Source organism: Prionailurus viverrinus, chromosome C1 (assembly GCF_022837055.1).
Source record: "Prionailurus viverrinus isolate Anna chromosome C1, UM_Priviv_1.0, whole genome shotgun sequence".
Classification (NCBI taxonomy): Eukaryota; Metazoa; Chordata; class Mammalia; order Carnivora; family Felidae; genus Prionailurus; species Prionailurus viverrinus.
The window spans coordinates 190,896,563-190,966,476 of NC_062568.1; the positions used below are offsets into that span (position 1 = coordinate 190,896,563).

Below are 69,914 nucleotides of genomic sequence, written 5' to 3' on the forward strand. Positions count from 1 at the left end.
GAGACCCAGAATCCGAAGCGGGATCCAGGCTCCGAGCGGTCAGCACAGAGCCCGATGCGGGGCTCGAACTCACGAGCCGTGAGATCGTGACCTGAGCTGAAGTCAGACACAACCAACTGTCTCTCTCTCTCCGTCCCTCCCTTCCCCCACTTGTGCTCTCTCTCTCTCTCTCTCTCTCTCTCTCTCTCTCTCTGTGTCAAAATAAATAAGCGTTTTTAAAAGAGAAAGAAAAGTTTGAAAAACGTAAGGAATGGAATAGGAATTTGTTGGTAAAGTGGTTCTGCCTGGGTTCAAATCTTGATTCTGCCATTTCTATGTTACATGATCCTGGGCAAGTGATCTAACCTCTCTGAGCCTCAGTTTCCTCATCTGGAAAAAGAAGGGGATGATGATCATAGCACCTACCTTAAAGGTTTGCTGGGAGGTTTAATGAGTCATTGCATAGAAATTGCCCAGAACAGTGCCTGGTATAGAAATGCTTAAGAGATGTTAGCTGTTGTGATATGATATAAAATACATCTGGTCTTTTTCCCCATGTTTGGCATAGAGCGGCTGTTCACTATGTATCCTTTCTAAGAAACCAGTAAAGGTAAGTGAAGCACCTTCCTGCGTTCTCTGAGCCGTTCACAAGCACATTATCGAACCTAAGGAGGAGATCACGGGCTCCCCCGACTTAGAGCTGGTCAGGCAGAAGTAGGGGTGACCACAGACTTGCTGCAGGCATCCGACACGCAGGCGGTCACGTGGGGACTGACCCTGAATTCAGCTGCGGGTCTGCGCTCATTCTGGGTAGTTAGTGTCAGACCTGAAGTGAATTGTTGAACGATCGGCTGGTGTTGGAGAATTGGTTGGTGTCAGAAAATACCCCAGAAACTATCGTTGGTGAGCACGTCCCGGCCTCTAACCTGGAAGAAGGAGAAATTAATTGGCTTCACATTTCAGCCATCTTAGGAGGGAACTTTCTCAGAAGCTTTCCGTGTCAACCCTCACAGGGGCCACGGTGGAAGATTCAGACCCTGTGACCACTTGGTTTAGGGCCAAGGAGGAACTCCTTAGCACCTCATAAATCCCAGGCCTTCCACAGCTCCCCCTGGGCCTCTCTCCAGGGCTGACCATGACTCTGCCTCCTCACTCAGGAAGCGTGGGTATGCTCTGAATCATCTCTGCCCTTTATTTCTAAATCCTGCTTTGTTTGCCCCACAGTCTTTCCCTACTTGAAGGGTTAGTCATCCTTCACGCCGCCAGCTATGACGAGCCCCTCCGGACGTCATCCCCAGCTCCTAACCCCCCCCCCCCCCCCGACGTCTTTCAAAGTTGTTTCTGGCTGTTCCTACAATTGGATTGCCTTCCCCCTTAGAACTTCCAGGTGGTAAAGAGGGCACAAAGTATGCTGAAGCCTGAGGCCAGGAAGATCATTCATTTACCACGTGTTTGCTGACTCCCGACGTAATCCCAGCCCCGTGGGATGCAGAGGTAATTTATGACACTGTTGCTGGCTCCCCATAGAGCGCACAGTCTATTGGGGGAGACCAGCGACATCAGAAAAGTACAGCAAATCCCAGTAAAAGTGCTAACGGAGGTATCGCACAGACCACTGCCAGCCCAAAGGTGAGGCACTGCTCCAGGTGACAGAGAGTTAAGGAAGGCCTCTGAGGGGAAGTGACTGTGGAGCTAAGATTCGAAATGGGAAGTCCTCCGGGCTGGGAATTTGGATGGGAGATGTACTCCAGACAGCACAAAATGGGCGAAGCCTGTGTGTGCGTGGATTCATCAGGGCAGGACTTGGGCTAAATGGAACGACTGGAGGCCAGAGGCTAATTCTGAGGTCAGACAAGCCATCTCTTGGCCCATGGGTCAGACTTAAAAGTGAGTCAGCCAGGCCTGGGAACATGATGCGATACAGCCGAGAGCCTGGCAAGGGCTGGTCACAGCCCCAGCAGAGGGACTGAATGGGATGATATATGCCAAGTGCCTGGCTCAGAGGAAGCGCTCAATAAGCTCTCGCTATTATTGTTATTATTACCGATTTGCATTGTTAGAGTCTCGGGGGGAGCTGACAGAGGCTCTATCTGGAGGAGGCCCCAGAGAGGGCCTGCTAGAGAACCATTACATCTGGGCCGAGGCTTCGTGGGGCTAGTTCTTATTCTTTTGTGGGAAACAGACTCTTTGAAGAATCTGATGAAAGCTGTCGGGGCCTCTCCCCAGAAAAAGGCACATCTGCTCGCACGAAGCTTTGCATATTATTTCAGGGACTTCACAGACTCCTGGAAGCCTGTCTAGTCATAGAACCTGGTTGGACACAGCTGTTACTCGCCAAGCATGACTGAAAAAAAGTTCCCACTGTTACCTTATTTTATTCTTCCAAGTGAAAACCTCAGCACATGTACTTTCAACTCTATGAATATCCTGTGTGTGTGTGTGTTCTGTTTATTTATTTTTGAGAGAGAGCGTGTGCACAAGTGGGGACGAGGCAGAGAGAGAGGGAGACACAGAATCCGAAGCAGGCTCCAGGCTCTGAGCCATCAGCACAGAGCCCGATGCAGGGCTTGAACTCACAAACTGTGAGATCATGACCTGAGCCAAAGTCGGACGCTTAACTCTGAACGGACTGAGCCACCCAGGGGCCGCCTGCAGCCTGTGTGTTTTAAAATACCAAGCAGCATGCCGAGGAATTGCTGGGGGAGGGGGACCAGAGAAGAGCCCATTTTAGTAGTCCAGGGAGGAGAGGGGGCTGGCCTCTGGCTATTCGGGTCCAGAACCATGGGTCTGAATCCGTATCACGCTGCCCCCCACCCCCGCCCCCGGGTCAGGAGGGCTGGCCAGAATGGAGACTATGGGAAGAATTGGCAACCTTCTGTTCCTTCTGTCAGAACACTGTTCACCACTCCTCTGCCTCTCCTTCCCTCCTATTGTCTTCTCAATATTAACGTCATTTCCCCAAGGAGGCCCTTCCTGGTCTCCACACATGGGTTGTGCCCCCTTCTTCTCTTTTCCTCTTTATTGTCCTTTAAAGCACTCATCAGAATCTATCATTATGTATTTATTTGTATGTTTCTTGTAATGACAACCCCTCATTGGACTTTTTTTTCACTGAGTACAGAGACTGGTGCATCCCCTTGTCCCCAGCGGAGATCCTGGCCCATAGTAGGTATTTCATAGACCTTAGCCAGAAGGTATGGTTCACAGAATGGTCAGATGGGATATAGAGGAGCCCAGAGGATGCCTCAGGGATTTCCACCTGAGTGATCCTAACCACCATGATGACTCAGAAGTTAGGAGTGAGGGGCGGGGGTGGGGGGGGGTGGATTACATGGATTTGGCATGTGTTTGGAAGTTGGAGTGCTTTTCAGAGTGTCTTGAAGAAGGCAGTCTTCTGCCGACTCCCTCCTCACTGCAGCCTCAGTTAGGGGTTAGGGGCAGGCCACAGCCCCCCTGCGCCAACCTCTGTCTCTGCCATCAGGCAGCTCACCCACATGCCTCTGGGAGCTTGTCTGTTCCCTGGGAAGCTCAGTGGGTTCTGGAACAGCGCCGCAGTGCTCATCTCTGGATCCCGGGCGCCCCCAGGGGTGTGTATGCAGTCCCGGCTTAGTAAATGCCAGTAGGAGGAAAGAGGGAAGAATGAAAATGTGACCAGACGCTCAGGAGGGAGGCCGGGGTGAGGAGCAGACCTGGGAACCAGAGTGGCAGGAGAGGTCCAAGGCTGGAACCCCAGCGTGGGGGGTCCTACAGACAGGGCGGAGAGAGGAGTGCTCCAGCACCCTCAGCGGGCCAGGCACAGGGCTAAGTGCTTTATTCACACAAGAGCTTTTCACCTTGGCAACTCCGAAGCACACGTTATTCCCACTTTGCTAAGAAACCTGAGGCCCAGAGGGGCGACGTGACTCGCCCAAGGTCACACAGCCCGTGAAGTCCAGCTTTGACCCAGGGCTGTCCACCCCCAAGCCAGCACTCTTCCACTCCCTCCCCGTCTCTCCCTCCACCCTCCACTTCCCTACCCCTTCTCCCCTCCCCTCTGCTCCCGAGGCCGCCCCGCCCCGCCCCTCCCTTACTCCCTCCCGGTGGCGGCGGCGGAGCCACGTGGTGGGGCCGGGAAGCCGCGGCCGCCGAGCGCCCGGGCGGCTGCCCCAGCTGGGCAGTGCTGCTGTGCGCCGCGCTCGGTGCCCGCGCTCCCCGCTCCGCGCTCCCCGCCAGCCGCCCCGGGGCAGGAGGCGCGCCTGGCGGCCGGCCGGCCAGACAAAGGAGGCGCGGCGCGGCGGAGCCGGCGCGGGCCAACGGACCATGGACTCGGGGCGCGAGCGGCCGGCCCCAGCCCTGAGGACCCGGCGCCCCCGGGCCCGGCCCTAGGCGCCCGGCTCCGCCGCCCGGGGCGCGCAGCGGGGAGGACGCGGAGCCCGTGCGGCGCGGAGGAGGAGGCGGCGGCCGCCGAGCTAGAGGGGCGCCGCGGCGGACGGCCCGCGCGGCCCCCGGAGCCATGGGCAAGTGCAGCGGGCGCTGCACGCTCGTCGCCTTCTGCTGCCTGCAGCTGGTGAGCGCCGGGCGGCCGGGGCCGGGTGGGGCGCGGCGGGGCGGGTCCCGGGCGTGCGGGTGGGCTGCACAGCCCGTGTGTGTCTCCGTGTGTGTCTGCCGCGAGTCCCGGGTGGGGGGGTGGGCTGGAGTCACGGGGCGGACGGGCGGAGCCTGCTCCTGCTGGCCCGGCTGGCTCTTTGTGTGCGCTTCTCGCCCGGCTCTCCCCGGTCCCCGAGTGCGTCCTGTGCGCCGGTCCCCCGCCCGCCCGGCACCGTGCGAGTGGCCTGCTGTGGGACTGTGGCTCGCTGGGGCCGGGGGTGTGTCCCGGGCTGCTGAGCTGGATCCCTTGAGGTCCCTGCTGGGTGTTTTCCTCTAGATTATTCGAGTGCGCGGCTCTCCTGTCCTCCGGGTCTGTGCCCGCGCGAGTGTTGCTCACAAAGTCTCTGCTCCTCCGTGTGTGTTTGTGTGTGTGTTTGTCTCCGGCTTTCTCCTTGCTGTGTCTCTAGATCTCTAACCTTTTCCTGGTCCACGTTCATCTGTGTGTATTGGGATCTTAGACTCCAAGAACCGTTCACTCCTCCTTTGTGCTGTAGCTGCCTGCCTCCCCCCTCCTGACTGAGCAAGCCTGGGTGGGAATGGAGACCCGCCTCTCTGGAGAGAGTCACCAGGAGCTGCCAGGTCCTGGGCCAGTCTGACAAACTGGGTGCTGGCTGCCCTCCTTGCTTTGGCTGTGGCCACTGCGGCTGGGGGTGGGGGGGCTCTCCATCAGTCATACCTGAGTGTCATGGGTGGGGATGCGCAGACAAGCCCTTCTGCCTTGGCCGGCACCAGTGAGGGGTGGGTGCCCTGGGTGGGGAGGGGAGCATCTGGGGAAACCATGCCCAACCCCGGCTTAGGCAACTCTGCTTCTCCTCTGAGGGAGGCCAGTGGAGTGAATTTGGGGGCTCACGAGGACCAGGTCTGCTCTTCCCTTCAGGCTCCGGCAGGTGAAGTTGGGAAGCGGGTTAAAGAGAGGTCAGGGTCTCCCGCCTAACCCTAGAGCTCAGGCCTGGCGACTGGGGGGTTTTGAAGCTGTGCTGAGCTTCTAGGCAGAGGTGCGTGGGGACCTCCACGGGCAGGAGTCCGGGCTGGGTGTGAGGTGGGGGAACCTGAGCCTCACTGGTGCCTAACTCCACGGTTGCTGCGCCTCCTCCAGCACAGGTGCACACAATAGCGCCGAGTGACGCGTTGAGTCTGGATGTGCAGACCTCCTCATTCATCTTGCTTCTCTCCTCTTGGGGACGCCAGCCCCAAACTTGCCAGCCACAGACTTGCTCTCTTGGGCAGTGGTAGAAACAGCCAGGCCCTGAAGGTAGTAGCCCTGCTCCCGGCTGTGGGATGCAGGGCAAGCAACTTCCCTTCGCCAGGCTGCTTTGGTCTGCCTGTCTGGAAATTGCCCATCCTTGAGGGTTGCGGGGGGCGGGGTGGGGGTGGGGGATTAATTAAAATCAGGTAGAGTGGAAACTCCAGAAGGGCAGAGATTATCTGTTTTGTTCCCTACTAAATCCCCAGCAGCTGGAACAGTGCCTGGCACTCCATTAATATTTGTAAAAGAAATTAATGAATCAGGTGTCTGGCAACGCCTGGCTCACAGTAGAAACACCCTTCTTTATCTACTTGGAGGAATATAAAATGCCAAGGAGTGATGAAACTCTTCGGAGGTTTGTTTGTTTGGTTGTTTTTCCTGTCTGTTAATTTTTAATTTTTAAACTAGGACTTTTTTCACGCTTAAAAAAAGTTACATACATATTGTAAAAATGAACCCGTCCGTAGTCAAACGGCAGAACTTAAACGTACATTTGCCTCCATGCCTGTTCCACACCCCAAAGGTAGGCACTGTTGTTAGTCTGCCCCGTGTTCGTTCTCTGCTGCTGCCGACAGCGGTTAGCTTTGGGGAGCATTTACTAGGATGTTGGGAGCTCTTGTAAGCCCTTTTCCACGTATTTACTAATTTAATCCTCATATCCCGTAAAGTAACCTGCCCAAAGTTCTACAGCTAAGCGCCAGGCTTTGAAGCCAGGCAGGTGACCAGCATTCTCTGTTGCCTTCTTAATTATAAAATAAGTAGTTCTGGCCCAGAGCGATCAGGGGTTCTTTGTCCTTACTACTCCCAGCCTCCAGAACTCTCCCCAGCTAAGCTAACCCCACCCTTCTGCTTAGAGAGTTTGCCAGCATAGGGACTCTGGAAGTAGGCGAGACCTGGGTCGGATTCTGACTCTAATACATCTTGGCTGGGTGGCTTCGGACAACTTATGGGAATTACGTGAGATAATTTGGGGGGAGGGCGTGCTCCAAGAAGGGACTTGGAAATCGATCTCTTGCCTCTGTTCTGTCTGGGCGGATTGCAGAGCGGGTCCCTTCAGCTGTCACTAACTCCCAGGAGCCTCTGCTGCCTAGCAGCTTCTGTCATGTACTCCTGGATGCTGGAATCCACCAGCCTGACATCATCCCAGAGAGAAGGGAGCCTGTTTTCTCACCCGGTGGAAAGGGGCCGAGAAGGAAAAGGCTGTTAAATGTTCCTCAGCTGAAAACTTTAGAAGACGAGCTGTCACTTTTCTCTTTTGGACGGGGTTTGATCGTTATGATGAAACAGGCTAGCTCTGAACACTCTTCTGTGGTTGGGATAGACTGGCTTTGGGTGAGGGAGTAGGGGTGAGTGTTTACTGGAGGGTAGGAGCGGCAAGTGGGAGCTGTACCCTTCAGAGGGACAAGTGTAGGGACAGGGCTCTGGAGTTTGATAGGACAGGCCTGGGTTCGAGTCCTGGCTTTGTCACTTCCTAGCCGTGTGGTCTTAGGCAAGTTGCTTACCCTCTCTGAGCCACAATGTTGTCACCTGTGAAAAAGAGATAATATAAACCGTTCTGAATTCTTAGAGTTGTTGGGAGGGGTAAATGCATATAACGAACTTAGCATTGTGCCAGGCACAGAGTGAGCATTCAATCAACTATAGCTTCTTCCTGTCATCATAATGATATATACCATGGGGCGCTTTCCTGGAATTGTGGCCCAAATGTATCCAGGTCCCCCTCGCCCTGCAGTCTTCCTTTGTGGGAAGCAGCAGGTAGCTGGGTGCTGAGCTGACAGAAGGCTTGGATTCAAGTACAGTTCTGCCACTGACATCCTGTAAACTCAGACAAGTCTTTTTCCCACTGCAAGCTTTGGTTTCTTCCATCTGTAAAATGGGAGGCACCCCTGGTCTGTGTCTCTGGGGTCCTGCCAGTTCTATCCATCGGGGACTGTGGGACCACGTCCAGCTGGCCCTGGAGGTTTCAGGGCGTCTCCGTCTGGTGCCATTCTGCAGAACGTCTTGGGTCCCTTCCTTTCCCGAGTTCTACTCAGTGTATCATCTTTTCTTTTTTTTTTTTTTAATGTTTATTTACTTATTTTGAGAGAGAGAAAGCATGCATGAGCGGGGGAAGGGCAGAGAGAGAGAGAGTGGGAGAGAGAGAGAATCTCAAGCAGGCTCCTAGCTATCAGCACAGAGCCCCGGTGAACCCATGAACCCTGAGATCATGCCCTGAGCGAAAATCAAGAGTCAGATGCTCAACCGACTGAGCCACCCACGTGCTCCTACTTAGTGTATCGTCTTGACCTTTTAAATGCCGTTCACTCCCTGAATGTTACGTGTGTCTCCTTTCCTTCCCCCTGTCCAACCCCTGCCCTTCTTTCCAGGTCCGCCTCCTTCCTGAGACCTTACAGGCCACTCTGTTCTTCCTGTAAGATGAACCAAGGAGATTTGCCCAAGGGAATCCTCATCAGTTTCTTCTTCATCATCATTATCGCTCCCATTTCTGGAGTCCTGTGCTAAGCACTTTATATGCATTACCTCATTTAACCAAATGAGCTTACATATGTAGAGTGTTTGGCAAAGTGCCTGGTGCATGTTAAATGATCGATAAACGTTAGCTTTTTTTTTTTTTTTTTTTTGCCTACTGTCTTTATCCTTATCGTTATTCCACACAGTGGGATAGATGTTCTCGCTATCCCCTATTTCAGATGAGGAAACTGAGGCTCAGGAAGGTGACGAAGTTCGCCCGAGGTCTCTAAGCTAGCCAGTGGCAGGACCAGGATAGGCGCACTCTCCTGCTCGAGCGGAGAGCCACCCTCTCCGCCTGCGCCCTTCGGCCGCTCATGTTTATGCAGTGTGTGTCCTCAGACCGGTCTCTTCACTGCCTCAAGCCTCCGTTTCCTCATCTGAACATGGTAATTTTGCAGTGGGATCGTGCACGTGCCTGGCACGGTGAGCCATTGAGTGCTCAGTGATACATCACTGCCACGGTTGTTCTCCGTCCCAGCCCTGGGTGACCTTGGACACCTGCATTCACTCCTCTGGGCTTTAGTCTCTTCCTCCCTCAAAGAGGAAGAGTCCCCCCCACCCCCACCTTGCAGGGTTGTAGAAAAGGGGTTAGCCAGGTGCCGTGCACATAGTAGGTATTTAGAGAAGCGCTGCCTGCTCGTCCCTTCTGGAAAGCTCTTCTTTCTGGAAGGTGGTGCGTGAGGGGGAAAATATGTAGCTTCCTGCTGAGCTGGGAGTAATGGTGTGAAACGTGGTCAACCTGATTGATGTCGTTATTAGCAATAGTGATGGTAAGGACTGGAGGGAGCGCGCTCTGAAGCAGCTTCGTCTGCAAGCTGGTGGCTTCCCGGGGAGGGTCTGCTCTGCTCTAGGTGCCTCGGGTTCTCCAGCCGGGCTCTGGAGTCAGGAGCACAGAGCACAGAATTGTCTGGGCCACTGACCGTTTTTGTTCCTCGCGTCCCTTTGCACCACTGCGGGGGTAGTCAGCTCCCTTCTGCAGATGGACAGGCTGAGAGCAAACAGCCCTGAAGACCCTTACGAGGCAGGTAGAGCAAGGTGGAAGAGAAAAGAGAGCCTGGGGGAGAGGTGGGGCACGGGAGGGCCCTAGTTTGGCTCCTCTGTAGGGGTAGGCGGGTGCAGGTTTTTGAGATAAGTGCCCCGTCACTGGCAGCTGCTCTGAGATCTGACACAGGGGTCAGGAGCCCTACCTCTGGGGTCAGTCAGATCGACATCGCTGCCTCGCTTTGTGACTCCCAGCGAGTCCCTTACCCTCTCTGAGCCTCCGCCTCTCTCCTGTGAAGCAGTCAGAACATCAGCTCGTACCCCGTGGCAGCTTGGGGGGACCCCATGAGACGGTATAGGCATCGTGCCAGTGGGGATTGCTCCCTATGGCTCCCTGCCATTTGCCTCGAGACTTGGACGGGCCACCGCAGCCCCCCCTGTCTGCCGGGGTCAGAGATTTTAGCGGTCAGAGTCATTTCCATAAACTCTTCAGGTCTCAGTTTCTTTATGTGGCAAATGGCAAATGGTTTGGAGGGAAATAATGACAGCAACTACTCTCCTATGAGCCAGGCCCTGGGCTCAGCACTTCACATACCTAGTCCCTCGTTGCCGTCTGGATTATCTACAGCCACATAGATAGCAGGGGCAGAATGAGCATTTAAACCCCAGACCTTCTGAGCTGCCTGTCCCCCGTTTCTGTGCACCCCAAGGCCTGTGCTGAGTGGAAGGTTGCTAAGGGGCAGGTTGAGGGAAAGTTATCCCGGGAAGAAATTAACCTGTATTGAAGACCCATGAGCCCTCAGGCTCAGGTGTGGTTTTTATACCCATTTCCTGATGGGCATACTGAGGCCGGACATGAAGTGACTTGTCACCGAGGAAACAGAAGATAGAGTCTGGGCCTCAGATGAGTGATCGAGGGAAGACGATTTGAGAATGCTTGTAAAATCTGGACCAAGCAGGGATGGTCAGCGTGATGACTGACATCTCTTCTGTCCTCTGGCTTCAGGGGCATAGGGGTGATGAGCAAGTTGAGACCCGAGATGTGGTTTTTGTTTGGGGTTTTTATTTTTATCCCTTTTGTAAAGCAGTCTCTATGCTCAATGTGGGGCTCGAACTCACAACCTCGAGATCAAGAGTCTCATGCTTCACCTGCTGAGCCATCCAGGTGCCCCAGAGATGTGCTTCTTATTTATTTTTTTTATTTTTATTTTTTTAATTAAACTAGAAATTTATTTGTAGAATGATAGGATTGAGGGGTTTTTTTCTTTTAAAACAACAGTCTGTATGATGTAATGGAAAATATCTTGGATATGATTTTTTTCATTTTCATTTTATTTTTTTTATTATTATTATTATTTTAATGTTTATTTATTTTTGAGACAGGGAGAGACAGCATGAACGGGGGAGGGTCAGAGAGAGAGGGAGACACAGAATCTGAAACAGGCTCCAGGCTCTCAGCTGTCAGCACAAAGCCTGACGCGGGGCTCGAACTCACCGACCGTGAGATCATGACCTGAGCCGAAGTCGGACGCTCAACCGACTGAGCCACCCAGGCGCCCCTCATTTTATTTTTATAATTTACATCCAAATTAGTTAGCATCTAGTGCAACAGTGATTTCAGGAGTAGATTCCTTAGTGCCCCTTACCCATTTAGCCCATCCCCCCTCCCACAACCCCTCCAGCAACCCTCAGTTTGTTCTCCATATTTATGAGTCTCTTCCGTTTGGTCCCCCTCCCTGTTTTTAGATTATTTTTGTTTCCCTTCCCTTATGTTCATGTGTTTTGTCTCTTAAAGTCCTCATATGAGTGAAGTCATACGATATTTGTCTTTCTCTAACTAATTTCACTTAGCATAATACCCTCCAGTTCCATTCGCGCAGTTGCAAATGGCAAGATTTCATTCTTTTTGATTGCCGAGTAATACTCCATTGTATATATATATACCACATCTTCTTTATCCATTCATTCATCCATCGATGGGCTTTCGGGCTTTTTCCATACTTTGGCTACTGTTGATAGTGCTGCTATAAACACGGGGGTGCATGTGTCCCTTCGAAACAGCACATCTGTATCCCTTGGATAAAAATGCCTAGGAGTACAATTGCTGAGTCCTAGGGTAGTTCTATTTTTAGTTTTTTGAGGAACCTCCATACTATTTTCCAGAGTGGCTGCACCAGCTTGCATTCCCATTTTATTTATTTTTAATGTTTATTTATTTTTGAGAGAGAGAGAGACAGAGCACAAGCAGGGGAGGGGCAGAGAGAATCCGAAGCAGACTCCAAGCTCTGAGCTGTCAGCACAGAGCCCAGTGCAGGGCTCGAACCCACAAACGGCGAGATCATGACCTGAGCCGAAGTCGGACGCTTAACCGACTGAGCCGCCCAGGCACCCCGAGATGTGCTTTTTACAAGCTAGTTCCAGGGGCGCCTAGGTGGCTCAGTCGGTTGAGCATCCGACTTTGGCTCAGGTCATGATCTCCTGGTTTGTGGGTTTGAGCCCCACATTGGGCTCTGTGCTGACAGTGCAGAGACTGCTTCACATCCTCTATCCCCCTCTCTGACCTTCCCCCACTCGCACGCTCTCTGAAAAATAACATCAAAAAAAATTTTTTTTAAAGCTAGTTCCCAGCCACAGGGGACGGAGCCAGTTTTGGTAAGAGGGAGCCCAGTAGCAGTGCCCTCAGCCCTCCAGGCCTTGACCTGGAGAGGGAGAGGGCAGGTGAATCAGAGACGCTTCTGCCAGTGAGTACCAAGGTTTTATTTTTATTTATTTTTTTTTAAATTTTTTTAACGTTTATTTATTTTTGAGACAGAGAGAGACAGAGCATGAACGGGGGAGGGTCAGAGAGAGAGGGAGACACAGAATCTGAAACAGGCTCCAGGCTCTGAGCTGTCAGCACAGAGCCCGATGCGGGGCTCGAACTCACGGACCGAGAGATCATGACCTGAGCCTAAGTTGGACGCTTAACAGACTGAGCCACCCAGGCGCCCCAGTACCAAGGTTTTAGAAGAGCTGTTAATGTGGCTGCAGGCTTGACTGTGTTACCTGGCCTCCTGGCCTCTGCCTCTCAAAGCAGCTGGTGAACGAGAGGCAGAGAGGTCAACAGGGAAGAGCTTGAGCTTTGGGGTCAGGCTGGGCTTTGAGTTACATCTCTGCCTCTTTGTAGCTGGGTGACCTTGGGCAAGACACTTAACCTCTCTGAGCTTGCACCTTCAGTTCTCTAAATCAGGATAATAATCTGCCTCTGAGAGTTGCCAGGAGGCTCCTTTGAGATAAACTGTGCTGAGTGGAGCTCACAAAGGGTTCACACTCTTAAATGCTCCAGAAATGGCATAGCACGTTCTATGAATCTGAATACTGTGGCATCTAGGAGAGGGGGCGTGCCCTCTTTTGAATGAGTAGAAGACACAGGTGAAGCAGAAGTTCTAAAGCTGTGTGGCTTTGGCCTTACTGCTCCTCAGTCTTCTCTTCCATAAAATGGGAATAATAATAGCACCCCCTCACAGGGTGGCCTGAGATAACGCAGAGAGAGAGAGAGCTCTGGGCACAGAGCCCAGCACTCAATCAGAGGGGAGCAGACAGGAAGGTGTGGCCCCTCTATAAAGGGAGAAGCTGGGCTCATCATCTAAGAGGACCTCCAGCTCTGAGTTAGCAATGAGTTCTATCCTTTCCCAGGTAGAGACCAGACTTGCTGCTACACCAGCCTGTCGTGCTGGAGGGCAGTGGCGAGGATGTGAGAATCGGGCTCTGAGCAGAGGGGGACACTCCTGCCTCGAGTGGCCTGCCCAAGGCTTTACACCCAGGTGTCAGGTGCCCAAGGCTTTACACCCAGGTGACCTCTCCTTTCCTCTGCCTTCTGGGTGAGCATCCATACTGTCCCCGTCCCAGATGCCCACACGGCATATTTGGTTGTAAACTCAAGTCTCAGACCACAGAGTTTCAAGAGCAGGAGGTTCTGACCTATCCCAAACCCCGGGCCGCTGCAGGTCAACTTCTTCAAATCCAGAAAAAAACTAAATCCTGTTGGGTCAGAGAGTAAGAATTGCCACCAGCTAACCCTACCCGGAGTTGTATTCAGCAAATATTTATGAAGCACCCACAAAGTGCCGGGCACAATTCTAGGTGCGAGGTCACCGTGGGGTACAAAGTATGCCCTCTGCTGCAAGTCAGAATCCCGGGGTTCTGGAACTCACTTCCTGTGCATCTTTGAGCTGGCCCTGCCCTTCCCGGGGCCTCATTTTCTCCAGTCTGTGAAACTGGGAACTGGAGAGGAGATTGTTGAACTCCATCAGTGGTCTTCAGGTTATCTATCAAGGCTCTGCAGTGGCGGACCGACAGTCAGGTGGTGAGTTCCCTGTCCCTGGCAGGGGTGAAGAATTTGTAAGTTGGATGACCCCTTGGATGTGTGATGGATCTGATGATGATCCAGGTCCCTTGGAAACCACCAGATGCTGGTTCTAGGTCCTGAGAGGGCAGTGGCAATAACATAAAATGGTATCTGTTACGAATAATGAAAATCTGGTGGGCATTTTTGTGCTCCTGGTCAGTTGCTCTGCCTTAATTCAGCATGCTCCCCCCACCCCATCCCAAATCACAGAGCCTGGCCGAGCTCTTTACCTCCACGTCCACTCTGGCTACCCCGTTGCTCTAGAAAGGGAGACAGCCCTGGGATTTTCAGGGTAGTGATGGCTCCTAAGCCTCTTTTTTTTTTTTTTTTTTTTTTGAAGGGGGGGGGTAGGTTCTGCAGCCCCAGCCTGAGTCAGAGATGTGGGTTTTCAATTACACAATTAAATGCACAATTAGGCATAATTACCAGTGCTCAGAGCCCGAGACTGCTCATAATAGGCGTGTAATCTACTGCAGCCTCTGTTTATACTACTCAGCGCACTCCCTAATGATGCCAGGATGCCTTCACACCGCACGGTTGCCATGGAAACGAGCCCGCCACCACCATGCAGGGCTGACAAATGGTGTTCCAGTCCTGGGCCCCTGGATTGTTTCTGAGGCCTCTGCAGCCAGCCCCGGGAGTGAAGGGGCTGACGGGGTGGGCCAGGAAGGTGGGTCACCCTCCCTGCTCTGTGACACACCCCGCTGGTTGGAGCCAGCCGGGAAGACAGGAGAAGGGAGCTTCAGCACCCCCCAGCCCCGAGCAAGCCTTAAGCAGGGTGGCCCAGGTGCGGGGAAGGGTCTCGTGGTGATCTATTCAAGCTGAGGTGTGGACAGGGGGCCCTGCATACAGCTAGCTCCCACAGGGGTCCGGCTCTGCCCTGAACTGGCTCTGTGACCTTGGACTAGTCCCTGCCCCTCTCTGGGGCTGCGTCCCCACATGTGAAATGGACTGCAGGGTCTCTGCATGTGGGTATTCTAGCAGGGAGATTTATCGAACATTTCTGCCACACTGCTTACCGTGGTAGCCGCGTTACCCCTGGGAGCGCACCCCGCACCCCCATGCTCCACCCTGGTGTGGTAGACGCATCATCCCGGTGTCACAGAAGCAGAATCTGACGGAAGCCGCGCTTCCATCAGGCCGCGGCAGAGCTGGGATTCAAAGCCAGGCAGTCGGATCCCCAAGCCTCCACTCTTGCCTCACATAGGTGCTCCTGTCCCCCTGGAAGCAGCCCCAGGCGTGGACCCTTGTCACTCCCGTTTCCTAGATGCAGGGCTCCAGGGCTCAGAGAACTGAAGTCGCTTGCCCGAAGTCACACAGCAAGGTGCTGGCTGATGCCAAAAGCCAGGATTCCTAGCTTAGAGAAAAGTCGTGAAGGAGTAGAAAGATCTCCTTCCACAAGCACATACAAAGGATCCCCCTTGTCCCCACCTGGCCCCAGCTGCTGAGGAGGCACGGCGTCCTGGGGTCCCTCAGACCCAGCACTTCGCTTTGACCTTGAAAGAAACCTTGTCCTAGCTCTCCCTCCATCAAGCTGCTCACCCTGGTCACTGGAAACAGAGCCTGATTTTTTTATGCTCATCTTTCTCCTGCATTTCTCTGTCATTCAGTACATTACTGTGGTCACCTACTGTGTGCCACCTCTTGGGGACGAGATGAATCAGACACAGCGGAGAACCAAGGCTGGAGCACAGAGGCTTCGGGGTCCGATGGGCCTGGGTTCAAATTCTGTCACTTAAGGCGTGATTTGGGGCAAGTTGCTTGACCTCTCTGTGCCTTAGTTTCTTCACCTGTAATGAAGGCACCAACCTGTACTGTGCAGGTTTGTAACATTATTAGCAGTCATAGCCACCGCTTACCAAATGCTTATTACTCTGTGCCAGGCGCTCGGCTAAGGCTGTTGCCTAGTCTACCATTGCCATCTAATAGATGAAACCACTGAGCCTCAAGAAGTGCGTGGCCGGGGCCACTGAGCTGGTGAGTGGCAGTGCAGACATCCGGTCTGGAGCCCTGCCCTTCCCCCACCAGGTGACCCGCCAGCATGGAGATATGTGTTCCTCCCACCATGTCCCTGGAACACCCGGCTGTTTGACTGGGTTCTTCTTAGGGAAGGAGGCATCTAGAGGAAAGCGGGGGGAGTCTGAGGGCAGCAGTGCCCATCTGGCCCAGCCCAGGATTCCGTCCAGCGGGATCTTTCCCCCATTGGCATCCTAACAGCTGGGTTTTCTGAGAGGAGGCTGTCAGACGTTACCTTTGCTCCTCCACCATACAGGCGGGAAGACCCCGGTTTGCCCGAGGCCATAAGTCAGTGGCAGCGCTGGGACTGGGACCCAAAGCCACTTGAGGAGATTTCTTGTTACCTTCCTTCTACCCCTGCTCGTCCTTTGGAGAGAGAGGTTTGGGGCTGCAGTGTGCACGTCTGTGTGTTTGTGTGTATGTGTTCAAAACTGCACACAGCTGCATGCCCAAGCGTTTGTGGGGCAGAGACACTGGCACGTAGAGATTTGTGGATCAATAAACATCCCTTCCCGCTTCCTCCCTCTTCATTTATTCATGAACTCTGAACTCCTTGGCTCCAGAGAAACTGCCTGGAAGAAAGCAATTAGAGCATAATTAGAACCACTCCTATTATCAACTCTCAGTGGGAGGGGAAGGGGGGCTGCTAGGCCATGGGGGTGGGGGTGGCCCCGGAGTTCCCTGCAGCCCCAAGTCCTGCAGCCGCCCATTTAGCCCCTGCTCACCCCATGGAGCTCAGCCTCCCTGGAGTGCTGTGCAGCAGGGACTAAGGAGCCCATCCCTGGAGGCGTTCAAACACTTGGTAAAGACTAGGAAGGAGAGCTTTCTGCTTTGCGTGCTAAGTTAGAGCAGATGATTGCCTCGTCCCTTCTGTGCTGGGCTCCTTGGGTGCTCCCTGCCAGGGCCTGGGCTGGGGGTTGCAGGAAAACAGAAGCCCAGCCTGGCTCCTGCTCTCTGGAAAACTCCTGTGTCAGATGGTAGTGACTGAAGACTACACTGACAATAGGAAATGTAAATTACCTGCAGGAAGCAATTTACCAGGCAGTACTCGTTCGCCCGTCAGATGACTAGCAGTAATAATACCAGTACCAGAAGTCCGTGTTTATGCAGTGTTTTCTGGTCACAGGGCCACTGTCTTCCCCACCAGGTGTCCCACCAGCAGAGAGAGGTCACCCAGGAGGCAGGGACAGGCTGTCTGGTGTAGGAACAAAGGTAATCTGACAGCCTCCTCTCAGAAAACCCAGACTTTAGGATGTCAGTGGGGGAATGATCCAGCTAGACGGTCCCTGGCTCCCAGAGGGACAAGAAGACAAAGGAGGTGCTGGGTGTTGTGCTGCTGCCTCTCCTCCTCCTCTTCTGCTTCTTCTTCTTTTTTAATGTTTATTTTTGAGATAGAGAGCACCAGCAGGGGAGGGGCAGATAGGGGGACAGAGGATCCAAAGCGGGCTCCGGGCTGACAGCAGAGAGCCTGACGCGGGGCTTGAACTCATGAACTGTGAGATCGCGACCTGAGCCGAAGTCGGATGCTCAACCGCCTGAGCCACCCAGGCGCCCCTGAGCACCGTGCCTCTTGATTCAGATGCTTCTCCTCACTTCATCTTGCAGGAACCCTAGAGGGTGGAGACGAATATCTCTGACGTACAGGTGTGGAAACTGAGGCTTGGGAAGTCACAGAGCCTGCCTAAGATAACACAGTGTTGGCCTGTGGGACTCTAGACTCCTCGTGCTTTATGCTCTATCAGGTTTGACGGGGTGATTTGCTCTCTCCCGAGCTTCAGGTTGGGCCTGAGTTGTTCTGAGCTTCCCTGTTGGGCCTTGGGAAGCCGTTGAATGTGTCTTTTGCATCCATCTCCTGGTTGAAGGTAGCACGTTGAATGCCCTTTGTCCCCTTTCCTCACCCCGTGTCCGCTAAAGAGAGTAAGGGCCCTGCTACTGATCTGGGCCACCAACCCCAGGACCAGTCTCGGCAAAGGAAGGTGAAGGCCTGGCAGATGAGGGTCTTGGGCCTCGTGAGAGAGGATCACCATGGATACGGCAGCTAGGGCTGTAACCAAGGAGAGAGCCCCCCCAGCCCTTAGGCTATGGCAAGGAAGCTGTGTCTTCAGGGTGTGGAGGGGGGAGACACTGCCACCTGGGGCCCAGATGGACAGAGGAGGGGATGATGAGCTAGATGCGGGCAGAGGAGGACTGTGGAGTCAGTGGTGCTCCCTCCTGGGAATGGGAGCGGGGTACGTGGGACAGCCAGGCCTCCTTCCATTACCCTGTCCCACCTGAGGGGAGGTTGCCATGATCACCCAGCTCTCCTTCGTTGACCCTCCGTGGGGTGCTGCCCCCTTTCCCCCAGTGACAGGTGGTCACCCTGGCAGCAGGCCCTGTGCCCAGCAAGGGTCTTGACTTCCCAGTGGCCCCTTCCCTCACATGTGCCGATAGATTGGGCATCGGACAGAGGCAGCGGCCCTGTCCCGGTGGAGGTGAGGGTCCACATGGGGCCAGCTTTCCGACGTGGGCCTTTTACCAGCCCCTCACCAGACTCCCCCAGCGACCGTAGTGAAGTGCCGCTCTGGACCGGCCTCCCTCTGTGTACAGCAGTCCATGGCTCCTTGTTGCCTTCAAGAAGAAGTCTGACGTGGGGCTTCTCAAACTTGAACGTGCAGCAGAATCACCTGGGGGGGGGGGGGCTTCTTAAAATACAGATTTCTGGACCTTGCCCTGAGTTTCTGATTTAGTAGGGCTAAGATAAAGCCTGCTGATACTGCCGGTCTGGGGACCACATTGGGAGAATTACTTGGTCTAGCCAGTGGGACACTAGGATGCCCAGGCAGGTCCGCCAACCCTAACGCTCACCACTTCCGGTCGCTGGGCTCAGGCCACATTGATGTAAGCACCCCAGCTGCACGTGCCTCAGCACAGTGCCTTTGCATTTGCTGCACTCTGTTGGACATACATTCGTTTTTCCGCCTCGACTTTCACGCCCTGGACTGGGAGCCTGGCGTCTGAGCTTTCTGGCCCTCCATGAACCTGTGGTGCTTGATTGACCCCTGTGAGCAGACGGAGAGCCTGGGTGAATAATCACAAGGCTGCTTCGCTCACTCCGTCAGTCAGGTGGTTATTGGTGCTTACCCCGTGCCAGGTACTGTGCTAGGTACTGCGGATTCAGGAGTGTGGGAGGCAGGAGGGCTTCTATTTTTTTTTTTTTAATAATTTTTTTCTGATATTTATTTTTGAGAGCGCAAGAGAGAGAGAGAGAGAGAGAGAGAGACAGAGTACGAGCGGGGGAGGGACGGAGAGAGAAGGAGACACAGAATCCGAGGAAGGCGCCGGGCTCTGAGCCTTCAGCACAGAGCCTCACGCGGGCTCGAGCTCGCGAACCGCAGGATTGTGACCTGAGCTGAAGTCGGACGCTTAACCGACTGAGCCACCCAGGCGCCCCTGGAGGCAGAGGACTTCTTCAGAGACGCTGGTCAGTGGGTCAGTGTGGCCTCGCAAGGAGTCTGTAAGCAAGGCACGAGCTGGGGTTTGCCTCGATTTCCCGATGCTAAATTCCAAGCCCTCCTCATCCTCCCGAGCTGCTCCCAGAGTGGCCTGAGGCTCTGCTTTGGGAATGCGTCTCCCATGAGGATTCTCCAGTGTGCTCACCGGCAGGTCCCAGTCCCCTGTCCCGTCAGCCCCAGGCTCACTTTCAGGACCTGCCAGGGTTTTTCCAGAGGACAGCGTGTGTGGCTGGTGTGTGTGCACCCCCAGGCCGGAGGACAAAGGCCGCCTGTGAAGGGCGGGGGACGGGTGTGGATGTTGCTGACATGTATCCGGGGGGGTGTCCAGACCTGTGTGTTAGGCCCCTGCCCAGAAGGGAGACAGAAGTAGGAATGCTGACCAGGGCTGGCTGGACACTACTATGTTCTAGCACAGTATTCTGAGGAGACAGAGGGATTTAAATTCACAGCCCGGCCTTCCGGACCATGATGTCTAATAGGGAAGATAGGACATATTTTATCTGGGAGTTTGTTAGCTTGGTTCGTAACTTAAATACTTAGACACACGGTGCTCTGTGGGTATTCTTGCTTTGGTCCTGAACACCCCCAAGGGTCTGGACTTGGGGGTGGGGTGCCTGCAGAGGCTCCCAGGTGCCTGATCTGCCTCGGGCGGTGCCAGCTGCTCCAGCCTGTCACTGCCTGTCTGCTGTCAGCAGCCCCATGAGCCCTCTGAGCAGACTGCTGTCCCCAAGCTGCCACTAGCTGTCATCCCCAAGATAGGCCACCGAGGAGACAGGATCGCCCCCTCAAAGTGAGAGACTGTCTGGGGCCTGGCCCTGGGCTCACACTGTGGCTGTTGTGGCTGGGACAGGCTGGGCTGGTTGGCTCCCCAGGGCTGATGGGATAGGATGGGGGGGGGGGGGCGGGCTCCGTTTATCAGGGCCTGCTATGGCCAAATGTTGGACATCGGCGATCAGCCGAACCAGGCAATGGATGCTGAGACGTCCTGCTTCCACTCTTCTCCAGGAACGTGAACACAGGCAGGTTACTCAGCCTGAGCTGTTTTCTTCCTCTGTAAATGGAGACGATCGTACCTGCCTCTTAGGGCTCCCGAGCAAACTCAGTGAGAGAATCCAGGGAGAGCACTCAGCACGGCGCCTGGCATTTAGTCAATACTTAGGACACGGCCGATAGAAATCACCAGAAGCCTTTTGGAGGGCGGCGTGTCTGTAAGGCGCAGAGTCATGACTGTTTGCTAAATGGGAAGCTCCCAGGCCAGAAGCCAGATGGCTTCCCAGAGAACAACCCTCCAACCCTTTGTACAGATGGGTACACAGAGGCCCAGGAAGGCAGTGGAGCCCCATTTGTGAACTATTCTAGGAAGTGGGCTGACGCCATTTCTGGAAAGGATCGTGGTTAGGTGTGTGAATCCAGACAAAAATACCCTGAACAAAAATAAGCTCCTCTGCTCAGTCTGGGCAGCCGTGGGCCAAGAGTCGCAGCTAGAACCTTCCCCGTGCTCTCGATGTTTCCAGGCAGGAGCTACTGGGGAGCGGTGGCAAAGGTGCCCATCAGGGGAAGATGTGCCACTAAAAAAGTCAGAAAGTCCCAGAACATGGGACTTGACCCCCACTCTGACACCTGGGCCTCACTCTCCTCCTCTGGAAAATGGGGATGCCGCTGCCCTGGCGGGATAGTGAATCTCTTACTCATGGACTCTAGGGCCAGGAGACCTGGGTCAGATCTGTATCAGCGGTGACCTCGTTACTTCCCTTCTTTATGCTTCAGTTTCCCTGTGCGCAAAGCAAGGGTGATCTCAGTCTCTACCTGCCATGTCTCTGTGAAGATTAAATGAATCCAAGCATATGCTAAGCACTCAAGAGACACTCGGCATATAAGTGTTAGCTATTATCTCTTAGTGTCACTTTGGGGATAAGATGAAATGCCACCTGTAAAGTGCTGGGCTCAGCACGCGCACATAGTAGGTACTCCCCTTCCTTCCTCCTGTGAACCCCGGGCCTAGAGACAGGCCCCGCCCCGTTCCCAGGGGGGCCCTCCCGCACCCCACTTCCCGCAGACAGCAAACACCTCTTCCTCCAACAGGTTCTGCCTGCAGCCTTCTGGCCCAGGGCCAGGAGATGATTGCAGGCGGCAGCTCAGCAGCCTCCCCTCTGCTCCTCTGCAAACCCCCCCCCCCCCCTTTAATCTTCCTAGCCTGCCTGGGTGTGGGGGAAGGGAGAAGGAGGAGACAGTCTCCCGGGGCTGCAGGTATCTGTTAAAAGCTCTGGGCTCTGGGGTCAGACCACCTGGGTTTGCTCCAGCCCTGAGATCTCGAGCTCCTCTCCCTCCCCCCCTCCCCCCCTCACTCCCCCACCATAGAACAGGGATGATGGCCCATCCCTCACTCCTCACCCTGCTTGTGAGAGCTAAGGGAGATGGTGCATGCAAAGTGCCTGGCACGAAGCCTGGCCCAGAGTAAGCGTGTACAAAATATTAGCATTAAGACTAGTGCTGAAGTTCAGGGCCAGGCATTTTGAAGGGAAACACTTCTGCCCAGGCACCTGGGGGCACCCTTCTCACTGTGCAGACTCCCCCAGGCCCCATATGACCCCTGTCCGGCCCACTTGGGCTAGACCAGAGCAGAGCACCCCCTACCCCGAAGAGCGGATAGATTACCTGGAGAGGAAGAGGGGGGCAGGATGGGGTGGGGGTGACATTCCTTCCACTCATTTATTCCTTTGTGCCACAGAGGAATCAGAGTGGGATACCTGCACGGGTCAACGGCCCTGTGCCTGATGGGAGTAAGCGCAGTACAGACGGAAGGATACCAGGCTGATAGACATCGCCCCTCGCTGCTCCGAGCCTCAGTGTCTTCATCTGTCCAGTGGGGCTAGTAACCCACGTGGGGGCATCAATCAGTCTGAGCTGTGAAGGGCTGTCCGGATGTTGGTGGCTGCGGTGATTCTCTGCTGGAAGAAGTGGGGAAGCTGGGATCTGAGCCCAAGACTGTTGCGGTAGTGGAAGGGGGACCCAAAAGCCCTGGGGGAGGGGTTCCTGACACACACACCCCCCACTCCCCCACCCGGCAGACTTCCTCACCAGGCCTGTAGTCAGGAGGGGAAGTCAGAAGTGGCCGCTGTTGCCATAGCAGTGAGGCTGGTTTTCATCATTATTTTCTTCCTGGGAGCATCCGTACAGGAGGTGCTGCTAAATAAGTCAGGGAATTGGATTTTTGCCTCCCTCCGTCAGGTCACGTGACGAGCGGCTCAGTCAGGAGAAATGACCTGTCAGCTCCTTCCAGCACTTGACCCTCCGCAGTAGGTGCCTGACACCTCCAATATGATGCTTGACCCACAGGAGCCCTCCAAAGGGCTTGGTGCCTCCTCTCTGGCTCCAGGCTGCTTTCCTGCTCGTCTCTGACACTGCCGTGTTGGCATCAGGCCACAGGATATGAGAGCCCTCCCAGCCCTTCCCTCTGGCATCCTGTTCCCGCTCATTCCCCGTGCTCTAGCCACAGGGGTCGTTTCTGGACCCTTCTACTTGCCAAGCTCCCTCCCACCACAGGACCTTTGCACACGCTTTCCCTGCTGCCTGTCCTTCCCTCTCTCCCTTCCCTTGCCAAGCCCTCTTCCTTCAGTTCACTCCATCCAGGAAGTCTTTCTTGGCCACTTCCATTATAGTTCTCATTCTTGTCACCCCTCTTTCAGACACTTAGCATAACAGTAATTGTGTGTGTGTGTGTGTGTGTGTGTGTGTGTGTGTGTGTGTGTGTGTTTGGCTCCCTCTCCCTACCCCACCCCACTGAATGTAAGCTCTGTGAGGCCCAGAGCTGTGTCTGGGCTTTTTTCTTCCTCGTCTTCTTCATCTTCTTCATCGTCGTCTTCTTTTTTTTTTAGGTATAATTCACATACATAAAATTCACCATCTTAGGGGGCGCCTGGGGGGCTCAGTCAGTTAAGCGTCCAACTTTGGCTCAGGTCATGATCTTGCGGTTTGTGAGTTCGAGCCCCGCATCGGGCTGTGCGCTGACAGCTCAGGGCCTGGAGCCTGCTCCAGATTCTGTGTCTCCCCCTCTGTCCCCTCCCCAACTTGCGCGCGTGCTCTCTCTCTCAAAGATAAATAGACATTGAAAAATAAATAAATAGGGGCGCCTGGGTGGCTCAGTTGGTTGAGCATCCAACATGATCTCGCTGTCTGTGAGTTCCAGCCCCGCATCAGCTCAGGGCCTGGAGCCTGCTTCAGATTCTGTGTCTCCCTCTCTCTCTGCCTCTCTCCTGCGCTCTGTCATTCTCTCTCTCAGAAACAAACATACATTAAAAAATGAATAAATATAAATAAGTAAATAAAAATCACTACCTTAAAGTATACAATTCAGGGCTCTTAGTGCGTCACACTCTTGTGTAGCCATCAACACACTCTAATTCCAGAACGCTGTCAGCACCCCAAAAAGAAACCTCAAGCCTATTAGCGGTCACTCCCCATTTTCCTCTCCCACCAACCCTTGGCTATCCCACTCATCTGCTTTCTGTCTCTCTGGACATTTCATGTAAGTGGAATCATACAGTATGCAGTCCTCTGTGACTGGCTTCTCTCAGCATAATTTTTTCCTTAAGTTTACTTATTTTGAGAGAGAGTGAGTGCCTGGGGGAGGGGCGGGGCAGAGAGAGAGAGAATCCCAAGCAGGCCATCCGGACCGGCAGTGCAGAGCCTGATGCGGGGCTCGAACCCATGGGTGATGGGATCGTGACCCGAGCCGAAGTCGGACTCTTCAACCGACTGAGCCACCCAGGCGCCCCCCTCAGCATGATATTTTTAAAGTTGATGCTTGTTGTAGCCTGTATCCGGGTATCATTCCTTTTTATGACTTTATATTCCATGTATGGATCTATCACATTTTGTTTAATCTGTTAATCAGTCCATCAACCTTTGGGTTGTTTCCATTGGGGCTGCTGTGCCCAACGGTGCTGCGAACATTTCTGTACAAGTTTTATATGAACTTTGTTTTCAATTTCAGGGTATCTACCTGGGAATAAATTGCTGAGCCATGTACTAACTGCTTAATTGAGGGACAGGGAACTAGCCCGTTTTCCATAGTGGCTGCACCATTTGACATTCCCACCAGTAATGCCACGAAGGTTCTAGTTCTTCACGCCGTCACCCAAACTTGTGATTGTCGTTTTTTTTTTTTTTTAAGTTTAGATATTTAAGTTATCTCTACACCCAATGTGGGGCTCAAACTCACAACCCTGAGATCAAGAGTCGCACAGTCTTCCCCCTGAGCCAGCCAGGCGTCCCTGTCTTTTTAATTTTAGATATCCTTATGGGTATTAAGTAGTATCTTATGGTCCTTTTTTTTTTTTTTAATTTTTTTTTTCAACGTTTATTTATTTTTGGGACAGAGAGAGACAGAGCACGAACAGGGGAGGGGCAGAGAGAGAGGGAGACACAGAATCGGAAACAGGCTCCAGGCTCTGAGCCATCAGCCCAGAGCCTGACGCGGGGCTGGAACTCCCGGACCGCGAGATCGTGACCTGGCTGAAGTTGGACGCTTAACCGACAGCGCCACCCAGGCGCCCCTCTTATGGTCCTTTTGATTTCCATCTCCCTGACGAGTAATGATGGCGAGCATCTTTCCATGTGCTTATTGGGCATTTTTGGATCTTCTTTGGAAAACTTTCCATTCAAATCTTTTGCTCATTTTTTTAATTGGGTTATGTATCATTTTGTTGGGTGGTAAGAATTCTTTTTTTTTTAAACTTTTTAATGTTTTATTTATTTTTGAGAGAGAAAGAGAGAACAAGTGGAGGAGGGGCAGAGAGAGGGAGACACAGAATCCGAAGCAGGTTCCAGGCTCTGAGCTGTCAGCACAGAGTCTGACGTGGGGCTCGAACCCACGAGCCGCGAGATCATGACCTGAGCCGAAGTCGGATGCTTAACCGGCTGGGCCACCCAGGTGCTCCCCTCTTTTTTCTTTTAAGAATTCTTTATATATTCTGGATTCTAGACCTTTATCACATCTCTGATCTGCAAATATTTTCTTCCATTCTGTGTGGGTTGGCTTTCACCTTCTTGATGGTGTCCTTTGAGGTTCAAATGGTTTTGATTTTGATGACATCCAGTGTATCTGGTTTTTCTTTGGTTACTTGTGCTTTTGGTGTCATATTATCACATGCCTATTCCAAGGTCACACGTATGGCTCCTCCTAAGAGTGTCATAGTTTTAGCCCTTAACTCTCAGGTCTGTGATCCATTTTGAGTTAGTTTTTGCATCTGGTGTGAGGTAGGGGTCCAACTTCATTCTTCTGCACGCAGATATCCAGGTGTCCCAGCACCCTTTGTTGAAGAGACTACGCTTTCTCCACTGAACGGTCTTGGCACCTTGTTGATTCTTTTCTTTTCTTTTTTTTTTTTAATGTTTATTTTTGAGACAGAGACAGAGCATGAACAGGGGAGGGTCAGAGAGAGAGAGGGAGACACAGAATCTGAAACAGGCTCCAGGCTCTGAGCTGTCAGCACAGAGCCCGACGCAGGGCTTGAACTCATGAACTGCGAGATCATGACCTGAGCCGAAGTCAGACGCTTAACCGACTGAGCCACCCAGGCGCCCCGGCACCTTGTTGAAAATCAGTTAAAGGCATGGGTTTGTTTTCGGACTCTCAATTCTATTCCATCTCAACCTGTCAGCCTAACCTTACGTGAATACCACACCATCTTGATTACTGTAATGTTACTGTAAGGTTTGAGATCAAGAAGTCTCACCCTCCAACGTTCTTCTTTTTTGAGATGATTTGACTATTCTAGGTCCCTTGAGCGTTCCTCTGAATTTTAGGACCAGCTTCTCTATTTCTGCAAAAACAAGTCGTTGGAATTTTGACAGTGATTGCGTTGACTCTGGCTCACTTTGGGAATATCATCGCCCTGACACAGCTGGGCGCGAATCTGGCCCCCACCACTCCCACACCCTCCCTGGGCCTCTGTTTTTACACATGGAAAAGGACAGCTCTCAAGCGTTGGGAGGAAGACGCGGAACGCGCGGACATGAGGCAGTGTGTGCAGGGTGGGCTCCGTGCACGTCCCCGGAGGGAAGTCCCTGCTCTCTTCTCTGGGTTGTGCCGAACTGACAGTTGACAGGGCGGGCCCAGTGCAAGGTCAGTGTTCGTGGATGCTTGGGGGGTGAATGAGAAGAGCCAGGTGGAGAAGGGGCCAGGCTGGGTCAGGCAGCCGCTGGGCTGGATGGGGTGGGTCGGGGAGAGGGCGCTACCTGGGGCGTGCACACCAGGACAACTGTGGTCTCTTCTGCAGCACTCGAGGCCTCTGAGCCTGTAGGGGACCCAGGTCCAAAGTCTTCAGTCTGGGTGACTCGTTGCAACTGACGTGGCTTTACCCGTGAGTACGGGCCAGGCAATGTTCTGAACGTTTTACACATGTTCCCTCACTGAGGCCTCACGACAATCCCATGAAATAGGCACTGTTATCATTATCCCCATTTTATAGACGGAGAAGTTAAAGCACAGAGAGGTTAGGTTAAGTGAGTCGCTGAAAGTCACACAGCTAATAATCAGGGTAAAGGTAGGATTCAAACCCAGGCAGTCTGGCTCCTAGGCCAGCCACACTTTTAACCACGACACCGTGCAGCTTCTCAGGAAACGAGCAACAGGGATCTGACCTTGGTATGAAACCAAAGAACTTCATTATCCTAACAATGACGATGGGGACACGGTACTTTACAATTTAAAAAGCACGTTATGGTATATAAACTGCTTTCCTGGTTGTGATCTCAGTTGGTCCGCCAATTTCTCTGTAAGACAGGACATCATTATCCCCTATTTGCCAAGGAGAAATTAAGATCCGGAGAGGGAAAGTGACTTGTGCAATCAAGGAGAATTTATTGAGCACTTACTATATGCAAACTTCTTTACTCCCATTCTCATCGAGTCGGCCACAACCCCAGGAGGTAGGTATCAGTGGTAGCTGTGTTCCCGTTTTACCGATGAGGAAACTGAGGCTCCAGGAAATGACTTTCCCGGGTCCTACAAGCCTGTAAGTGAGAGCTGGGACCCCATCCCAAGTCTGCCTGACTCTGGAGCTTGAGCTGATAACTACGGGGCTCTGGCCTCCTCTAATGCTGTGACTCCTGATTGTTTTGGTCAACCTTCTGGTCTCTTCCGCCTCACCTCCAGCCTTATAGCTCCTGCTATCCTCAGTGCCTCCTTAATTCTCCCTGCCTAAGTGCCTGCTCCCTTAAAGGTGCTTTCTGCCGCGAGTTTTTTGGCTTAATTATACGGTGTCGTTCGTTGTACTTAATGGAGGATCTGATTAATCACCTTTTTATTTATCCAGAAGTCCATTGATCTGCAGCCAGCATCTTCTGGGTGAGTGTGTTTTTTGCTGGACTTGCTCCGCCCGGGTTGTCGTCCCCTCTATCCTGTCTGAAGTGTTTTCTAAAGAGGACGCCCTCCTCCCAGGCTTTCACTGCCCACTCCAGAGCCTGCTGCGGGTCTCGGTAGTTGAGGCGTGGGGCAGGTGCGGAGCCTGCTTGGGATTCTGTGTCTCCCTCTCTCTGCCCCTCCCCCCACTCACCCTCTGTCTCTCTTTCAAAGTAAACATTTAAAAAAAAAAAAAATAGTTGGGGCGCCTGGGTGGCGCAGTCGGTTAAGCGTCCGACTTCAGCCAGGTCACGATCTCGCGGTCCGGGAGTTCGAGCCCCGCGTCGGGCTCTAGGCTGATGGCTCAGAGCCTGGAGCCTGTTTCCGATTCTGTGTCTCCCTCTCTCTCTGCCCCTCCCCCGTTCGTGCTCTGTCTCTCTCTGTCCCAAAAATAAATAAACGTTGAAAAAAAAAAATTAAAAAAAAAAAATAGTCAACATTTATGGAACGCTTACTGCGTCAGACACTTGACGTACGTTGTCTTACTGAATTTTCACGGTAGTTCCAGCAAGTGTGGGGGCTCTCCTCCCCATTTTACGGATGGGGAGACTGAGGCTCGTACGGAAGACAAACCCAAGCACGCCCTCTGCCCCACTGCGTCAAACTGCCTCTCATGGTTCTCCAAAGAGGGCACCGACGTGGATGGCGCTGGGGGCCGGAGCCAAGTCAGATGCCCCCTGCTCCCGGGCTGTGAACGGGCACGAGGGCAAAGCCCAGAGGAGGTGGTGTTGAGGAAAGGCCGAAGCTGGTAGCTGCCAGCTTCTAGTCCTTTTGCTGCCAGACCCCAGAAGTTAGGGCGGGATGGCCTGGTGGCAGGCAGGTGGCATAGGAGCCCCAGATCCAAGGGGCAGCTCTCCTGGGGTCCTGTGGGCTTTTCTGGAACTGTAGGAGGGGCCTGCCCCACTGGCACAAAGTAAGGAGCTCCGGGAGTGGAGATTAGCGCTTGAAGGGGGTGGGGTGGGGCCTGGAAGACCCTCACTGCTGCGAAGTAGGCATCCTGGTCCCCGGTCCACCGAAGGGGGGACGTGGTCAGAGTCACTGTCCTGAAGGCCCTTCTCTGCACGCCCAGTGGCCTCCCCCTGGGGTGCCTGTAGGCTGGACCAGATTGTGGATGAAGAGATAGGCCCCGTGACTTGGAGGGACCCTTTGATTTCAGACTGACCTTGGTATAACCCTGGGCTTCTGGGCTGGGTTTATGCAAATTAATGTAGATGTATGCTAATTAGACCACTACCAGGCCTGTTCTAATGGAGCTGCCAGCTCAGAGATGTAGCGGGGATGAATTTGCCCAGAAGGGGTCTGAGGAGTCCCCCAGCTGGGAAGGGTCCGCTGTCGCTGGGATGAGGGGGTGGGGTTGCCATGGAGACAGAGGCCAAGCCCCAGCGGCTGCCTCCTGCAGGGACCTGAGGCTGGCCTCAGCCAGCCCTCTGAGACAGTCCTGGGCCTCCCTTAAGCTCCAGGCTGGTCTCTGAGGGCTAATTACGCACAAGCCAGTGGCCAGCTGCTCCCCCGCTTCCACCAGGCCCAGCTGAGGTCCAGGGCTGGGCCACAGCAGGAGGGCATAAGGACAGACAGATGGCAGTCTTGGAGCCTGGGGGGCTGGGGGAGCTGGCCTTAGGAGGAGGGAGGAGGACTGAGGGCGGGAGATTACTCCAGCAAGGCTATAAGGGGTGAGATCCCCATCTGCCAGGGCATGCAAGCAGGCTTGGCAGCCCGGTCTCAGCCACGTGGTAGGGAAGAGTGAGGGTTGGGACCCCCACAGACTGGCTGCAGGCTCAGCTCTTCTGTGTGTCCTTGGGCAAGCCCCTTTACCTCTCTGGGCCACGGTTTCCTCATCCAGCAATGGGGGTAGGATTTAGAGACATGGGTATGAGGGGTAATATACACTAGGCGCTCAATAAATGATTGTACAATGCTGAAGCCCATTGAGAGTTGTTTTCTTCTATTTTCTAATGGGAAAGAACAGCCCCCCCCCCCCACCATCTTACCCCTCTTCTGCTTTCTGGGCTCTCTGGGCTCAGGCAGGTGTTCTGGTGTCAGTGCTGAGGAGGGAACAGGCAGGACAGTCATCCCATGGGGACAAGATCTGGGTCCCCTTACTTCTCAGCTCTTAGTCCACAAAAGGCCCTGGAGAGCTGTTTGTAGAATGAATGAATGAACAGGTGTGAAATACTCAGCATAGTGTCTGGCATTAATAGGAGATTAATAAATGTTAGCTGTTACGTCACTGCCCGCTTTTGATCCAAGCCAGGCTCTGCCCGCCCCGCCTCGGATCTGCCCCTTCCTTTGCCCCCGACCGTCTCTGGCGAGACATATGGTGGGTGGGAAGAACAGTGAGCGCACAGACAAGGACTCGAACCTGAACTCTACCACTTCCTGTCTGAGTGACTTTGGGAGACCCGGGACCACTCTGAGCCTCCACCTTTCGCATCCCGGCGGCTCCACAAGGGTTATGGGGAGCCCTAGTGCCTCTGCTGGCTGAACCCGAGCAGCGGTCTTACCGGGGGCTGCCAGAACCAGCTTCCGGGGAAGAGGGGCCATTAGGCCCTCAGCAGAGGTCACAGGACCCCAAGGCCAGGCCCCCTGCCCATAGGCAGGCTGCAGCGCCCAGACAGTGGTTTGGAGCGACCAAGGCCCCCACTCTACAGACGAGAACACTGAGGCCCAGAGGAGGACACTTGCCCGGGGCCCCCCAGCACCTTCACATCAGAGAAGGAGACCTCAGATCGTCTGAGCCACTTCACTGCTTTTGCACACGAATCGATGCTGAAAGACGTTTCTTCTTAACGTTGTTGAAAAGCATACGTTCGTTGTAAAAAATCCAAGATACAGAAGTATTTCTGAGTGAAAGTGTAAGGCTCCCCATCTCCCCAGTCCGACTCCCTAGAGGGAAGTTCTCATAACCATTTGTCGTGTGTGTCTCCCCAGCTCTTGATTCTGCATTTAGTCAAACACGTTTCGCGTCTTTTTATTTATTTTTATTTTTTGGCTTTGTCTCTCTCTCTCTCTCTTTTTTTTTTTTTGTAATGTAAATGGAATCCTATTACTCTGCGGTTGTTGTGTTTTTGTTTTTTGTTTTCACTTACCGGTGATAACCTTGGCCATTTTCCATCAGGAATCAGACCAGGGCAGAGAGGCAGAAGGGCCGCAGGAGCCCCAGAAGAGACAGCGACAGGGAGCGCGCGCGTGTTTATGTGTGTGTTTGTGTGTGTGTGTGTGTGTGTGTGTTGGGGGTAGGAAGGAGTCCCCACAGGTTGCTACACACAGCTGGCGGGGAACCTGGCAGAGAAGCTCCCATCATCAGCTCCTAGAGGACTATGGGATTTGTCTCCAGACTTGAGCTCCTGAGGAGGGTGCCACACCAGCTTGTTCATCACCGGATACCCTGCACCCAGCCTGGCGCATTATAGGTGCTCAAGAAATATTTTTTCGAGGAACTGAGTCCCTGCCAGGCCTGTTTTTCCCTGACCCTGCCAAAGACTACCTGATCTCTGGGACCACTGCAGCCAGCGAAGGAGGCAGAGCTCAGGGGGAGTGGGAAGTCCTTCCTCTCAGACAACTCACGGCAGCCAGTTGGCTCACCTCCCTAATGAGGGGGTTGGGCTGGTGGATCTCCAGGGGTCCTCCTGTCTGGCTTCAGTCCCACTCCCTCATTTCATGGATGAGGGCCTAAGTCGGGTTTAATTTTGTCAGCTGCCTCAGAAATCCATTGGGAAAAGGGGGGTTGGAGTTTGGGGCTGCAGCAAAGGCTGTTGCCGTATACAGAGCACCAACCGTGTGCCAGGCGCTGGGCCGAGAGCTTTCCATGCGCTTTGGGACATTTTCCCAGGCTCCGGCTCAGAGAGGGGGAGTAACTTGCCCAAGGTCGCACAGTGAAATCACTGACTGGGGACAGAATCAGGTTTGCTGGTCCCCAAATGGGGAGCTCTTCCCACCTCAGCCTTCTGTGAACTAAGGTCAATAACGGTACCCGGGTTGGACCAAACCATTCTTCAAAAACTTCAGGGACCCCTCCCTCAGATGGCCTGACTTCTGTGTCCCCCGGCGACATGGCTGGAATTTTGGCCAGCAAAGTAGTTGACTTGCAGAATTGGCGGGCAAGGGCTTGGGCACGAGAGGCTTGTGATGGGTTCTGGGGCTGGAGCCCAGCCCCCTCTCCGCCCTCTCTTCCCCCAGCCTGCTTCCTGGGGGCTGGGGTGGGCCTGTCCGCATCATTTATCCCTTGACCCCCCACCCCCACCCCCCACCTGGTGTTGGGCTCCTGGGGTTGGCGTCTAGACAGACAAGAGCATCCTACTGAGAACAGAGGCAGCCCTGACCCGGGGCTGATGGTTCCCATGGCAACCGCATCCCCCTCAGCTGGCAGCTACCCGATAAATAAATAATCGGGTGGGGGTGGGGAGCTAAGGGCAGGGGGAGGGGCAGCAGGGGAGCCCCGTGGTGGCTTCACTTGGGAAAGGAGAGGGGCCCGGTTAGGCTTGAGGCAGGCCGGGGGGGGGGGGGGGGGGGGGGCGGGCGGGGGGGGGGGGAGGGCAGCTGGTAGTCTTGTAGAGACCAGGAGGGAGACCAGGACCTGAAGTTGAGCTTTCTGGCTTTTGCAGCACATCATGGGACCCAAACACTGGAAATGGACCATTTTGGGGCGTAGTAGGTTCATTAAGTCCATGTTTGGGCATGTTAAGTTCATCTAACGAGTAGCCACTATTTATAAAGGGGCTGGAGGCCGAAACACGAGCAGGTAGCCCCTGGAGCTTGGGTGGGCGTGCGTTTGCTTGGACAAAGGGAGCCTAAAGAGAGCCTAGGGAATGGCCTTGGGGTGTCCTGACATTTAGGGCCCTGGCTACACGGGAGGATGAGCCACACCAGAATCGGGAGTGGCCAGGAAGGGTGGAGAACCAGCTTAACCTTGGCACTTGCCCCCATGCCAGGCACAGCTCTCCCTGCCGGAAGTGCAGCCGGGAGCACCTCAGGCAGAAATCCCTGCTCCCGTGGGGTTTACCTTCTAATGCAGGAATCAGGCAGTAAAAGGGAGTGGGTAGTATGTTAGTGTGTGATAAGTGCCGTGGGAAAAGGAAAGCAAGGGGGGAGGCAAGGGAATTCTGCAGCAGAATGTAATTTTAAATAATAGTAAAGAAAAGAAAAATGGGATGCCCGTCTGGTTCAGTTGCTAGAGCAGGCACCTCTTTTTTTTTTTTTTAATTTTTTTTTTTTAACGTTTATTTATTTTTGAGACAGAGAGAGACAGAGCATGAACGGGCGAGGGGCAGAGAGAGAGGGAGACACAGAATCGGAAACAGGCTCCAGGCCCTGAGCGGTCAGCCCAGAGCCCGACGCGGGGCTCGAACTCACAGACCGCGAGATCGTGACCTGAGCTGAAGTCGGCCGCTTGACCGACTGAGCCACCCAGGCGCCCCTAGAGCATGCACCTCTTGATCTCAGAGTTGTGAGTTTCAGGCCCCACGTTGGGCACCGTGTTCGCAAATTAAACAAACGACTCCGAATCTCTTCACAACCATATGAGGGAGGTGTTGTGAATTATACCCATTCCGCTGGAGAGGAAACCGAGGTGCAGCGAGGTTAAGTGACTTGGCCAGTGGTACCAGGATTCTAACCCAGCTCCTAACCACTGAACCACACTGCAGCGTGCAAGCAGGCAGGGGAACGAGTTGTAGGGAGGACGTTGAGACCCTTAGTCTGGGCGTGAGAGCATTGGGATAAGAGGAGGTGTAGCTGGAGGACCATGCGGGGCTTTTCTTTCGTTCGCTCGTTCATTCATTCATTTTTTTAATAGAAGTGGCTTGAATGTGTTTAGGACCCCATGGGAAGGATCCTGGGCAGAGGGAGAGGTTGAGGTTGAGTTTACAGGCAAGAAGAGGATGGTGTGAGCTCCCGAGAAGACAGGAGACGGGGTCCAGGGTGTAGGTGGAGGCACCGGGCGGAGGAGGGGGAGACAGAGGCCAGGTCCTCTGAGAGTGAGGCTGGGGTGGGGGTGGGGGCCCAGGAGGGTTGAGGACAGTGAGAAGATCTGAGATAGTGGAGAAAGTGAGTTCCCTAGAGAGGCCTAGGCGGGTTGTGGGGTGGTGGGCGGGGGTGGGGGGGCTCTCAAAGTTGATGATTACAGGGTCTGTCGATCTGTCACACACCTTGTCTGCCTGGGGAGTGACATGCTCTGTCAGCGCTTGGCTGCTTTGCAGGCAGTGAGAACACTGTTAATTGGGTTTTTGCAGGTGTGGGCCTTTCCTGACAGGTGCAATGGGAAGGCAGAGGGCATGGGAGTTTGGCTTACAGCCGAAGCTCACTCGGAAGTAAGGAAGCATCGTGCGGTCCCAGCAAGCCGAGCTGGGGTGTGAGTGAGGAAATGGAGAATGGAAGGGGTGGAGGGTGAGGGGCAGGGGACCTGATGCACTGGACCCAGGTCGTCACCGTCACCGTCCACAGGTGCTGGGAAGCGAGCTGGAGTGGTCCAGCGGGGGCTGCCGAATTGGTGACTTTGGAGGCAGGGCCGTTATGGTGATGCCACAGTCCACGTGGTGGCCGTATAGGAGGAGAAATGGAGGGAAAGGTCACAGGAGAGGTGTTTGAGAGATGAGAAGTCACGGTGCTGGAGGGGGTGGTCCCCGATGTCCAAGGCAACTGGGGTGATGCAGGGATGAAACTCATTTTCAGGAAAAGGCAGGCCCTGGAGGCCAGCAGAGGACGAGGTCAGCAGTGGGGGGAGTGGTATAGCCCTAGGGCTCGAGCCCCGGGGGCACAGGGTTGTCCAGTTCTGTAAGCAACTTAGGGACCCCAGAGGATCCTACCCCACCCTTGGGCCCAAGGAACATGGGATGTGAGAAGAGGAATGGTCACTGAGAAGAGCACAGAGAAACGGCATCCTTGGGTGCAAAACATAGGGGAGGGGGGGACCCCTCAGGGAAGGAGCTGAGGCTTTAGGGGCGCAGGCTGGTTTGGGAGGACTTCTGAAAGGGGTGGGGGAGGGCTGGGTCAGGGGGAGCAGCACAGGGCCTTGAGGGGATGAGGGTAGAGAGGATTGAGGGGCAGGCATGCGGGTCTTGACCGATGCAGACAGGATCTGGTGACCCGTTCTCATCTGTCACTCTGGGATGGTCAGGGCTCTCGTCCTGGTTTGGGGTCCTGTGTGGCTGGGGAGTTGGCAGGCCCAGAGACCGCAGGGATTACCCCAAGCTCTGTGGGCTGCCCTGATGACAGAGTGACTGGACCAGATTTGTATTTTAGAAAAAGCACTCGAGGGGCGCCTGGGTGGCTCGGTCGATGAAGCTTCCAACCTCGGCTCGGGACATGATCTCGCGGTTTCTGAGTCAGAGCTCCGCATCGGGCTCTGTGCTGACAGCTCAGAGCCTGGAGCCTGCTTCGGATTCTGTCTTCCTCTGTCTCTGCCCTTCCCCTGCTTGCACTCTGTCTCTCTCTCTCTCTCTCTCTGTCTCTCTCTCTCTCTCTCTTCCTCAAAAATAAATAAGCATTAAAAAAAGGAAAAAGGAAAAGCCCTCGACGGGGGAGGTGGCCAACCTCCCTTTGCTGAAGATCAGGGAGGAGGCTGCATCAGTTGCCGACAGGAGCTTCCGTCCTGGTTCTGGCCCACCTAGGAGAGACTCAAGACCTAGCTTATGGGCTGACCAAGTTAAAAAAAAAAAAGTCACGTTTTCCCTCAGCGCACGTGCACTTGAAACTTTTGCAAAACAAAACAAAACAAAAGGAAAAAAAAGAAACTTTTGCAAAGGAGGTGCTGTCGTCTCCACACTATCCCTCCCCTGAGAGTAAAAAGACACACCGAGGTCAGTTGCATTTACAGTCACTGCAGCCCTCAGCTTATTGTTCTAAGCTGCTGCACCCAAAGGGGGAAGATAATTCTATTTGTTTGCTCTTTATTTGTTAATTAGCCACATACCACAGCTGGACAAGCAGACGTTCTGGAATATTTGACTTGGTTTTCTAATAAAAAATAATAAGTTTAGAATTGAGATTATTGGGGCCCCTGGGTGGCTCGGTCACTTAAGCGTCCGACTTCGGCTCAGGTCATGATCTCACGGTCCGTGAGTTCGAGCCCCGCGTCGGGCTCTGTGCTGACAGCTCGGAGCCTGGAGCCTGCTTCAGATTCTGTGTCTCCCTCTCTCTCTGCACCTCCCCCATTCATGCGCATGCACGCTCTCTCTGTCTCTCTCTCTCTCTGTCAAAAGTAAATAAACATTAATTTAAAAAAATAAAAATAAATTAAAAAAAGAAAGGTTCAGGGATGCCTGTGTGGTGAAGTCAGTTGAGGGTCAGACTTTGGCTCAGGTCACGATCTCACAGTTTGTGAGTTCGAGCCCTACGTCGGGCTCGCTGCTGTCAGCACAGAGCCTGCTTCGGATCCTCGCTCCGCCTCTTTCTCTGCCCCTCCCCTGCTCACGCACCCTCTCTCAAAAATAAATACGCAGTAAAAATAAGGTTTCGAGGCGCCTGGATGGCTCAAGCGTCCAACTCGATATCAGCTCGTGACCTCATGGTTCGTAAGTTCAAGCCTCACGCTGGGCCCTGTGCAGACAACGTGGACCCTGCTTGGGATTCTCTCTCTCTCCTTCTCTCTGCCCCTCCCCCGTGCGTGCTCTCCCTCTCTCTCGAGATAAATACATTTTCTGACATTTAAAAATATTAAAAATATATATGTACACGGATTCATTTTTTCCCAATGTTTCTTCATTTTCGAGAAAGAACGCATGAACAGGGGCGGGGCAGAGAGAGGGGGGCACAGAGGATCCGAAGAGGGCTCTGCGCTGACAGCTCAGAGCCTGGAGCCTGCTTCAGCTGCTTTCAGCCAACTCCCTTTCTCTGCCTCTCTTTCTTTCTTACTCTCTCTCTCTCTCTCTCAAAATAAATGTTAAAAAATTAAAAGGAAGGAAGGAAGGAAGGAAGGAAGGAAGGAAGGAAGGAAGGAAAAGGGAAATGAAGGCGGGACTTAAACCATTGTTTCAGCCACTTGGGGGCAGGAGCTGGCTGGGGATAAAGGCTTGTGCCGGCTCCCAGGAAACCTTCGGTGCCCAACTAAGAAGCTTCCACTGTTGAGTCTTCTCCTAATTAGCCACCACTGATTAAGTCTAGTTGTCTGTTAGTTTATGTGATGTCTCCATATCCTCACAACTTCTCAAGGGAAGGATTGTCTTCCCCATTTATAGTTGAAGAAATAGGCTCCGAGAGGGAAAGTAACTTGCCCCATGTCGCACAGAGCTGCAGTTTCAACCCAAGTTTTAGAGACTCCAAAGCTTTTTGTGGTAACTGTCATACTTTGTCACTGCTGCTTACTTTGTCATTGAGGTCCCCAAGAACCAAGAGGGCTTTGAGCAAGTGCCAGGGTCAGGGCAGGGTGATGTCCTGTTTTGGGTAGGCATACCCAGGCAAGATGTCTCCCCAGCTACACGATGAGCCTGGGCAAGTCTGTCTCAGCCACCTCCTCTGTCCTCTGATGGCATCCTCCTTGCCAGGACCAGATGCCAGCAGAGTTGACAGCCTCAGGGGAACCCCAGACCACCAGGGCTCTCCCAGGCCCGGCAGAGTCAGGGTGGAAAGGAGAAGAACGGAAATGAGGGAGGATCTTTTGGGAGCAGGGGGAGCGATCTGGGGAGTTTCTCTCCCAAGGTCAGCAGACCGTTGGGGTCAAAACCAGAAGGGCCCTTAGAGGTCATGTAGTCCAGTGACCTCTTATGTATGGAGGAAGGAGCTTGAAACCCAGTGGGGAAGGTGGCCCGCCCAAAGTCACCCAGGAGTCTGTCATACTGTCAACCTCTTAACTCCCAGGCCAGTGGCAACAGGGCACAGTGAGGGGCTTTGATGGGACAGGTGGCAGAGGAAAGCAGAATGACTGCCTGGCTTTGCCACCTACCTGCTGAGTGACCTTGGGCAAGTCGCTTCCCTTCTCTGAGCCTCGTGGTCTCTTTCTTCAGAATGAGATAATGGTCTCAGCCGTGCCTTTCTGCCAAGGAGTATCCATGAGAGGTGCACTTGGAAAGCTCTTTCCAATCTGCAGGGCCCCGGGAGAGGAGTCACCAACAAGAGGCAGGCTGGCGCCAGGTGGGTGGGTGCCAGGGTTGGGCCCGCGGCTTCCTGGGTTTCTGCCCAAGCCCTGCCATCTGTGCGGTAGCGTCAGCCCCACCTCCTCCTGCCTCCCCGCCAGGAGAAAGGCTTCTAGGATCTTCTCAATCAGAACCCTCCCTGTCCCTTCCCAGCCAGATCCTCTCTGCTCCCCTTCTCTTTTAGGTCAGGACTTTCAGTTGCAAGGGACAGAAATCGCAAATGCAAGGAGGGAGAATTAGTTTTCAGCGATGGCTAGATCCTGAGACCGGAAATGACGTTACTAGGACACTCACCTCGCTTGTCCACTCTGCTTCCCTCCTGCCCCTTAGCTTTGGGCTGCTTCCTCAAGCAGGCTGTCCCTGTGAGATGGCAAAGACAGCCACCAACAGTTCTGGGTGAGACTATGCCCGTTCAGATACCCTGGCAGATAGAGGGTATCTCTGTCCCGTTACTCCAGCAACCATCCACAGTGACTGCCAGGGGCAGGCATGGGGACGAGTGTCCATCCCTGCATAGATCCCCATGTGCCGATTATTTGGTCAGGACTGGGTCCTGAGCCTTCCGCTGAAATTAGAGGTGGGCTCAGCACCACCCAAACCACATGAACTAAGGGTCTGGAAGGTGGTTCCCAAAACAAAGACCAGAAAAAGAGGTATTGGGCAATCAATAACAATGGATTTCCCTGGCACCTTTGTTCTTCTCTTTTGTTTGTTTGTTTGTTTGTTTGTTTATTTTGAGAGAGAGTAAGCAAGCATAACAGGGGGAGGAACAGAGAGAGAAGGAGAGAGATAATCCCAATCAGTGCAGAGCCTGATGCTGGGCTTGAACTCATGAACTGTGAGATCATGACCTGAGCTGAAATCAAGAGTCCGACACTTAACCTCTTGAGCCACCCAGGCACGCCGGCACCTTTGTTCTTAAGTATAGCAGCTGCAAGGTTGAACCGGGGCTACTGGGAAAGGGAGTGCTGATGGGGTCCTATATATCAGTTAGCTTCTGCTGGGTAACAAATCATTCCATGACAGCAATTTAAAACAACCATTTTATCGAGCTCATGATTCTGCGGAACACCTGGGAGATTTTTCTGGTCTAGGTACGTGTCTTAGGTCAGTTGCTGGGTTGGTTAGCGGAATGATCTAAATGGCCTCACACGTCTGAAGGTTGATTGGCTGTCAGCTAGGGCGCCTTGGTTCTCCTCTCAGGCTCCGGGTGGGCACCCGGGCTCTTTCACGTGGTGTTCTCTGTGTTACATGTGTAGCAGGTGGGCAAACTCCAATGCACAAGCATTTTGGGGGTCTTCACTTGCATTGGGCTTGCTAAAGTCCCATTGGGCAAAGCGAGTCACATAACCATGCAGAGTTAGTGTGGGACGGCATTGTCGAAGAGCATGGAAACATGGAGAGGAAAAACTTGAGGTCAATTTTGCAACCCATTACAGCTCCCTGGGGGAAGGAGAGTAAAAAAAAAAAAAAAAAAAATCCCTTTCTCTGCATCCCATGCATCCCACGGGCCAGGGCAACCTCCAGAACAGGAGTCCTTGGAAGAAGGGACTTCAGGACTTCTAGCCCTTCAGGGCGATGGCTCAGCCCTTGGCCAGAGCTGGGAGGGCGGGGAGCAGTCTGGATCCTAACTCCACCTGCTCAGAGCCCCACATAGGGCAGGGGCAGGTACTAGTGGGCAGAGCCTCTTGGCTCTGAAGGTGTTCTGTACTGTGGTTCCCTTCTCCCGTTAGCCCTCCCCGAAGTGATGATCAGGGCTCAGTCTCAGCCGGCCCCCACAGCCTTGCCCTCACTCCCCCGTATCCCTGTGGTCTTGCAGAGTTAGGCTGATGCTGAGACTCGCGTACAGTCAGGCCGTGGTGCCCCATCACCACGGTAGGTGGCATCACCCGCTCCACAAGGTCAAGGAGGAATCCCTTCCCTTCCCTTTAGTCCCTGGCCTTCCCTTGTCCCTGTGGCCTCAGCCTGCTCTTTCCCACAGGTGGCTGCACTGGAGAGGCAGATCTTTGACTTCTTGGGCTATCAGTGGGCTCCTATCTTAGCCAACTTCCTGCACATCATGGCCGTCATCCTGGGCATCTTCGGCACCGTGCAGTACCGCTCCCGGTACCTCATTCTGGTATGGCTCACTTGCCCCTCCCCTCCCCCTCTCCCTCCCCATCCCCGCTGGCTCCTCCAGCCAGAACTGCCCCCTACCCTGGACACCCAGACCCCTGCTCTGTCTTAGCTCCAGCCCGGCTGCTGGTGCGGATGCCCAAATACCAATGCTTCTTTGCTCAGCAGAGAGACAAGAGCGGTATTCTCCCTAAAGAATTTCCTAGGGAAAAATCCAGATATTAACAAGATATATCATTTTAGTGAGTGCCTACCATCCGCCAAGCACAGTGCTGAGAGTTTCGCACGTTTTGCTTATCTTTACAACAGCCCTGCAAGGTATGGCTTACCATCGCCGTTTCCCAGATGAGGAAATGAGGCTCAGAAAGGTTATGAGGCTTCCTAAGGCCACACAGCTAATCGGTGGCAGGATTAGAGAGCAATCAGGTCCGGAGTGAACGCTCTTGACACATCTTCACGCTGCCTCCGGAAGCCAGTGGAGGGACAGACTTCATCTGGTTTAGTTCCTCAGGTTGCTTTAGGAAGACCTGCCCTTTGCTGTTCATGAGGAATATGGTCTCGAGCGGCTAGTGTGGCTTGTCAGTGTCCCCTGTGCTCCAATCCCAGGCGTGGATTGTGTTGTGTCCCTGGCTCCCTCCTCCTGCTTCCTCTTTCCAAGCCCTGGTCCTTGACGGTCTCTGTTAAACCCCTGCTTTCAGCTAGGCTCACCCTTCTCCCCTGCTCTTCCTCAGTGGCCCATTCACACGCCTCTTTTGAGGGAAAAGGCTTTTCAGTAGGTTTATTACATAAAATGCTAGCCACTTGTGATAACAGTGCCATGCAACGCCATGCTCCCGCCAGAGCCCCCTCCGGCTCATTCTTGGGCTTCTCCCACCTCCCACGGGCTGAGCTCCCGGAAGCCAGGTGAAGAGGGCCCTCCCAAAGCTCTGTGTCACCTGGGATGGGAGGCTCCTTCTCTCTGGCTCTCAGGAAAGCCCCAGGTACCACTCTAAGCATCACTGTCTGCCGTGTGGCGGCACGGAAATTGCAGGCATGGGACTTGGGTGGAAATATCTAGATCCTCTCCAGCGCTCCAGAGCCAGGCCGTGGCTGCTGTTCTCTGCAGAATGCATCGGATTAGCTGCCCGAGGACTGGAGTTTGAGTGGCAGCCCTATCTCTTCCTCGCTGTGTGATCTTGGAAACCTTAAACCTCCTCTCTAGGGCTTACATGAGTTATCTTTAAAGAAAGGATGGCGCCTTCCATGCAGGGCTGTTGTTGTAAGAACCGGACGGATATAAAAATGATTTGTGAACTATAAAGTGCCGTCTAAGTGGGATGGCATCATTTCCCCCTGCAAAGGTCCCCTCAGTCCCTGAGCTCCGTCTGCGTTGACATGCCCTGTCCCCACTTTCCCAGGCCCCACCCTGATCCCACCTCTCCTCTCCCCAGTATGCAGCCTGGCTGGTGCTCTGGGTTGGCTGGAATGCATTTATCATCTGCTTCTACCTGGAGGTCGGACAGCTGTCCCAGGTAAGCCTCGGGCCTGGCAGTGCTAGAGGGCAGAGCCGGACCTTTCCTGTCCCCTACCCAAAGGCTCCAAGTTAGGTGTGGGTCTGGGACATCGTCTCTTGAAGAGACTTCCCTCTACACATCCGAATAATCTGCTCCGCAAACCCTACCCCCACATTTTCGTTTGGCCGCCCCTGCACCTGCCAGAAACGAATGATGGAGCAGACAACGCTGAAGGGCCATCTGCATGAAGATGGGCTGGGGTCCCAGGTGATTCCAAGCTCGGTAGAAACCAGCCTCACGTCGTGGCCCTGAAAACTGCTCTCAGGCCCCACAGGTGTTCGGTGCAAGGGAGATGAAAACGCCATGCACTTTGTACGGCTAAGGCCACAAAGATTTGGGCCCAGTTCTTTTTTTTTTCCCCCCACGATTTCATTTTTAAGTAATCTCCACACCCAACCTGAGGCTTGAACCCCCGACCCCAAGATCAAGTCAGATGTTCCACCGACGGAGCCAGCTAGGCGCCCCGATTTGAGTCCCGTTCTGATCAATATTTTCAGAAGAGAAAGAGCGTAGACTTCGGGGGCAATCGAGTGGCCCAGGGCCCGTGCGGAACCACTGAAGAAAGTGGAAGTTCTTGGCTTGTAGAGGAGCAAGCCCAGAGGGCACAACTTCTAATTTTAGACAAAAAGAAGGCAAAATACATGAATGGGAACATTGGCTTTGTAGTTCCGCTGGATTTAAATCCCAGCTCCAACATTTCCAAGTGATGTGACCCTGGGCAAGTGGTTTACCTTCGGAGCTTCAGTTTCCCTGTCTCATGAGTGCAGATAATTACTTCATGTGGTTGCGGAAGGGATGGAATGAGATGACACATCTCAGTGCTTGGCACCTGGTCAGCACTCGGTGAATATCTGTTAACAGGCTGCGCGAGTGACTGGATGGGTAAACACATAGACGCCGTGGGTGAGAACCTCGGATCTAAGCCAGGCCCTTCTCCATTTCAGATGGGCAGACCAAGAACTAAAGAGAGGAAACGTTTGCCCAGGGTCACACAGAGAGAGCAGTGGAGAGGCTGCATGGGCCGTGAAGGGGTCTGTGTTGAGAATTCCGCTCAGGGCTGGAAAATTGGACTCAGTCACTGTTGATGTCCCTTCCATCCCTGAAATTTTGGGGCTTTCTGTGGGTCAGCACCAGCCCTTTCGGTCTCTGAGGGAAGTGTGAGACCTGCATAGTCATCAAGCGCCACCTACTGGCCAAATAGAGACTTGTGGAAACAGACCCCCTTCCAGACCCTTGAAGTCAAGTCAGGAGAGGAGGCTGCTTCAACAGTCCAGGTGTGAAGTAGGCTTTATATAAAGTTCCCTGCTGCCTGAGGAAGATTCCTGCCACCTCGTGGCCCCAGCTCAGTATCCTAGGCCCCTCTGCCCCCAGGACCGGGACTTCATCATGACCTTCAACACGTCCCTGCACCGCTCCTGGTGGATGGAGAATGGGCCAGGCTGCCTAGTGACACCTGTCCTGAACTCCCGCCTGGCCCTGGAAGACCACCATGTCATCTCTGTCACCGGCTGCCTGCTTGACTATCCCTACATCGAAGCACTCAGCAGTGCTCTGCAGATCTTCCTGGCTGTGAGTCCTCCTGTCCCCCTGACCCACACACTCCCGGAGGTGGAGTCTACCCTAACCCCTTTGTTTAGCTCTAGTTCAGAAGGGAAGAATGTAGATCTCCCAGCCTTCTTGTGCTTCTGTCTGGCTCTGTCTCCTTATCTTGTATCTTCTCCCTTCACCCCTGCCCCAGCCTGGCGTGAGCAGGTTTAATGACTAGGATGAGTCATCAGACTGTAAGTCAACCTGATCCCCAGTGTATCTGCTGTGTGACCTTGGACAAGTCACTTGCCCTCTCTAAGCTTGTTTGCTTATTCACAGAATGGAATGACCACATCAAATGCATAAGAGTTGTGAGAGTGGATCCAAGACAGTTCTGGTTCCTAGTCTTGCCCTCCACACTCCACATGCCCAAAGTCATATACTCCTCTTTCTTCTAAACAAGTCAGTAAAGTATTGCCCAGGTCCAGCTGGGGAAACTGAGGCTCAAAGAGGTAAAATAATTACTTGTCCAAAGTCCACTCGCAGAATGGAGAATGGAACCAACTATGTTTGACAGTAAGGCCCAGTCATTTAACTGGAAGTTGTTATGGGTTGGCCTTCATCTTCGCATACCGTGCCCCTCCAGTCGGACAAGGCCCAGCCAGGCAGAGGGTGGAGGAAGAGCTTCTGTCTTCTTTCCTTCCATCCCCAGCTGTTCGGCTTTGTGTTCGCCTGCTACGTGAGCAAAGTGTTCCTGGAGGAGGAGGACAGCTGTGAGTGGGGAGCCCCTAGGGAATGGGGAAGCCTGGCCGCACACCATCCTGTTCCTTCAGCACCCTGGACAGCGCCGCCAAGCTCCCTCCAGGGAGGGAGCCCTGGGTTGGCCAACCGGACCCTCTTGGTGGGGGAGAAAAGGCGGCAGGGGTAGTGGGGGTCTACGTAGCACATTTTGAGCTGTGACCTAGACATCCAGGTGCCCAGCCCATGGTTCCAGCGCCGCTCTCCATCCACCTCTCTTAGGTTCTGCCCCCCGGAGGAGCTCCATGAGGCTCACCCCTACCAAACACTGCCCATGCCCAGTCTCTGCCCCCATTAACCCACCACCACCACCACCACGCACCCACCTCCGTGGTCTTGCCCCCTTACGTGGCTCAAGCCCTGCTCCCTTAAAGGACGGCCTCGCCCCTCCAGGCTCTCTGTCCACTTAGGGCTTTGGCCACTCTGGCTGAGCTTCTCCATGTCCTGTTCCCCATAGGTCCACCTATTGGGATCTGGCAGCAAAGCCTGGCCCTAAAACCCTGTATGGGATCTGGCTCTCAGATTCCTCCTTTTCAGGACCCACCCTCCCATAACTCGCACCCTAGGGGCCCATCCCTAACTATGAGCCACCTCCCCTTCCACAGTCGACTTCATCGGTGGCTTTGACTCCTACGGATACCAGGCGCCCCAGAAGACGTCGCATTTACAACTGCAGCCTCTGTACACGTGGGTCCTGGCGCCCAGTGGGGTGGGGTGGAGGGACCGGGGCGTTGCTGCTGGGGGACGAAGGGCAGGGAGGAGCGGGGAGGGCAGCCGGATCTGCCTGCCCCCATATTTTCGGGGTCCACTTCCCTAACCTGCCTTTGTTTTCTGCAGGTCGGGGTAGCCGCGCTCCCCACCCGGGCGCCGCGTGCTTGCTGGCTAGACTGAAGCTGAGGCCACCAGGTCGGGCCCAAATGGCAGGAGCGCCCCCTGGCGGCTAGCGGACCGACTGCAGCCTGCACTGGCTGGGTCCGCCGGACATGGACCTGGCCCTTCGCAGCCCGACTCCAAGGGTGGGGCGGGCCGGGCGGGGGAGGGGATCGCGGGGGTTTGTATTTTTTTTTTTTTTTTATCTCAGCCTTGGTGTGCGCTGGGGCCTCCCTCCCTGCTCCAGCCTCTTCTTTTTGAAACCCTTCACCCAACTTCCGGTCCCCTGTCCAGAGAGAAATGGACCTCATTTTACCACACTGGTTCACCAGCCTTGGGGAGAGTTACTGTGACCTAGAAGCAGGAGTCCTGGGTTCCAGTTGCAGCTCCGTCACTGACTCTCTGTGTGACATCTGGCAAGGCCCTTGCCCTCTCTGGGCCTCAGTTTCCCTCAAATAATTAAAATAATCTCTTAGCAGATGGAGCTCTTTCTAGCCTTTTCATTTGACTCTTAAGTCCCCAGGGCGAGGCTGGGATTATAATTCCCATTTTTCAGATATGGAAACTGAGGCCCAGATATGAAGCGTTTGCTTGAGGCCACACAGCTAGGCTTTGGGTGGAGGCAGGCCTTGAACACAGTGTACTTTCTGCAGTTTCAGGCTCCAGAACCCCTGGGGTCTGGTCTCTGAATTCCGTTTCTGAGCCCCCATCCATCTGGGACACTCTAGAACCCACATGATCTCCACCACCTCTCTTGTAGCAATATACCTGTTCTCCTGTTGGGAACCAGATGAACAGAGCCCAGAGCCCTGAATTCAGCCTGACCCACAGGGAAGCCCTCCTAGGCTCAGCCCCTGCCCACCCTTGGCAAACATTTCAAGCTCATTCCAGTAAGAGGGGAGGCCACACCTCAGTCACGCCACCCCCTTCCAGGTCCCTGAGGCCGGGTCTGCTGCAGCCATGATCCCTACCTCGTCAGCAACCCCACCGACCCCTGATGGTTCCATCCACCTTCCAGATGGAAGACCTGTGGTTCCGGAATAGAAGAGGGCTGGTCGGTGCCACCCAGTCACCACTTTTCAAAGATCACCAGCGTTTGTGACCACTCCAGTGTCCAGGAGAAACCTCTAAGAAGCCCAGAAGGAGTTCTGAAGAGGCAGACTGGGGGAGTGGGTCATGGTGTGGGGCCGGGAGGGCCAGCACCCTTGAGAGCAAACAGAGATGAGAGCTCATTCTCCCCACCTCCTTCCACAGACACCCCTGATGACCTTGGTTCCTGTGTATGGGCTGGGAGTCCAAGGGCAGGAGGATCAGGCCTCAGCTCCCAGTCTGTGATACAGGAGTGGCCCTGGGTTAGGAAGGAGGGCAGGAGGCGTGGGGGACTTGGAGGGAAACACAGATGGCTCATACACCTGAGCCCGTCCGTGGTGAACACTCCCTCCTTGCTCTCCACCCTCTGATCTAGCATTTCCTACCATCTGCAGCCAGAATATCCTGGGCTAAGACCCCACCCCACCATCCCATCTGTAGTGCTGTGTCAAGGAGCCGGCCCCAGGAGTTCCTCTAGTTCCCCCAGGCACTGAGTCCCGGGTGGTCTGCCTAGGTAACTGTGCGTACAGCTCAAGAAGGGAGCAGCTCCCTTCAGACCTGACTGCTTCCCTGCCTCCAGCCCTCTCCTCCTACCCCCACACGCCCCGCCTCCTTTCTACTCCCCGGGTTTAGCCACTGGTGCTTTGAAGCCTTTTGTTTTTGTGAGATGGATTTTGCAAGGGGACCCAAGTTCTTTTCTCACTGGGACCTTGCAAGGCAGGGAGTGCTCCCCTGGTTTCTGGATTAAAGATGGTGATTTCTTCTCTATCTTTCTGTCCTCCTGCCCTGTGAGTGAGCAGGGTCCCTGCTTGAAGGTGAGCAGGGGTTGGGAGTCAATGTCATTGTCATTATCACTCCTGGGGCACCGGCCTGTGCTTCCGATTGGCTGCGTAGTTTTGAGAAGTCACTCTCCCTCTCTTTCCTCATCCATAAAATGCAGAGGTGGGACTCAGTCGGTGGGTTCCCAACCCTGGCTTCGCGACCCCTGGGAGAGCTTTCTAGTTTGTTTGTTGTTTTTTTTTTTTCATGAAGTACATTTTAAGTTTATGCTTCCAAATATCCTTTACATCTCGACCCTGCCCTCTTCCTGACAATTCAGTTTCTGATTTAGAATGAGCTGACAGACAGTGCTTTAGGCACAGGTTCCTGGATCCTTCCTGGCAATATTTTTGAACTTTTACAATTTTATTTACTTTTGTGAATAGATCGTATGCATAGATGCTACAGAATTCAGAAAGTTCCAGGCGCTGATGTCCTTTTGCTTATTTTTCATATCTTTCCAAAGGTAGACCATTCGTTGTTGGCTTATGTAAATACATTTTCCCCTTTTCACACAAATGGCAACATGCTCTCCTCAATCTTCAGCTTCCTCCAGCTGCTTCTACTTAACTTTGAATCTTGGAGACCTTCCGCCCAATGATACACATGGGGCTGCCTCCCATTCTTCCGTGGCAGTCTGATAGGATTAGGACTTGTTAAGATTCCCAGGTCATCTTGATGCGGCTAGAAGCTGAGAACCAGACGTACTACCCAAGATGCCCCAGGTTCACTACACAGACCTCTGTGGGCCACTCCTGGTCGTGGAGCTCAGGGGAAAACAAACCACAGACCCCACCTTCAAGGACTTTGTGGTTTAGTGGGGCAGGACAGAATGGGCGGGGCAGAAGGGTGAATGCCGCTGGCAGGGGGTCAGGGCTGAGGACCGGGTGGGGTGAAAGGCAGTTGTTACTAAGAGGCTCAGGCGAGAGGTGACCTGAGTGTCCCGAACGGGGTCAGCAGCATGAGCCAGATGTGGAGGGGGCAGAGCACATGGTGTCACGGGGAAGAAGAGCGAAGGACCACGTGCTTGGAGGGAGCTTCAGTTGTGCTCTCCGAGATGATCGTGACGTTAGTGTCGTAAAACAATACAATTTGTTCTCTTATGGTTCTGTAGAGGTTGGACATGGGTCTCACGGGTCAACTCAAGATGGCTGGAGGGTTGCATTTCTTTCTGGAGGCTCTGGGGGAGAATCCAAGTCCTTGCCATTTCTAGCTACTAGAGGCTACCTGCATTTCTTGGCTTGTGGCCCCTTCCTCCACCTTCACAGCCAGCAAGGTCCTGTCTCTCTCACCCTCCTTCCATCCTCACATCTCCCTCAGCCAGGAAAGGCTTTCCACTTTGAAGCGCTCATCTCATTAGGTTGGGCCCAAGCAGATTATCTCCCCCACCTCAAAGTCCCTTTTGCCAGTAACACATTCACAGGTTCCAGGGATGAGAATGTAAGCACCCTTGGGGGCCATCATTCTGCCTTCCGGGGTAGGAGTTGAATCCAGGCTATAGCCACACTGATGTCAAATCAGGGCATGTTAGCTGATGGGAAGTCCTGAAGGATTTTGAGCAGAAGCCACTCTTTTAGAGCTGTCCTTCTAGGAGAAGATATTTGCAAATGACATATCTGATAAAGGGTATATATATATATATATATATATACCAAAATATATAAAGAACTTTTAAACCTCAACACCCCAAAAAACAAATAATCCAGTTTAAAAATGGGCAGGAGACATGAATAGACATTTTTCCAAAAGAAGACATCCAGATGGCCCACAGACACATGAAAAGATGCTCGACGTCACTCATCAGGGAACTACAAATCGAAACCACAATGAGATACCGCCTCCCACCGGTCAGAATGGCTAAAATTACCAACACAGGAAAGCAGGGTGGCGGTGAGGATGCGGAGAAAGGGGAACCCTCGTTCAGTATTGGTGGGAATGCAAACTGGTGCAGCCACGGTGCAAAACAGGACAGAAGTCCCTCAAAAATAGGATCACCCTACGATCCAGCAATGGCACTACTAGATATTTATCCAAAGGACACAAAAGTACTAATTCAAAGTTTTCAGTAGCGGTAACAACGATAGTCAAATTACGGAAAGAGCCCAAATGTCCGTTGGCTGATGAATGGATAAAGAAGATGGGGTGTGTTTATATATGAATGGAATACTCCTCAGCCATAAAAAAAAAAAGAATGAAATCTTGCCACTTGCAATGACGTGGGTGGAGCTAGACTGTATTCTGCCTAGCGACACGAGTCAAAGAAAGACAAGCACCATATGATTTCACTCACGTGGAATTTAAGAAACATTAGAGCTGCCCTTTAGCGAGAACTGGCAGGGCTGGAAGGCTGGAGTGGAGCAGGGAAGCGGGAAGCAGGGTTTTTTTTTTGTCAGGAACCGACCTCGGGTTTCTCACAGCCCTGTGTGGATGTGTGTTCTTGGGGATACGTATGTGGCCATGAGCTCTATGTGTAAACTTGGGAGGGCTAGTACAGTGGGGCAATGATCACCATGAACTGCAGGAGTCAGGCTGTGCCTGGGTTCAAGTTGGTCACTCTGGAACCAGTCAAGCCGGTCTTCCTACCAAACCCGGTGAAGATCCCAGCTTCTGCCATTCCCCGCCCAGCAACCTCCGCACAGCACATTAGAATAATCCAGGTAGGAGGGGCCATCTTCCAGTAACTGCTGAATCCCAAAGGTACCCAAGGCATTCTTTAAGAGGACACGAATTCCCCAAGGTACATTTGACAAGTGCAATAGTCTACTGGGATTTATAGACACACTAGTGTTTTCTTTAATGCATTGGAATTGGATCTTGGAGTGTTTTTGTTTTTGTTTTTTAAGTTTATGTATTTATTTTGAGAGAGAGAGAGCATGAGCATGGGAGGGGCAGAGAGAGAGGAAGAGACAGAATCCCAAGCAGGTTCCACACTGTCAGCACAGAGCCCGATATGGGGCTCAAACTCACAAACTGTGAGATCACGACCTAAGTTGAAATCAAGAGTTGGAAGCTTAACCGGCTGAGCCACCCAGGTGTCCCAAGCAAGACCTTGCAGTTTCTAAACATATTAGGAATGAGAGAGGGCCGGACACCAAGGCCTCACTGCCTTACAGGACTCCCTAGTCCACAGGCTGCGGGCCCAGGACAGGGTTTCTCAAGTTTCCAGAGCATAAGAACCCCTTAACATCCAAATTCCTGATCCTGATCCAAAAGCACAGACCCAACAGCTCCTAGGCAGTGACAGGAATCTGCATTTTTTTTCAAGTGCCCCCTGTGCTCAAGGTTTGGGAAATCCTAGACCTGGGTGAAGAGACATCCAGACATTTTTGAAACTCCCCCTCACGCCAATGTCCTGGACGTCCCATCAAATTATGCCTGCCAGCTTCCTCATGTCAGAGCTGGACTTTAAGACTCCCCTGAGCTCAATTTCACTTGTTACTGACAATCAGCGTGCATATGCGTGTGCGTGTGTTAATGGCTTAGTCATTTTAAAGGCTGCGCTCCACTCCTGAATGTAAACGTTGACATAACTTCGCCACTAGGTGAGTGGGAGCAAAGGTAGGTCCATGCCCTGCCTTATCCCTCCCTCAGCCTCCGTCACGGTCACCTGGAGGAGGTGAGGGCAGTTTCAAGTTGCCCCACTGCCACCTGAGCTGGGGGCCACACCCTGCCCCGAGCCTCTGTTCCAGTGACTCAGAGGTTCCCCTCGAGCCTTCCCTGGAATCAGACCGGGCAGGCTCAGGCAGGCTGGAGCTGCAGAGAGAGCCCTGTGCCGGGCGTCCCGTACCTAAGTTCTAGTTCCTTCCCCTCCCCCGCATGCACCTGGGCCACAGGGCAGCTCCTCCGCCTTTGGCCTCGGTGACTTCGTGGGGGAAATCAAAGGGCTGGACTTTGCACGACATTCCTGGGCTTCTTCAAACTGCTGACGTTCTGGAACAGGGCTTATCCAACCTAACCCTACTCGGGATGCTTTTTTAAAATACACGATTCCGGGGCGCCTGGGTGGCACAGTCGGTTAAGCGTCCAAAACTTCAGCCAGGTCACGATCTCCCGGTCCATGAGTTCGAGCCCCACGTTGGGCTCTGGGCTGATGGCTCAGAGCCTGGAGCCTGTTTCCGATTCTGTGTCTCCCTCTCTCTCTGCCCCTCCCTCGTTCATGCTCTATCTCTCTCTGTCCCAAAAATAAATAAGAAAAAAGAATTTTTAAATACACGATTCCTGGACGCCACTTGCACACCAGGTTCAAGGGGACCTTGCATACTAATTCAAGGGGACCCAAGCATCTGGATTCATTCTTCAAATATTTATTAAGTACCTACAGTGTGCCGGGAATTGGGGGTACAACAGTGAACAAAGCGAAAAGCAATCCCTGCTCTGGGGAGGGTATCTATTGGGAAGAGGCATACATAAATAAACCAGTAAAATATATGGGATATCAGAGAAGTGTCACAGAGCAAAGTGGCAGGGAAGAGAAGTAAAAGACATGAAGAAGGTTAATTGGGGCGCCTGGGTGGCGCAGTCGGTTAAGCGTCCGACTTCAGCCAGGTCACGATCTCGCGGTCCGTGAGTTCGAGCCCCGCGTCAGGCTCTGGGCTGATGGCTCAGAGCCTGGAGCCTGTTTCCGATTCTGTGTCTCCCTCTCTCTCTGCCCCACCCCCGTTCATGCTCTGTCTCTCTCTGTCCCAAAAATAAATAAACGTTGAAAAAAAATTAAAAAAAAAAAAAGAAGAAGAAGAAGGTTAAGTAGGAAGCAAAGGGAGCAACACGTGCAAAGGTCCTGAGGTGGGAGCGTGCCTGAATGTTGGAGGGAAGCAAGGAAGCCAGTGCGGTTCAAAGCAAGGGAAAGGGAGAGTGGTAGGAGATGAAGTCACAGAGAGAGGAGGGGTGGGAGGTGGCACGTCAGACGCTCTTGACCTCGAAGGACATCGTAAGGGTCCCAGCATTTAATCTGAGTGAGATGGGGAGCCACTGGGGTCATAGAGCACAGAGCTGGGAGATGTGCAATGAATGGATACTGTGGGTACTGTGTGATGAATAGACGGCAGGAAGTCAGGGGCCGGACCAGGGAGACCAGGCACACGCCATCAAGGTAATCCAGGTGACAGACGCTGGTGGTTTAGTTAGGGTGGCGGCAGTGAAGTGACCGCATTTCAATACATCTCGAGGGCAGGGCCAGCGGGCATTTATTTGTAGACTGCATGGGGAATGTGCGTGAAAGAGAAGGTCAAACAGGACCTCAGGGATTGTGGCCTGAGCGCGTAGGGGATGGGATGGCCCTTGAGATGGGATGACCACACAGCGAAGGTGTGGGGGTGGCCTTCAGCATTCTGGTTCTGCACAGGAAAGTCATGCCTGTGAGACGTGCACAAGGAGATATCAAGGGGGTAGTTGGGTACAGGAGGAGAGCTCCGGGCTGATACAGAAAGCTTGGCATCGTTAGCGTTAAGATGACGTTCCAAGTCATGCAAATGGGTAAAGCCACCAAGGAATGAGTGCAGACAGGGAGGAGGGTGGCAGCCTGAGTCCTGGGGCATTTCCCCGTTTGGAGTTGGAGAACATTTGATGGAACCACCAGGGAAGGCTGAAGTCAGGAAACCAGCAAACTAGCATCAGTGAGTCGTCTCAGTTGACTGATTTCATTCTCTGTCAAATGTTTACTGAGCACCTACTATGTTCCAGCCACCATTCTAGACACTGAGGCTACGGCAATGAACAAGACAAGCAAAGGGGCACCTGGGTGGTTCAGTGAGGCTCAGTTAAGCATCCGACTCTTGATTTCGGCTTAGGCCATGATCTCATGGTTTGTGCATTTGCAGCCCGCATCAGGCTCGGGGCTGACAGCCCGGAGCCTGCTTGGGATTCTCTTTCTCTCTCTCTCTCTGTCTCTCTGCACCTCCCCATCAAAATAAATAATAAAAAGCTAAACTTCAAAACAAAACAGAAGACAGGCAAGGCCCTAGCTCTCTTACCCTCTAGGCAGAATTGACATGCATTTTCTTGTTCAGCCTTCGTAACAATCCCGAGAAGGTAAGTTCTATTACTATCATTTATGGATGGAGCTACTCAAGCTGGGAGAGGTTAAGACACATACCCAAAGTTATACACCTACCAAGTGGTGAGATAGGTGTTCCAATCCAGCCACTCTGATCCCAGGCTCTTTCTCTAGCCATGGACACACATTGCCTTGTGGAGAATCTCGGTGCCCAGCTAGGTTTGGGAACCACTGCTCTAGGACCTGGGGGGGACCCCGTTAGATTTCTATTGCTGCCTAGCAAGCTACTCCAAATGCAGCAGCTTAAATCCATAGACATTATCTCACACAGTTTCGATGGGTCAGAAATTCCGAGCACCTGCCAGGGACACGGACTTCCAAACTCTCCCACCCTCTAGGTGAACACCCTGTATGCACTTCTGTCGCCCCCCTCGGCATCCTACCCTTGGAGTGACTCGAGGCTTCGTGAGCAAAGTGGGAAATAGCCCCCGGGACCCAGCAGGGAGGGCTGCTACTGACGAGGAGGGACGGGATCAACGTTAAACACTCACTGCGTCCCTACAATGTGTCCGACTTCCATAATTCTCTTAATCCCCATAGCAACCCTGTGAAGCAGCTGCTGTATTCCCATTTGATAGATGAGGGAACTGAGGCATAGAGAAATGCAGTAAGATTTCCCAGGTGGTAAAGTGGAAAGTGCCTCGTGGGCACTTGTCGGAAGTGATACCGTGCATCTCTTAGCCTTGGCCTTGAATAGCCCACTCTACCCCTCCCATCAGAACACGGGGCGGGGGGGCGGGCTGTCTGGGAGCACGTCTGTCCCAGCAACACCTGCTGGCTGGCAATGCACCCCTCCCTGCCCGTCAGCCGGCCCTCCTCACCCAGGCACCCCTGAGTCCTAAGTCCCCACCGCTCCCCCGAATACCTGGACATCCTGCTGCCCGGTCAGCGCCCTCCCTCTCCCTCTCCTTTCTTGGCCCAGGAAGGATCGTGGAGTCTGAAGTTTGCGGTCTAGCTCTGCCATTTGCTACCTGGGCACACTCAGCCAAGTCTTATCATCTCTCACTTGAAAAATGCCTCCCTGGGCAGGGTTCTGTGAGGATCCCAGGTGGTGGTGAATGTTAAGATAGGAGGGGTGAGTTCCCTTCCGTTAGCCTGCAGGCATTCGTGTTTGAGGGGCTACACGGGGGGCTGGGGGAGGCGGGCGGAGTCTGGGGCCCTGGAATGTGTCCTCTCTGCCTGCCTAGAGCCTGGGTGTGACAGAGGGGCATCCCACTCCGTGAACCTCCGAATCTTGCCCTTCCCTGACACCTCACCCTTCCTGAAAGATGGCAGCCCCTGGGATCCCCATGGGTGGGGGTGGGGAGGTTTGGGGGCCCCAAGAAGAGGGTAGATGGGGAGCTGGGGTCGGGAGTAAGTCGGTGGGGAGCTGGAAGGAGTGGGCGTGACCGGACGGTGATTCTTCTTCTTCTTTTTAATGTTTATTTATTTATTTTGAACGAGAGCGCACGCACACAGGCGCTCGAGTGGAGGAGGGGCAGGGAGAGAGAGGGAAAGAGAGAATCCCAAGCAGGCTCCAAGCGGTCGGTGCAGAGCCCGACGCGGGGCTCCATCCCACGAACCGTGAGATCAAGACCTGAGCCGAAACCAAGAGTTGGATGCTTAACTGACTGAGCCACCCAGGTGCCCCAAGTTCCTGTCTGTTTAATGGGTCGCATTAGGCAAGTTAGCCTGCTGCTCGGAGCCTCAGTATTTCTATCTGTAAAACGGCCCTAATAATGTGTGTCTTCAGGCCATAGAGAGTAAGAGAAAGGGCTCTGGAAACTGTAAGAGCTGTCCACAGGGGAAGAGCTCATTATATTTGGGGTGGCCTGAGGCCTCCTTGTGGGATTGCACCCACAGCAGTGTGGAGGGACCAGAGTCTCAGCTGCGCCTCCTGTGGGGCTTACAGAGGCCTCCCTGGCCTGGGGGCAGCTCTCAGGGCTGCTCAGCCTTTCCTGCCAGCCCCAGCCTTCCTCCACCTGCCTCTGCAACCCCAGCTGCCCCCTGGGAGGACGATGGGCAAAGGGCCCGTCTCACTGTCCCAGAACTTGGCCCTGAGAACCAGTCAACTTCTTTCCAGCCCATGATCTGCTCACCTCCCTGCAGCCTTGCCCAGAAGCCCTGTGAAGTCTCTCCAAGCCTCCACTGTGATAAGCACTCCCATTACCTAGAGGTGAAAGCAGGGCCCCTGGAAGGGAAAAAAACGGTTCCAGGCCCCAGGGATGATCACCTCCATCCCGTTGCCTATAAGGACTGGCACACTACTGCCGGGGTCACATCTTAGTGTGGTCCTGGGCCTGGGCCTGTCAGAAGTCAGTAGGTGTTCATTGAGTAAGTAAGGGAAGGAAAGAAGGAAGGAAAGAAGGAAGGAAGGAAGGAAGGAAGGAAGGATAAGAGGGAGGGAGGAAGGAAGAAAAAGAAAGAAGGAAAGAAAGAAAGAAAGAAAAAAGGAAAGAAAGAAAGAAAGGGAGGGAGAGAGAGAAGGAGGGAGGGAGGGAAGGAAGGAATAGCAGGGTAGGTGCTATGGTTATTCCCTTTTTACAAATGAAGAAACTGAGGCACGGTGAGGCAAAGTGCCCTCTCCTTCGACAGGCTGGTCTCCACTGCCTGCCTCGTGCAGCATTTTGTGTTCTCCATGGGTGTGGTGGGAACACTTGGCCCAATGCCTTGGGTTTTAAGGGACCTGGGCTCCCCACATTGCCCATCCTCCTCTATCCTGGCAGGGGGCGCCACAGCCCCTCCTCCAGGGTTAGTGCACATGTGCTGGGGGCCACCACTCCGTCCCCCTGGGAGCTGTCCCCCACTGCCGTGACATCTTCAAGGCCTTCTAACCCCTCTGACATGGCCAGGCCACAGTTCTAGGGCTGGAGCCCAGGCTCCAGACCCAGCTCTGTCCCCCACAACAAGCCTCAGTTTTCCATGTTTGAAATGCAGATCCATTGCGTGTGTGTGCGTCTCCCTCTCTTTCTTTCTCTCCCTCTCTGTCTCTCGCTCTCTTTCTGGATTGTGCTGAGCTGGTAAAACACCACGCATCGCTGTGCCTGGCACACAGGAGGAGCTCAATATATATGAGCCCTTTCTGTTCCATGGCATCAGCGTGAGGTAAGTCAACACCTCCAATGTGAGGTCAATGCCATGGACCACTAAGAGCTCTCTCAGCTTGGGCCAGTCAGGGAGAGATGGGGTGGCCAGTGACTGCCCGCCTGTCCAGCTGCAGCCCTGCCCGGGTGCAAATGAAGCTCTCATTGCTTTCCTCTTCCCACCAGAAGATCACTCACCTGCCCTCCTGAGTCCTGGCGGCTGCCCAGCCAGCATCCTTGGTCTGGCTGCCCAACGGTCTTGTTCCCTCGGTTCCAATTATCTATTGCTGCATCACACATCAGCTCCAAACTTTGTGGCTTCAAACATTTCAACAGATCTCACAGGTTTGTGGGTCAGGAATGTAGGCAGGGCTCAGCTGGGTTATTCTGCTCCACATAGCATCAACTGGGGTCATCTGGCAATGTTTAGCGGGTAGCTAGTTTGATCTGAGGTTCCAAGACACCCATGAAGCTTCACTCACATGCCTGGTGCCTTGGGGACATCAGCAGCGACAGTGAACCCAGCCGGACCCTCCCTGTGAGTTTGAGAGTTCCCACACCGTGTCTCCAGCAGGATCGCTGGAGTTTTCCATGGTGACTGAGAGCTCCATGAGACCAAGGAGGGTACCGCCTAGGTTTCGGGGGTACCTGGCTGGATCAGTTGGTGGAGTATGTGACCCTGGATCTCCGGGTCATGAGTTCGAGCCCCATGTTGGGCTTAGAGGCTACTTAAAAAAAAAAAAGAAGAAAAAGAAAAGGGGCACCTGGGTGGCTCAGTCAGTTGAGATTCCAACTCCCGATTTCCACTCAGGTCATGATCTCATGGTTTGTGAGTTCGAGCCCCACATTGGGCTCTGCACTGACAGCATGGAGCCTGCTTAGGATTCTCTGTCTCCCTCTCTCTGCCCCTCCCCCACTTGAGTTGTGTCTGTCTCTCTAAAAAAATTTTTTTTCCAATGTTTATTTATTTTTGGGACAGAGAGAGAGCATGAACGGGGGAGGGGCAGAGAGAGAGGGAGACACAGAATCGGAAACAGGCTCCAGGCTCCGAGCCATCAGCCCAGAGCCTGTCGCGAGGCTCAAACTCACGGACCGCGAGATCGTGACCTGGCTGAAGTCGGATGCTTAACCGACTGCGCCACCCAGGCGCCCCGTGTCTGTCTCTCTAAATAAACTGAAAAAAGAAAAAAAAAAAGCTGTGTGGCTGGCACAGTATCACTTCTACCACAATCCACTGGTCAAAGCAGCCACAGGCCAGCTCAGAGTCAAGAGGAGGAACCACTCACTGGCCTTACCTTTAGACAGGAAGCCTGGCACAGAGTTTGTGACCACGGTCACCGGCCCCACCACCTGAAGTCTCCCCTCTCGAGGTACTGTTCTCCATTCCCTTGAAATTTAATATAGCACATACAGCCTCAACTCCTAATGTGCCGAGCCCTGCATGGGGCAATAGTGCTAACATTGTAAAGGCACAGGAAAGGGGACATCTAAACCCACAGCTGTGTCCTAGGCAGTGGAGAGTCCCTCCTTTCACAGGCCTCTGGTTTCTTCTGAATTCCTTGAGGGGGTTAGATGCACAGACGGGTTTGGAACCAGGGGCTGGAGAGAACGGCAAATGTTCTGCATGACTGGCTGAGAATTTTGGAGGCCTTCCAGGACAAACTGGTGTTAAAAAAAAAAAAAGGGAGGGGGGCGCTCAGTTGGTTAAGCATCGGACTTCGGCTCAGGTCATGATCTCACGGTTCGCGAGTTCGAACCCCATGTCGGGCTCTGTGCTGACGGCTCGGATCCTCGAGCCTGCTTCGGATTCTGTGTCTCCCTCTCTCTCTCTCTCTGCCCCTCCCCGTCTCTCTCTCTCTGTCTCTCTCTCTCTCAAAATTAAACATTAAAAATTTGAGAAAAAAAAAAAAGTTGAGAAAGGGGACAAGCAGAAGGCCTGAGAGAAACTTTGAGGGGGTTTCCCAGTGGAGGATGAACATTCAAGACGGATGTCTGATTCCATATTGATTCATTCATTCATTCAACAGCTGCCTCCCTAGCACCCAGTGAGCTCTGCCAGCATGATGCTAAGATCAGTTCCTACTCACTACCGGAGGAAACAAACCAAGAAAAAGTTAAAAGACATGTAAAGTAATTGCAAATCGTGATAAGTCCCATGAAGCAAACTCACGAGTTGCTGAGAAAGAGAATAAAATAGGGATCAACTTTATATATTAAACCACCCCCCCCGCCCCCAACCTACCCCAAATCTTCAGGAAAGTCTGCTACCCGCGTGACGGGGATTGGTGGTTATCAGAGAAAGAGGATGAATTCTCAATCTGGTTTAACAAGACGTCTTCCGGAGCCAGGAGAATAGGATGGAAATGTTTCCGTGACCCGAACTAACTCAGGATGAACAGGACCTCAAACTGCCGGCTGACGGCAAGAATCCGAATTCCACCCCCCACGGTATGTTCCAGGGCTTTGCAGACAACGTGCAAGCACCATGGGCCTCCACAGAGTATGAATGGAGGAGTCAAATGATCCATTACAACCTGACTTCACCTCCCTTGAGGGGTCACGCTCCAACGAGGGAGGTGCCCTGTACCTCACAAGAGCGCACTGGAGTCCAATGTCGCCTGTAGCTGAGGCCTAGAGGAGGGGCTTGGGAGTACAACCTTGAAAGGCATGTTCAAAAGCAAAATTCAGGGGCGCCTGGGTGGCTCAGTCGGTTGAGCGTCTGACTCTTGATTTCGGCTCAGGTCATGATCTCACGGTTCTCGAGAGATCGGAGCTCCACATTGGGCTCTGTGCAGACAGTGTGGAGCCTGCTTGGGATCCTCTCTCCCCCTCTCTTTCTGGCCCTCCCCCCACCCTCTCTTTCTCAAAATAAATAAGCTAAAACACACACACACGCACGCACGCAAACAAGAAACAAAATTCAGGGGTGCCTGGCTGGTTCAGTTGGAAGAGCATGTGACTCTAGATCTTGGGGCCATGAGTTCGAGCCCCACACTGGGTGTAGAGATTACTTAAGTAAGTAAGTAAACTTTAAAGAGTCAAGCAAATGTGAAGATCTAATCGGCTTTATTAAATGATTTGTGAATCGGGCAGCATCTCATCTCGCAAGGAGAGAGCAGCTCCGAGGTGTACAAAATGGAGGATTTTTATAGGAAGGAGGGAGGGCCAAGAAAGTTATGATCAAAAGAAAAGAAAGGATTGTTCCAGGCACGGTCAGTTTCCCTTGGGCGGAAGGACAAGGGGTCTCTTCAGGCAGACCACCTCATCTGCCTTTGGGGAATGGAGAGGGACCATGTGACAGATTACCTCGCTGGTGCTTAGCAGAAAAACTCAAGATGGAGCGGTTAAGACTCGTGTTTCTGAACGAGCTTGCATCTACAAATGCAATTAGATTAGGTATGAAGTCCTGGTATGGTGACTTGAACAGGCCCAAGTGGCATCGTTTTGGGCCCGTGGTTCTCTTTTCGACACACATTGCAAGGACAGCTGATAGTTCTGGGTGAGTTCAGAGAGGACTTCACGGTGGAGGGGACCTTTGAGCCGAGCGTCAGAGGTGGAGAAGGAATTCTCTAGGCCTCAGGGAGAGTGAATTAATTGGTATAAGGCCAGGCTGCTTTTACAGAGAGAGACCCAACAATGCAGGGGTTCAAGAACAGGGAAGGGTCTTTCTCACAGAGCAGCCCCCATATGAATAGTCCCTGTGGGTGGGTGGTTCTGCTCCCTGTAGTTATTCAGGGACCTGGGCCAGTCCCGGTAAAACTGTCATCACAAAAGCTCTCTACGGTTGCAAGGCCCTCACACCTTGGCTGCCGGCTCCTTTCCTGCCAGGTCACTCTACACCGGGTGAACTCGTCTCCCCACTCCACATGCCTGTGCCTGTCTCCTGGTTCCACAGCAAGAAGCTAAGGCATTGCCTCATCGAAAAGCCAGGACGGGCCCACATCCAGGCCCTTCCTAGATTGGTTTCACCAGCTTCCCAACCTCGGGAACCAAGTGGCAGAAAGCCTAATGCCCAAAAGCGAAAGCACAAAGTTATCAGCCCCGGAGCTGAACAACCCAGGAATAAGTCTGGCTGTAGGCTCTGGCGGGACGTCACCAGGACTGGTTTCTATCTTCAGCCTGCAGTGACAAGGCCTCTGGATTGGCTCAGCTCTCAGACCCTCTTGTGAATGGATGCTACAGCCCCCATCCTCGCGGGGGCTAACTTCTTTCCTTTAACTTCCTCTAACTTAGGAAGTTCTAAGAACTTCTAACTTCTAACTCCTCTAACTTCTTTCCTTTTTTTTTTTTTTTGAAACTTTTTATTTTTTTAAGTAATCTCTCCACCCAACATGGGGCTCCACGTCACAAGCCTAAGTTCAAGAGTCACAAGCAAGCAACATGGACTGAGCCAGCCAGACGCTGGGAGGCTGGCCTAACTTCTGAAACCCATTCTGATTGGACTGGTGTATGTCATGTGACCACGCACGTAGCAAATCATCACAGCCAAGAGAATGTGATACAAGGATGGGCCAAGCCAAGTCAGGTGCTTGCTTCATCCCTGATGCTGAGGGTATTGACCCAAGGTCGCCAGACTCTCTTAGTTGGAGGGGAACAGTGGCTCTAAATAAACAGGTTGGAAATGGATGCTAGGGAGGCATCCAACCAATGACCATTATGGTGCAAACCCCCTCCACTTTCCATCAGCCTTGAAGTCTCTTCCCCCTCCCCCAAATCAGTTAAGTCTGTTCCCGCCTCCTGCCCTTGGCCAGTACCGTCACTTAGCCAGAAGGGCTCTTTCTATTCCTCCTTTTCTTCTTTTAAAAAAAAAATTTTATATTTATTTATTTTTGAGAGACAGAGTGTGAACAGGGGAGGGGCCGAGAGAGGGGGAGACACAGAATCCCTTTCACACATCACCTCATTTAATTGACCCCCAAAACGTCGTAGCACGGTCCTGATTAGCCTCTGTGCACACCCCCTTTGCTCAGACTGAACTTGGGGAAAATCCACCAGACTGTGACTACCTCTTCAGCCTCATCTCATGCTAGTTCTTGTCTGCACGCACCCTGCTGACCTTCCTTCAAGTCCTTGAACATACCATGCTCTTTTCCACCCAGACAGTAAGTTCCCGTGAGGGCAAGACTGGGGTCTGCTCTGCTCACCAGATGGTTTTACCTAGCACATGAAAAGCTCAGCAAATATGCTATAATCTTAGCAGATAGGGAGGACTTCGGACAGACTTGGCTTTGGGATTCAGCTTGTGCACGGGTTGAGGACGACCTCAGGGAGTTTGGGGGAAACAGTCCCAAGACTGCTGTTCTATGCTGAAGCCCCAGTGGAAAGTATGCTTTCTCTCTGAGGACTGAGAGCTATAGTCAATGAAAGCCTAGAGCTGTTGGTAGCCATCTTGCCTGGCTGCATGGAAAGAAGAATTGAGGGATGCTGAGAGAGAGCGGGCCCTGGAAACTTCTCTTGAGCCCTTAGGATCCAGCCATACCCAAAACTCCTGTACTTCTACAGTGTGCCAGTAATTCTCCTCCCCCTCACCTCCTTCTTTGCTTTAGCTTGTGGTAGGTTTCTGTCATTTGCAACTGCTAGAAATCTGGTGAATACAATGTTGAAAGGAGTCTGGTCAAGATCTTAAGTGGGCGGGAAACCCAAGTCAAATCATAAAGGGTTTAGGATAGAACCTGGCACGTGATAGGCACTCATTGTTGCGGAAACACTGTTCTTGTAGTTCCCTTACTTTCCCACCAAAATGCAATTACATACTGCAATTTTAACTGAGTAATTATTGTTGTCATTACTTGCTCACTGTCTTCCAACTATACTGTAATCTTCATTTCTGTAGGGACTGTCACTTGTTCCCTGTATTCTTACACCCAACACATGACCTAGCACAGAGGTGATCAATAAAGATCTTTGAATGAATGAATGGATGAATGAACGAATGAATGCTAGTTAAGAGCATGAACCTTAGGGTGAGAAAGACTCCAAAAACGTGAAGTGAGACCCAAGGTTTAAGTCCTGCTGCTTGCCACTTACTTGTCTTCATGTGGGCATGCCACATAAGCGCGTGTGAGCTTCATTTTTCTCAGCTGTAAAATGGGGGTGATAATATTACCTAGTTTATGGATTGTTTCGTGCAATAAATGGAAATGTGTGAGTGAAGTGTTAGTACAGTTATTAAGACAGTTCTTCCTAGCAAGTACAAAATAGACGTCTGTTAAGGAGATGACAGCAAGCCCTCCTCCTCACTTCCGTTCTCGCAACCCACTCTCCCAACACCCGGCAAAACAAGACCTGTCATCGTCAATTCACAGAAGAGGAAACAGGACCACGCAGGAGAAGGACTCGGTCCAGGACCCAGCCCCTAGCGGTGAAGCCTCGGGCCTGAGCACACTGGGGACGGGCGGGGCTGCGGAGCGGGCGGCGCGCAGGTTCGGGGAGCCCATCCGGCGCCCCTTGGCGCGTTCCCCACCGCTCTGCTCTCTCCAGCGGCCGCGTTCCTGGGGTAGGGGCCCCTGCGGGACCCCGCGGCTCCCCGCCCCTGCGAGCTCGGGCCCCGCCCCACTCCTCCCGGGCCCCGCCCCTCCGCCCCCACTCTCAGGCGCAGGCCCGCCTCTTTCTGCATGGGCCCCGCCCCTCCGCCCCACCCTCAGAATCAGGCCCCGCCCCACTCTGCATGGGCCCCGCCCCTCCGCCCCACTCTCAGAATCAGGCCCCGCCCCACTCTGCATGGGCCCCGCCTCTCCGCCCCTACTCTTAGGCGCAGGCCCCGCCCTACTCTGCATGGGCCCCGCCTCTCCACCCCTACTCTCAGGGGCACGCCCCGCCCCACTCTGCGTGGGCCCCGCCGCTCCCCGCCCCTCTCCCCCGGCTCCGGCCCGGCTCCTTCTCCCCCGCCCTGGCCCCCCAACCCCCCACCAGCCCCACGCGGACTCCCTTTGTTCCAGAGCCGCCCGCCTGGGTCTCGGGAGCCGCTGACTCAGCGGAGTGGAGCCAGCCTTCCGCGCTCCCGCCCCCACCCCTCTTTCTCTGGAGACCTGGGAGCCGGCGCCTGGGGAGGTGGGAGGTGCGAGCGCGCCAGCCCAGCCCTTCTTTTGTTCCCTAGGACATTCCTTTGCTCCAGTCCTCCCGATCTGGAGCGTCTGCGGTTACTGTTTCAGGTTATGTTTCAGGGAAACTGACACCGAGGAAACAGCCCTGACACCACGTCCTGGTTGTTGGTCTTCAGGAAGCCCTTCGACGACCCCCTCCCTGAATCTCAGTTTCCTCACTTGTAAAGTGGGAGCCAAAATGCTGCAGTGGAAGGGTCACTATGAGATTAAGTGCGAAAACACCAATATAAAGCGGCAGGTACAAAATGAACGTTGGATACTTGTTTTTGGAAGGTCTCCACAGATCAAACGCTAACATTTCTGTGTTGAGGTCGCCCCTCCCTTATCCTGCTTCATCGGGACAATTTGACGTCCCCCTAGGGGCTTTGAAATCTCACTTTCTGGTGCAGACCTTCCCTGATCTCTATCTACCCTACCCCCAGTTCGCCCACACACCCATACCCTCCAGGAGTTACCCTGTCGTACATTTCCCTAGTATACGGTAACTTCCCTATTCAAATACTTTTTTTTTAAGGAGTTATCGTTTACATTCGATGTAATGCACAGACAGAACTTACACGTGCAGTTCCACGAGTTCCCAGAAATGAAAACACCCCTGTAACCCACATCTCTATCAAGACAGAACATCTCCAGCCCCAGAGAAAGTTCTAAGAGTTCCTACCCAATGAATCCCACACACCCCACCCCAGGCAACCACTGGACTCCCTTCTCTGACAACAGGTAAGTTTTGCCTGTTCTATCTAGAACAATATAAATTAAAGCATACAATATGTTTTTTTGAGTCTAGCTTCTTTCACTCAGCATAATCTTCTCGAGATTCACCCATATCACTTTTTCTTCTTTTTTTGAGAGTCATCCATATTGTTGTATGTGTTAGTAATTTTTAAAAATTGAAACTGATGAGTAGTTCATTGTATAACTATAATATAACTTGTTTAACCATTTTTCTGTTGATGGACATTTGTATTGTTTTCAGCTTAGGGTTATATCAACTATCAATATTTTTATTTTTTTAATTTTTTAAATGTGTATTTATTATTTAGAGAGAGAGAGACAGAGTGTGAGTGGGGGAGGGGCAGAGAGAGAGACACAGAATCCAAAGCAGGATGTAGGCTCTGAACTGTCAGCACAGAGCCTGACGCAGGGCTGGAACCCACAGATGGCAAGATCATGACCTGAGCCAAAGTCAGACGCTCAACCAACTGAGCCATCCAGACACCCCAATATTATTATTTTTTTAAGTTTACTTATTTATTTTGAAAGAGACAGAGACAGTGTGAGCAGGGGAGAGGCAGAGAGAGAGGAAGAGAGAGAGAATCCCAAGCAGGCTCTGCGCTGCCAGGACAGAACCCGACTGGAGGCTTGAACTCACGAAACTGTGAGATCATGACCTGAGCTGAAACCAAGAGTCAGGGGCTCACCTGACTGAGCCACCCAGGTGCCCCTATCAATATTCTTACACAAATCTTTTTGTGGACCTGAGGTTTTATTTATCTTGGATAAAAGAGTGGAAGGAATTGCTGGGGACCCCTGGGGGGCTCTATAGGTTGAGCGTCCTACTTTGGCTCAGGTCACATCTTGTGGTCAGTGGGTTCGAGCCCTGCGTCGGGCTCTGTGCTGACAGCTCAGAGCCTGGAACCTGCTTCACATTCTGTGTCTCCCTCTCTCTCTGCCCCTTCCCCTCTTGCACTCTGTCTCTCTCTCTCAAAAATAAATAAACATTAAAAAATAAAATAAAATAGGGGCGCCTGGGTGGCTCAGTCAGTTAAGCATCTGACTTCAGCTCAGGTCATGATCTCACAGTTCGTGAGTTCGAGCTCCACATCGAGCTCTGTGCTGACAGGTCAGAGCCTGGAGCCTGCTTCAGATTCAGTATCTCCCTCTCTTTCTGACCCTCCCCTGCTCTCTCTCTCTCTCTCAAAAATAAAAATAAATAAAATAAAATAAAATAAAATAGGGGCACCTGGGTGGCTCAGTTGGTTACGCAGCTGACTTCAGCTCAGATCATGATCTTACGGTTCGTGGCTTTGAGCCCCACATCAGGCTCTGTGCTGACAGCTAGGAGCCTGGACCCTGCTTCGGATTCTGTGTCTCCTTCCCTCTCTGCCCCTCCCCTGCTTGCGCTCTGTCTCTCAAAAAAAACAAACATTAAAATAATTTTTTAAAAAAAGTGAAATTGCTGGATCATAGGTAGTTGTAGATTTACTCTTGTAAGAACTGCCAAATAGTCCTCTAAAGTGGTTGTAGCATTTTACGTCCTCACCGTCAGTGCATGAGAGGTTCGGTTGTTCCACATCCTCCGGGTCATTTGGCGTTGCCAGACTTTACCCACTTAATGGATGCAGTGTATCTCTATGGCGTTACTTCTAAAAATAATCCATGTTGTTTAAAATTATTAATAAAAGTATACAATTCCAAAGGTACAAAAGGCTATTCAGTAAAGAAGAGGCCCACTTCACTCGATTTTTCACCCTAAGGTATCAGCCTTATGAGTGGCTTTGGTCTCCATTCAAACTGTTCTTTTTGACTGTCTCCTTTCTACTAGAATGTACAAGCCCCAGGAGGAGAGGGGTCACCTATGGTATTGACAGTTGTGAGCTGAGCTCCTCTCCGATGCTAAATCAAAGCCCAATCAATATTGTTGAATGAATGGCAGGCACTGTTCTAGAAAAGACGTATCACCAATTACATTATGCCATTTAATTTTTGTTTAATGTTTATTTTTGGGAGAGAGAGAGAGAGAGAGCGTGAGCGGGGGAGATGCAGAGAGAGAGGGGGACAGAGGATTCGAAGCGGGCTCTGCACTGAGAGCACAGAGCCCCATGTGGGACTCAAACCCATGAACGGTGAGATCATGGCCTGAACCAAAGTTGGATGTTCAACTGACTGAGCCACCCAGGGGCCCCCCATTTTTAATTTTCTTTTTATTTTAGAGAGAGAGAGAGAGAGAGAGAGAGAGCATGAGCGGGGGAGAGGGGTAGAGGGAGAGAGAGAGTCTTAAGCAGGCTCCACACTCAGTGGGGACCCGACGTGGGTCTCAATCCCACGACCCTGGGATCATGACCTGAGCCAAAATCAAGAGTCAGACCCCCAACTGACTGAGGCACCCAGGCACCCTTACATTATCATTTTAAATCAAGAGAGTAGCGGAGTCCTTTTGGACTCTGGAATTAAGTGATATCAATGAAATTTTGTTAAATGAGTGAATGTTGATGAAGGGGACCCCTGGGTGTTCTTGCAGGCAGTGCAACTCGGTTTTTTCTTTTCTTTCTTTTTTCCCCCCCCAACATTTCTTACATGTCAGGCTCTGAGCAAACCGAAAAATACACGTGTTATTTTTGCTGCCCAGCATTATTTCACCCTTCTGGTAATAGGACCTCAATTTTTCTCAGGGGAACTGTCTGTCCGCTCAGCCCACACTTCCTTGAGCTCCAGGTGGGCATGTGACTCGAGCCTAACCAATCGGAGAATCTCAACCCTTTGGCCACAGTGATTGGTTCAGGGATGTGCCCTTTGGCCAATGAAAGCCAGCCCTGGACTTGGGTTCCCACTGGTGGGGAAGCAGGCGCTCTTCCTTCTACTGGACTTGGAATCCTGGGGGTGGAGACCTAGGAGGGAGGAGATCAAGGGAGTTGAATTACCAATGAAGTTAGGCAGCAAGGCGTAGGGGTGAGGTCCTGGCAGAGGAACACCCCCAGCCTGAGGAAAAACGAGAAGCCCAGTGCAACGGAGTGAAAGAGCAAGAACCTTCAGGGAGTCAGACAGCGGGTGGAGTTTGAGGGGCCAGGCAGGCCACGGAGAGGGGTTTGGATCTTATTCGGAGAAGCTAGTAGAAGGTTTCGAGCAGAGGAGTCACGGGCTTCGCATTTTCAAAAGATCATTCTGTGGAGATGAGGCTTGGAGTGAGAGGCAGGGGTGTGGGAAGAAGGGAGACCAGTTAGAAGGCTGTTGCCATCATCAAGCTAGAAAACCGTGCTGTTTTGGACTAGGGTCATAGCGGTGGTGAAAAGTAGCGTGATTTAGGGGCACCTGGGTGACTCAGTCGTTTGAACGTCCAACTTCAGCTCAGGTCACGATCTCACGGTTTGTGAGTTCAAGCCCCACATTGGGCTCAGTGCTGTCAGCACAGAGCCCGCTTCAGATCCACTGCCCCTCTCTCTCTGGCCCTCTCCCGCTCGTGCTTTCTCAAAATAAATACATAAATAAATAAATTAAATTAAACATTAAGAAAAAAAAAAAAAGTAGAGCGATTTAGCATGGCTTGTTTGGGAATGGAGCCAGAGCAAAAGAAAGCAGAGCTACAAAATTGTTTCTGATGACAATATTTGAGCCATTAGATCCAGCTATGCCTGAAGCTGTTCCTCCTGGACTTTCCAGGTATATATGAGCCAAGAAATTCTTTTTTTTTTACGATTAAAGCTAGTTTGATTTGGGATTATGTGTATTATTTTATTAACCCTCAGAACAGATGTTAGGATTGCCACTATTAGCCAATTTTGCAGTTGGGAAAACTGAGGCTTAGACAGGGAAAGTGAGTTGCCCGGGACCACACGGAGATTACATGATAGAGATAGGATCCAGACCAAGTCACGAACCCCAAAACCTGTGCAACTAACCCTACAGGCCATTGATTGTAAACTCCCCTCCCCACCCCCTGACATCCACCCCAGTCTTAGATCATCTTTCTGACTGGCACTCGGTTCCTTTTGCTCCACCCTAAAGGAAAACCAAAGGTCTTTTATTTTCATGGTCTGGTGTGTGATCTTGTGCTCCAAAGGAACCCTCGAGGGGTCAGAATCCCACTCGCCTGTTTACACCGTACTCGTGTAAAATAAGGGGGATCTTAAAGTTCTCAAGCAAGTTTAGTATCGACCCTGAGTTCTGCGTGGATGTGAGAGATGCAAAGAGCACGTGTGTCAGTACGGGAGGCTGCGAAGTATGATAGGACTGATTCTCTTAAAAGAGGCAGAAGCAGGGGCGCCTCGGTGGCGCCGTCGGTTAAGCGTCTGGCTTCAGCCAGGTCACGATCTCGCGGTCCGGGAGTTCGAGCCCCTCGTCGGGCTCTGTGCTGACAGCTCAGAGCCTGGAGCCTGCTTCGGATTCTGTGTCTCCCTCTCTCTCTGCCCCTCCCCCGTTCATGCTCTGTCTGTCTCTGTCCCAAAAATAAATAAAAAACGTTGAAAAAAAATTTTTTTTTAATAATAAAATAAATAAAGTCACCTTCTTGGGGTGGCTCAGTCGGTTGAGCATCCAACTTCGGCTCAGGTCATGATCTCGCGATCCGTGAGTTCAAGCCCTGCGTCGGGCTCTGTGCTGACAGCTCAGAGCCTGGAGCCTGCTTTGGATTCTGTGTCTCCCTCTCTCTCTGCCCCTCCCCCGTTCATGCTCTGTCTCTCTCTGTCCCAAAAAATAAATAAACGTTGAAAAAAAAATTAAAAAAAAAAAAAAGAGGCAGAAGCCTAGATCAAAGAAGCAGAAGAAAAACATTAGGCAACTCAAAATATAACACTACTGACTTCGGGTATCGTGGGTCCAGGATCTCAGATCACATCTTCCATTTCTCTTGTTTCACAGGTGCTCTGTGTGAGAAGGATGATGGCCTCCAACAGTCCAAGACTTCGCTTACAATTTTAGGAAAAAAGATAATTTTCTCCAAAAGCTCTGGGGGAAAAAAATATCTCAGGCGGACTCTATTTGACTCAGTCAGAGAAAGTATCTGTTCTTTCTCTGATCCAGTCACTGAGATTAGGCAAACAGGATACCCTGTTGGGCAGGACATGGCCATGCCCACCCCTGTCACCAAGAACAGGTAGGCTAGAATTAGTATTGGTCAAACCACAAAGAACAGTTCCTTATAAAAAATAAAAATGAAAATAAGGGAGGATTTTATCCCCCAAAAGAATAAGGAAGGAGTTCTGGGCAGACCAGTACAACCAGTCTACTTTAGAAAACTCTGACCATTCTATCATTATTTTATGTCGTTCAACCGGAGAATTTGCGCCTCCAGCTGAAAAGAGGCCAGATTTTGGAGGCAGACAGGTCTGAGTTCAAGCCCAAGGTCTGACACTGAGCTCTTTGAACCTCCGTTGTTAGCTCGCAGCATTGTAATGTAGTGATTCATTCTTGAAATTCTGGGTAGCAACCTTGAAAGGATTAAAAGAAGTAATCACAGTGTAAGATGGCCACAGAATTTTGACATCGCATGATGTGCTCAAAATGCTTGTAAGTATCAGGCTGGGTCAAGGGCCTTCTCTGTTTGAGAACAGTTTCCTGCCTTCACCATGTCCTTTCATACTCAGAAGGCCAGGGTCTTGCATGTTACAGTCAAGACAGAGTCTCTCCGGGGCATCAGCTGGGGGCGTTACACCTCTCAGCCATCTGTCTGCCGGACATCATCATAACAGCATGTATGCCCAGGGAGAGCATAGTAAATGCGTTTCACACATTGATCCAAATTCAGCAACGTACCTGTGAAGACCGTGGAACGAGGAGGGGCAGTTGATGGCACCAGCACCGATCGGTCACAATGCATTCTGTAGCACAGAACAGGAATCCCAACTCAAACTGGCTTAAGCAAAAAGGATGTTTATCATCTCACATCAGAGACGGTGTAGGGGTAGGGAGAGCTTCTGGGACGGCTGATGATGACTCCACAATGCCACGCAGGACGCGGGTTCAGGCCACCTCTCCGCTTTGGCGATCTCAGTGTTGGTTCTTATCCTCAGGTCGGTTGAAAGAGCTGCAGTTCTGAGGGCTCACACCCAAGCACCACGGTGTTGAGGGAAAGAGGAGAGTCCGTACCATTCTGTGACCGTCTCTTAGGAGAAGACATGTCCCTGAAGCTCTCCGGCAGAGCCCGCCCAGGTCCCATTGGGCAGAATTGGGTCTCCTGACCAATCTTGAGCCATCGCTGTCTAAGGGATGGGATCATCATGATTAGCTTGGATACATCATCTGGGTGTGGAATGGATGTGGGAGGTGGGGACTAAGGCCGCCACCAGGGACCAATTTACATAAGAGATGTCGAGGGCCTGGTGGGTGCTGAGCTACAAATAGCTCCCTTCTCTTTCTGTCTTGGAATTGATACTGTGATTAGATGGCGTGTCCAACGAAGGCCAATGTCAGAGAGCTGTCCCATCCAGGGATCACAAGGTCTTTGGCAGGGACCTGGTGAAGGCTATTTGTTTGCAAGAAACTGAAACTGAGCTCCGTTCAAGCTCG

General features: G+C 52.8%; 1 protein-coding gene across 2 annotated transcripts; it reads left to right on the top strand.

Moving 5' to 3' along the window:
- Window positions 1-4,108: 4,108 nt before the first annotated feature.
- Window positions 4,109-45,048, top strand: NKAIN1 (sodium/potassium transporting ATPase interacting 1). 2 transcript variants are annotated; one of them, XM_047871192.1, is made up of 7 exons: window positions 4,109-4,525; window positions 39,687-39,824; window positions 41,251-41,331; window positions 42,745-42,942; window positions 43,613-43,673; window positions 44,304-44,385; window positions 44,536-45,048. In XM_047871192.1, exons 1-7 carry the CDS (start codon window positions 4,472-4,474, stop codon window positions 44,543-44,545), a joined length of 624 nt encoding a protein of 207 aa, XP_047727148.1. In that variant the 5' UTR covers window positions 4,109-4,471; the 3' UTR covers window positions 44,546-45,048. The 2 variants fall into 2 exon arrangements, with proteins under 2 accessions (XP_047727148.1, XP_047727149.1); XM_047871193.1 differs by lacking the exon at window positions 4,109-4,525 and having other exon boundaries at window positions 39,771-39,824; window positions 42,729-42,942.
- The last annotated feature ends 24,866 nt before the right edge of the window (window positions 45,049-69,914 follow it).

Bases quoted from the DNA above. Each gene is read 5' to 3' on its own strand.
- NKAIN1 (XM_047871192.1), top strand. From the start codon at position 4,472: ATGGGCAAGTGCAGCGGGCGCTGCACGCTCGTCGCCTTCTGCTGCCTG. The intron at 39,825-41,250 runs GTATGGCTCACT...TCCTCTCCCCAG, and splicing joins GCTCCCGGTACCTCATTCTG to TATGCAGCCTGGCTGGTGCT. The intron at 41,332-42,744 runs GTAAGCCTCGGG...CTCTGCCCCCAG, and splicing joins AGGTCGGACAGCTGTCCCAG to GACCGGGACTTCATCATGAC.